We start from the raw sequence: 72,089 nt of genomic DNA, 5'->3' as shown, positions 1-72,089 counted from the left end.
GTATCGCGAGTTTGGAAAACGTCTCTATAAAAACCCTTCAATTTAAAGGTGTGCTAGACGCTGATGAGATGCATTGTTGTTGAGGTGGAACAGTCGCTAGTGGGCAACCTTTGGGGAACCTGCTGCACCTTAGTTGTATAAAGTTTACTCAGGCACACAGGGCTCTGTCTGAATGAACCCTTATTTCCCTAGTTGCTCGTGGGACCGAGATGGAACCCTCGAAACTATCTCCTTTTCCTCCTTCCAGCAGGTTAGTAACAGAACACAAACTGACAGTCAGAATGTTTTTTACAGAGCAAAGGGGAAAGAGGGCAGTTTTGAGAAAGTTTCATTTTTCTGTATGCAAAAAGGGTTAGAAAGCATTACTGGCACTTGGTTAAGAAATTGCGTAGTGGGACCCTGGTGGAAGAAACATCTAGTTACCAACAAGTTAAGACCCATTCCAATGCATTGTTTCCAATACCAGCGCTTTGGGCATACTACTCTTGTGTATCATGGAGAAGTTATTCCGGCAAATGTGGCAAGGCCGCCCACAAAGGAGTCCTTTGTTCATCTCCACTGAAGTGTGTGAATTTTTCTGGAGCTCACCTTGTCCAGCGTGTATCTGGAAAAACGGAAGATACAATAGTTTAAGGCTATGAAGTGTGTCCCATATAACGAAGACAAAAAGATGTACAAAGCCGTGCTGCCCCCAAAGTTTGCTACCTCCTTTGCTTTGTTTGTTAAACACCCAGTGCATAAAGTTGATCTGCTACACAAACGGAAGTCACTAGTGTCAACACTAGTACCTGCCTTTCTCCTTGCACTTGCGCTGCTTCCGTCATTTCGAAGCCTGTCCCTCCCCTCAGAACTTCAGAAGAAGTAGTGACGGCCAACACTGTCAAGGTCCCTGCCCCTCTGAAGTTCCAGATCGTTATGCCATTCAGTGCTACACAACCACAGCTGCAGTTGTGGCTCCGAAGCCTACCCAGGGCAAAACATAAAAGGCAAAACGTCCACCACAGATGAAATAGGGAAGTGTAGAATCTCATGATGTCAATGTCATCCTTTCTGGTGTCTCCCTCGATTCTTCTTTAGAGGCAATGGACTTTGATGTCAGACTGGTGCAATCATCTCGCCCCTATACTGAGCTTCCACCAATTACAGGCTCCCATCCGTGGCAGAAAGTATGGATGAAAGTGCTACCCCTGTGACAAATGGCATGGCTATCATTATACAATTGATCAATAATGGGTTCACGACACATTTGGAGGAACTGAAACCGCAAGCACAGGAACGACCTCTGTGCTTGTGTTTGCAGGAAACGCATTTTAAATCGTCAAATGCCCCTGTCCAAAGTAGCTACTCACTCTATTGCAAGAATGACCTACCTGGGGAAAGGGCCAAGGGAGAGGTCACTGTGTTTGTAAGCAATGCACACCGCTCTTCTGTTCTCCCCCTAGCTACCGACCTGCAAGTGGTTGCAGTTGCAGTTCATGCCTGTCAGAGGATCACATTTGTTCACTATATCTACCTCCACACGAAGTGACTGCCTCTGAGGCGACAACAGGTCTTACCAAACAACTCCCCCAACTATTTCTCCTACTGGGAAACTTCAATGCTCGTCATATATTGTGGTGTTCGACCTTTAATTGCCCTCAGGGTTGGGTTTAGGAGAGCCTCGTGTGTATCATGAGCTGTGCATTCTCAACATAGGCACTCCCACTCATTTCTGTACTGCTAGAGCGTCATTCTCAGCCATCAACCTCACTCTCTGCTCTCTATCTCTCGCAGACTCTCTTCAGTGGGAAGTCATGGACGACCTTCATTCCAGTGATCACTTCCCACTTCACATTCATGTCCTGGTAGGAGTATTACCTATACAGAAGCAACTAAGATATATGGTCAGCAGGCTAACAGGATGCTGTTGAGCCAGCTCGCTTTGTCTGAACATCGTGACAGCATCCATGAATGGGTGGACCACATCAAACGAGTGATCCATCATGCCGCTGACTTATCGACTCCAAAGTCGTCAGGTCATCTTAGGAGGCAACCTGTTCCTTGGAGGACCAGTGAGTGCCGCTCAGCAATCCAAGACAGACATGCAGCTCTTTGACGACTTAAGTACCGCTCAAAAGTGGATAACTTCACCGCCTTTCGAGTCGCGAGAGCAAAGGCTCGACGTGTAATTAAGGAGAGTAAGAAAGGATTGTGGCAAGCGTTTCTGTACTCTGCCGCTCGTTCCATTTGTTCCACAAAAGTATGGGAAGCCATCACGAGGATTTCTGGAAAATACAGTCGTTTACCCATGATAGCAGTGCTTAAATAGAGGTGTCTCCAAACAACACCCAGAGACATCGCTCAGACGATGGCAGAGCATTTTTCAGACTACTTCCAATTCTGGCCAAGATCCAGCGTTTCGCCGCTACTGTGCGACTATAGAGAGGGTTAAGATGGACTTGAGATCCACCAATTCTGAGTTTTAAAACTGCCCCTTCTCCATATGGGAGCTGGAATTGTCACTGTGTGACACTTGTGATACTGCACCTGGTCAAGACTAAATCAACTACTGCATGCTTCGATATTTACCAGCAGAGTCAAAGGAAATCCTCGTCAAATGTTCTTGTCTTATATGGCAGACAGGCAACTTCCCCGACTCATGGAGGGATGCAATTCTGATACCAGGAAAGGACCGCACATGTCCTAGTAGCTACTGGAGCGTCGTCTTAACGGGCTGTGTAGGAAAGACCATGGAGCACATGGTTAACTGTCACCTGGTCTTGATGTTAGAGACCAGACAACTCCTCAGCCAATCCCAGTGTGGATTGTAGAGATCATGGTCAATGTTTGACAACGTGATGATACTAGAAGCAGCTATTCAGCAGGCTTTCCTATGTTAACATCACTGTCTCATATCCTTCGATATGAGTAAGGTGTACGACACAACTTGGAGACACAAGATTCTTCTGCAAATCCATCAATGGGGCTTTCGTGGCCAGATCCTGATTTTCATATGGTCCTTCTTGTTTAAGCTCTTTGTTCGGTCTCAAGTTGGTGATGTGCTGTAGCATCATTTTGAGCAGTGGAATGGTGTAATCCTCCTTGCCACAACCATAAACAGTATCACATCTGCAGTGCAGAGTCATGTACTCTTTACTTGTGGACGATTTTTTGTTTTCTGTTCCTCCTCCAGCGATGCAGCAGCGACTTGTCAATTGCAGCTTACACTGTGGAGGTTAGAGAAGTGGGTTACAAAAACAGGTGTTCAGTTTTCTGCAGATAAGCATGTGTGTGTTTACTTTAATCGTTCTTGTTGTGTTTTTAAGTTACCTGACTTGAATCTGAGGGACACCATTCTACATTTTCAGTACTCAGTGATGTTTCTGGTTCTCATTTTTGACTCCAAATCTTTGTGGTTGATCCCAGTTGGCAAAAGGTAAGGCTAAAACTGATGCTGAACAATGATGACAGGTTGGAAAAATTTATGATTTACCAAGGTGTATTGTTTCACCCATGGAAGAAGCCTGGAGATACTGACAGGTTTCAGATAGATTATATAATGGTAAGACAGAGATTTAGGAACCAGGTTTTAAATTGTAAGACATTTCCAGGGGAAGATATGGACTCTGACCACAATATATTGGTTATGAACTGTAGCTTAAAACTGAAGAAACTGCGAAAAGTTGGAAATATTAGGAGGTGGGACCTGGATAAACTGACTAAACCAGAGGTTGTACAGAGTTTCAGGGAGAGCATAAGGGAACAATTGACAGGAATGGGGGAAAGAAATACAGTAGAAGAAGAATGGGTAGCTCTGAGAGTGAAATAGTGAAGGCAGCAGAGTATCAAGTAGGTAAAAAGACGAGGGCTAGTAGAAATCTTGGGTAACAGAAGAAATATTGAATTTAATTGATGAAAGGAGAAAACATAAAAATGCAGTAAATGAAGTAGGAAAAAAGGAATACAAACGTCTCAAAAATGAGATCGACAGGAACTGCAAAATGGCTAAGCAGGGATGGCTAGAGGACAAATGTAAGGATGTAGAGGTTTATCTCATTAGGGGTAAGATAGATACTGCCTACAGGTAAATTAAAGAGACCTTTGGAGAAAAGAGAGCCACTTGTAAGAATATTAAGAGCTCAGATGGAAACCCAGTTCTAAGCAAAGAAGGGAAAGCAGAAAGGTGGAGGGAGTATATAGAGGGTCTAATCAGGCCGATGTACTTGACGACAATATTATGGGAATGGAAGAGGATGTAGATGAAGATGAAATGGGAGATACGATAGTGCGTGAAGAATTTGACAGAGCACTGAAAGACCTAAGTCAGACAAGGCCCCGTGAGTAGACAACATTCCATTAGAACTACTGACAGCCTTGAGAGAGCCAGTCCTGATAAAATTCTACCATCCGGTGAGTAAGATGTATGAGACAGGCGAAATACCCTCAGATTTCAAGAAGAACATAATAATTCCAATCCCAAAGAAAGTAGCCGTTGACAGATGTGAAAATCACCGAACTATCAGTTTAATAAGTCACAGCTGCAAACTACTAACGCGAATGCTTTACAGACGAATGGAAAAACTGGTAGAAGCCGATCTCGGGGAAGATCAGTTTGGATTCCGTAGAAATGTTGGAACACGAGAGGCAATACTGACCTTACAACTTATCTTAGAAGAAAGATTAGGGAAAGGCAAACCTACGTTTGTAGCATTTGCAGACTTAGAGAAAGCTTTTGACAATGTTTACTGGAATACTTTCTTTCAAATTTTGAAGGTGGCAGGGGTAAAATACAGAGATCAAAAGGCTATTTACAATTTGTACAAAAACCAGTTGGCAGTTATGAGAGTCGAGGGACATGAAAGGGAAGCAGTGGTTAGGAAGGGAGTGAGACAGGGTTGTAGCCTCTCCGATGTTATTCAATCTGTATATTGAGGAAGCAGTAAAGGAAACAAAAGAAAAATTCGGAGTAGGTATTAAAATCCATGGAAAAGAAATAAAAAATTGAGGTCGCCGATGACATTGTAATTCTGTCAGAGACAGCAAAGGACTTGGAAGAGCAGTTGAACAGAATGGACAGTGTCTTGAAAGGAGGATATAAGATGAACATCAACAAAAGCAAAACGAGGATAATGGAATGTAGTCGAGTTAACTCGGGTGACGATGAGGAAATTAGATTAGGAAATGAGACACTTAAAGTAGTAAAGGAGTTTTGCTATTTGGAGAGCAAAATAACTGATGATGGTCAAAGTAGAGAGGATATAAAATGTAGACTGGCAATGGCAAGGAAAGCGTTTCTGAAGAAGAGAAATTTGCTAACATCGAGTATAGATTTAAGTGTCAGGAAGTCGTTTCTGGAGTGTAGCCATGTATGGAAGTGAAACATGGACGATAAATAGTTTGGACAAGATGCTTTCGAAATGTGGTGCCACAGAGGAACGCTGAAGATTAGATGGGTAGATCACATAACTAATGAGGAGGTATTGAATAGAATTGGGGAGAAGAGGAGTTTGTGGCACAACTTGACTAGAAGTAGGGATCGGTTGGTAGGACATGTTCTGAGGCATCAAGGGATCACCAATTTAGTATTGGAAGTCAGCATGGAGGGTAAAATTCGTAGAGGGAGACCAAGAGATGGATACGCTAAGCAGATTCAGAAGGATGAAGGCTGCAGTACATACTGGGAAATGAAGCAGCTTGCACAGGATGGAATAGCATGGAGAGCTGCATCAAACCAGTCTCTGGACTGAAGACCACAACAACAACAACATTGTTTCACCGACGCCACCCAGAGCAGAGTCAGTGTGTGTTTGTTTACCAGAGGATCACTTTAACGACTTTCTATTCACACTCACAGTGTTTGGGGACATTATGGTGTCTCCAAATGCCTTAGTAAGATAAACACTTCTCATTATTATCCAAATTTAAGACGGAAAGTTCTGCAGGTAGTACTGAAATGTGATGTGTGTCAGAAGGCTAAGCATACAAACAAGTCAAAACTAATCGAACCACACCCGTTATTGACTAAAAGACCCTTGGATATGGTTTTCTTGGACACAGCTGTACCATATCCGCAAGGGAAAGGAAATGTGCGGTTGGGCTTTATGACGTTTTCTCCAAGTACGTCAAACTGCATGCTGTGTGGTCAGTGACTGCCAGATTCATCATCAGAAGAATTACAGTGGGTTATCGTCTGTAACACCTACAACGCCTCTCGGTGTTAATAAACCAAAATAGCTCCCAAATTAGCTCCCATGCCCTCGAAATATAAATTCAGAAAATGTCCCAAGCCCCTCCACAAGTAGTAATTTAGAAATAAGAGACAAATAGAGGGAAATCTATGGCAGAAAAATAATAGAAAAAGAAAAGAATTTTAATCATAAATTTTGGAAACATGGGAGGGGGAAACACGATAGAAATAGTTAAATTATTAGTTATTTTTATACATGAGAAAATCAATATTATAGTCACTGAACGTAGGTCTTTAACACCAAAGATAGCGTTTACTAAAAGTATAAATAGACATGCAATGCAATTATGATACTCCAGTCTCTATCCTCTAGTCTGTTCGAAGTCAGTTAGGATGTACAGCTTTAGGAAGCAAAAATAGGAGCTTTATTAAACCAGGGCGCAAGTGTAAATCGCGACGAGATTGTTTTATTTGGAAGCATTAATTTCAGATCAGAATTAGAACTTTCGTCATATTAGAGGAACGGGGAGGTGATCAATAATCTCTCTGACTTTAACGTCACTTTGTGTGAAGATTTAAATATTTTACGGAATTAACGATTTTTGGACAGATTCGGACTTTGTATTGTGATAGTGGAAAAGCTTTACTTCATGCAACTAGTAATCATAGTTCGTGACAGTTTATGGACATTGAACGGGAACAATCTTTTTATCGAAAATGACAGAACATTGTTTAGGATCTCTGATATTGACGGGATTCCAGATTAGATACTTATTCAAAGAACCCCTTTGAATGCGATCGTGTGAATGAACTGATTTATTAATAATTATTGTTAAATAAAATAACGTGTTAATTTGAAACTGATATTCGTCTTGAACTTTACTTCGATTAAGGTTCATAAATAATTAGGTTACGTGATTTTCGGGTCTAGTGTAGCAGGGGATACAACCACCACCACCTAAAGAGAAGGCCGCGGCGCGCTCTTGTGACGTCACGCAAAGCGGGCCAGGGTTGGCTTGGCGCTGCGCTTAAAGAATCGAGACGCACGGCCTGCAAATCTTTGTCAAACGGTTTTACAGAACCTATTCCGTAAAAAATAATTAATTTCTGAAATACTTTTAGCTTTATATGGCAGCTTCATGATGAAGTGCCAATCATTTCGATAATGGTCATAACTATTGTGGTATTTCACAGATGAGTATCAAATTTGAGAACGTTGCCATCAAAAATAGGGGTCGCTATGAATTTGTGTTTGATGCATATTACACATTCTATTGCTGAGTATGAAATACAGATGAGGTTTTGAAATTTTCGTAAAACTTTGGATCAATATCTGCTTCCAATCTCGAAAAAATTGAGCGTCTGCAGCAACTTCACTTCCGATCGCAACGCGCGGGAATGAAATATTCATAACGCCTGTCATATCTCGTAAACCGCTGGAGATAACGAAACGAGATCTTGGTAAAGATACCACGCAAAGAGGAGAGTACTTTGCCGAATGGTTAAAATAAGTAACTTTATCAATCGCGATATAGCAGAAACTATAGTTCATAATTCTTTTTTACCGGTAATGTAATTGCATAAGACTTATCAATAGCCAGTGTAAACGTACGAGTGCGGGATGTAAATAATATTGCGATATACATGATAAAACAAGGTACATTTGTGAAACATGCACTGTAATAAAGTACATTCTTTCAGAACCAGACAACTATTATTTACACTCACTTGAAAAATTCTGCACTAATACAGTGTATAATATTAAATTCCTCTGCCTTCAGTATCCTAAATAAATATTGTGTAACTGTTTATAGAGCTCCCTCAGGAAAGCTGAGTACATTCCCCAAGCAAACAATCACTTTTAACTCACCTCACAAAAACAATTATGCGTTGTTATTGTAATGTAAATTTTCTTTCCTGTAAAAATATGGCAGATTTTGAGCATAAGTCAACAGTGAAAATCTACAAACCTTCAGCAGACATTTGCAGCAGTTGGAATGAGACAATGTGTCAAGCTAAAAACGTCAATAATAAATTTAACCTATTTCTAGATTAATTTGTTCCATTGTTCGACACATCGAAAAATAACACAGATATGCTTCATACAGAGAGATCGCTTTTTAAACATGAAAACAGCAGTTTCAACATTCGTTAGCACTCATGCTAACTAGTGCGAGAGTGAAAAACAACACCCCCTCACAAATAGAGAATAAAACGTATCGGTAATGCGTAACAAAATACGAACTGCAGAGAAATTTAAACACGAATAAAAAGTAACACGAGCCACAAATTTATATTTCGTTTTCAAAATCAAAATAAAGCCACTTGATAACGAATACTAGGCCTATTTACTGCGAACTTTTGCTCACAATTTTAGTCAAATGTATCCAAATAGCAAGATATTCCACCAGAAAAAAATAATAATTGTACTAGGTATATAGTTTTTACATACCTTCGTGTGCTCAGTGGGTTGGAAATTGTCCCGATGAATCGCTGAAAGACATTTCCAACGCAGATTCGCATCTTTCGGAAAGGAAAACAACATTACTTTCGGTCCAGTTCCGTAATTCCCACGACACCTTGGCACACAACATTTATAAACCATGTTCACAGTAGCTTCACCACACGTAAACTCTGTAATCGCTAGTTTAAAGCACGAACATAGCACTCGATCCAACAAAGGTGTAGATAAACAAACGCTTCGAAACACAACATGGTGGCCCGCTTGCAGTGACGTCACGACCTGCTATGAATTTCGCGCCGCGGCCTTGTCTCTAGGTGGTGGTGGTTGTATCACCACCACCTAGAGAAAAGGCCGCGGCGCGAAATTCATAGCAGGTCGTGACGTCACTCCAAGCGGGCCACCATGTTGTGTTTCGAAGCGTTTGTTTATCTACACGTTTGTTGGATCGAGTGCTATATTCGTGCTTAAAACTAGCGATTACAGTGTTTACGTGTAGTGAAGCTACTGTGAACATGGTTTACAAGTGTTGTGTGCCAAGGTGTCGTGGGAATTACGGAACTCGACCGAAAGTAATGTTGTTTTCCTTTCCGAAAGATGCGAATTTGCGTTGGAAATGTCTTTCAGCGATTCATCGGGACAATTTCCAACCCACTGAGCACACGAAGGTATGTAAAAACTATATACCTAGTACAATTATTATTTTTTTCTGGTGGAATATCTTGCTATTTGGATACATTTGACTAAAATTGTGGAAATACAGAAGCGTCCGATCTTACCCGTCGGCTTTGACCCATGACGTCACAAATACCGCGGAAACGACTATAAACAATTCCAATATGGCGGATATAAAAACATCGCATACGTATTGTAAACACTGAAATACACAAGTTTCACAAAAAGCGTAATGACTGTAACGGGACAAGCGTGGGAAATTAGGGGTTTTTGGGTGCGGAGAAACTAAATATACAGAAATGTAGCCACCGACCGCCATTCAAAACCACGCAAAACAACGAAATAAATCAACATCACAAAACTGACCAAATACCAAAAAACACATTCCTATCCATAATCGGACACTTCCCTTAACCTATATAGCTCAACAGAACCTACCGGTCACATCCCCCAATAGAAAACTAAGAAACGAAAGCTTCCCTTACACCTACATACATCGGCACTTATGCAGTTTAGCAGGTACGGAAAAAATTTTTCATTTTTTTTCAAAATTTGATCATCATGTGTCGTTATGCGGTGGGGGGAGTCTGCAGTGCCCCCCCATCCCCCCACAGGCTTCATTAGTGTCAAATCAATATTTTCGAATCATAGGCGGCCGCTGCCGCGGCCGCATTCCAAAAAAAAACTCCCAACCTAACCTCAAGTGGGCTACGCTACAGATCAATATGTTCATCAAATTGCTTCATATTACGTATACATGTTCATTAGTGTCAAATCAATATTTTCGAATCATAGGCGGCCGCTGCCGCGGCCGCATTCCAAAAAAAAACTCCCAACCTAACCTCGTATTCAGGGCTACGCTACAGATCAATGTGTAGGTCCCTTACGTCACGGGTCAAAGCCGACGCGTGACATCGGATGTTTCCAACCTATACCCAATACACAAAACATACATAAATAACCAAAAAAAAAACGGAACTTACCTCAAAAAAGTTCCAGCTCCACAAACTAGATTGGCCACCACAATCACACACAAATGCACACACGCACGCACACACACACACACACACACACACACACACACACACACACACACATACAAAAACACACACACACACACCAACGAAAAAATACTGAACTAAAATAGAAACCCAACCCACCCAAACGTCAACCCCCTCCCCCACAACTCCAAAATACAACACACAAACACTATACAACAAAATAAACCACCCACCCACCTACCCAGCCCACCCTAACTAACCACTTTCGGTCTATACATTTTACCCACAGCCCTTAAAAAAACCCGAAGAATGCAATAGCCCTCTGGGACACTCTTCCGCCAACAGTACTCATCTAAATGAGACTGAAGGTTGGAAGAGCGCCTCTTCCCCCTCCCAAGAACTGACTTAACCGCTCCCCACATCCCCTCAATTGTGTTAGTGCAAGCCCCAGTATCATAATTCTTAAACTCTAGACTGTGGTTCACTACTAAATGATTAAATCCCCTCTCACCCAACCCCCTATATGAAGAAAACGCATCTGAAACTACTGTGGACCCCGGCTCTACATACTCCTCAATTAACCCCACTAATTCAGGCTTCGACCTCCCCTCCACAACCCTAAAAACACATTCAGTACCCCCACCCCCCTGAACAACAGCCCCCCACACCCAAAGACCAGCCACAGACTTCCCCCTCCCATACTTCCTTTTACCAAACTGCGACTCATCCACCTCCACAAGCACCCCATGCCCACCCAACTTACCCCTGTACTTAATAAATTCGGAACACACCTCACGGCAAAAGGAATACCAGTCTAAAACAGTCCTCTCACTCACACCAGTCTCAAACGCGCAAAAACTCTGTCCGCAACTATAACAAAAATAATACGTAATAAGCACAATCTCACGCATGGCCAATCTAGACTTCTCGAACCAGGTACCACGCCTTACAGAACGCCATACGCCATCTTTCCGGCAACACCACATGTATCCGTCCCTGGTCCGAGAGTCCGGAACTTTAACCAATTTCATAGGTTCACGGCACACACCGCACTTCACGACCTCGGCAATTAAGCCAAATAGCTGAAGAAATTTAATCAGCTCTAAAGCTGTCTCCCCCATCATCGCCCTCAACCGAACACTGTTAAGGCGGTCTTTCATATCCATTCCTGAACAAAAAACCACAACCAAATACACTCAATAACAAACTCACCCGACGTACAGCAATGAGCATTAAATTAACCATTAACTCACTAATAGAAATTCCGCTTCAAATCCAACACCTGAGCAACAGAAAACTGACCCCACCACACGAAACAAACGAAACAAACGAAAACCATGAACACACCACCAGAGAGCACGACAAACAAAAACAAGACATCTACAAACACGCCACAATCGCAAATCAAACTCCGCGCCGTAATGACGTCACACACCACAACACGCTTACGTCACGGGTCAAAGCCGACGGGTAAGATCGGACGCTTCTGTTGACCCAAAATTGTGAGCAAAAGTTCGCAGTAAATAGGCCTAGTATTCGTTATCAAGTGGCTTTATTTTGATTTTGAAAACGAAATATAAATTTGTGGCTCGTGTTACTTTTTATTCGTGTTTAAATTTCTCTGCAGTTCGTATTTTGTTACGCATTACCGATACGTTTTATTCTCTATTTGTGAGGGGGTGTTGTTTTTCACTCTCGCACTAGTTAGCATGAGTGCTAACGAATGTTGAAACTGCTGTTTTCATGTTAAAAAGCGATCTCTCTGTATGAAGCATATCTGTGTTATTTTTCGATGTGTCAAACAATGGAACAAATTAATCTAGAAATAGGTTAAATTTATTATTGACGTTTTTAGCTTGACACATTGTCTCATTCCAACTGCTGCAAATGTCTGCTGAAGGTTTGTAGATTTTCACTGTTGACTTATGCTCAAAATCTGCCATATTTTTACAGGAAAGAAAATTTACATTACAATAACAACGCATAATTGTTTTTGTGAGGTGAGTTAAAAGTGATTGTTTGCTTGGGGAATGTACTCAGCTTTCCTGAGGGAGCTCTATAAACAGTTACACAATATTTATTTAGGATACTGAAGGCAGAGGAATTTAATATTATACACTGTATTAGTGCAGAATTTTTCAAGTGAGTGTAAATAATAGTTGTCTGGTTCTGAAAGAATGTACTTTATTACAGTGCATGTTTCACAAATGTACCTTGTTTTATCATGTATATCGCAATATTATTTACATCCCGCACTCGTACGTTTACACTGGCTATTGATAAGTCTTATGCAATTACATTACCGGTAAAAAAGAATTATGAACTATAGTTTCTGCTATATCGCGATTGATAAAGTTACTTATTTTAACCATTCGGCAAAGTACTCTCCTCTTTGCGTGGTATCTTTACCAAGATCTCGTTTCGTTATCTCCAGCGGTTTACGAGATATGACAGGCGTTATGAATATTTCATTCCCGCGCGTTGCGATCGGAAGTGAAGTTGCTGCAGACGCTCAATTTTTTCGAGATTGGAAGCAGATATTGATCCAAAGTTTTACGAAAATTTCAAAACCTCATCTGTATTTCATACTCAGCAATAGAATGTGTAATATGCATCAAACACAAATTCATAGCGACCCCTATTTTTGATGGCAACGTTCTCAAATTTGATACTCATCTGTGAAATACCACAATAGTTATGACCATTATCGAAATGATTGGCACTTCATCATGAAGCTGCCATATAAAGCTAAAAGTATTTCAGAAATTAATTATTTTTTACGGAATAGGTTCTGTAAAACCGTTTGACAAAGATTTGCAGGCCGTGCGTCTCGATTCTTTAAGCGCAGCGCCAAGCCAACCCTGGCCCGCTTTGCGTGACGTCACAAGAGCGCGCCGCGGCCTTCTCTTTAGGTGGTGGTGGTTGTATCCCCTGCTACACTAGACCCTGATTTTCACCAAGAATAAACTGCAGACTAGTCACTGAAACAAGTGAACGAGAATCTATTGAAAACACTAGTATTAATTTACTTATGGCTTTTTCCTTCAGAACTGGGAAGACAATACGTATAGTGACTCACTGGGGTTAATTTAAGAGCCAGCCGGGATAAAACAAAACCCCTCAATACCAGTCAATGTATAGATAAATTAACATTCCTACTTTCATCCAACATACGGAAGTCGGGATAGAAAAAAGGGTCGCTACAAACGTATATGACGCCCTATAACGTGGGGCTCGATCAGAAGACAAATTAATCAAGATTTAAAGCTGTTACAGGATTTGAGGGCCGAACAGAATCTTAGGAAGAAGAACGTCTTGCGCTATTTGTTTAACAGGTCGCGAGAAACGCAAGTCTTTCCAATTGCTGGGGGAGACGACCGGCAACGCAGAGGACGATTCAGCGCAACCAATAGGCGACGACGCTGGACTTCGAGTCTACGAGTGCGCAGCCAATCACGTCGCCGCTGATCTACAGAACCGCGAGAGTACAGCTGATCGCTGTACTTCACTGCTCGTCTTTTCGAGACCTCACTAGAGATTACTACGCAAAAGAATCGACCTCAGGTATTTAATTAATTTCTTCTAAAGAAATCTTGATAGGGGTTGTTTCTTTGTGTCACCTTGATAATAGTGTCGTGGTGTAGGAAGTGTGTATATTTATTGAAAAAGCGTGTGACGATTTATATTAACTTTATAAATGGCTAGACGTAGGAGAAATAGAAAGGATGATATGCAAGATTTACCATTCGGTGAACATAATGTTCAGGGAAATGTGGTAGAGGGACTAGATCCGGGATTAGATACTGTTGATTTGCAAGAAAGTATTCGCGATACTGCTCATAATATAGAAACAACTGCCGATGTGAATGTAAGCTTAGTAGAAGAGCAGAATACAGGTACTGTGTTTGGAGATAGTATGTCGCAATCTAGTAATACCAATACTTTGGATGCTAGCTTGTTAATTAATATTCTTACTCAATTTAAAGATGAATTCTTTAAAGAAAGTAGATTAATAGAAGCGGAGCGTTCAGCGAGAGAAGCTGAGCGAGAAGCAGAACGTTCAGCGATGGAAGCTGAACGTTCTGCTAGAAACGCAGAGCGTTTCGCCAAATTGGAAGAAAGTATTTCTGCTAGAGAAGCAGAGCGTTTTGCCCAATTAGAGGAGAATATTTTAAAAGAAAATAAAAAAAATAGCCGATAAATTGGATAACTTAGGCTCAGATTTTCAGAAAAGATTTGAAAAAGTCCAAGATGACGTACAAGAGGTTACTGAAAGGTACGATACCTTGAGCATTAAAGTTACGCATTTAGAATCGAATCAGGATCAGATCGTCAAAGATGTTAATAACTTCGTAAAACATGTTAATAATTTGACCAATAGGATGGATAAATTAGAATTTAGTACTAAAGAAGCCGTAGATAATTATTTAGAGGAACAATCGAAGGGCGCTGAAGAAAGATTATCTAAATGGTTTGAAGAAAAATCTTCCAGGGTTACTAAACAAGCCTCTGATATTGTAGATGATATTCAGCGGTCATGTCAGGAAATTATTAATGATTATAAGCAAGAATTTAAATTAATAAGGGAAAGAGCGTTATAGGAAGTATCGAAACAACATTTAAATTCAAATTCCAAAGTTTCTAGTAATGAAATTCGTGACGAGAGAATGGACAGATTGAATACCCAAGTGATGCAAACCGATATCTTTTCTGCCCATGATTTCAATTTTAGACCGAAGAAACGGGTGAAATTTGGTGGAGAAGTGAATGAAAATGATGTACTGTCTGGCCGGGATTCGGAACCCCGAATGCAGCAAGGTTATTTATCTAATTTAAAAATTGAAACCAGTATCTTTAAAAGTAGACAATTCCCCACGTTTTCAATCGAGAAAAATAGCGTTCAAATACATCCTAAAGTATTCATTAATAGCTTTAAGAGAGTATTTCCCCAAGGTTGGACAGAAAAGGACAAAATACAGTTTATTGTCTCTAAAATGGTTGGAGAAGCAGCTATATGGGCTACCGACGCAAGCGAACGATGTTCTTCATGTCAGGAATTTGAAAGGCTATTTCTGGCAAAATTCTGGTCATTTTGCAAACAAGGAAGATTACGAAATGATGTTTATAGTCCTGAGATATTCAATCCTAAAAAGGGTACTCTTAGGAATTATTTTGAAAAGTACATAAATAAGACGAAATTCTGGTATTATCCTATTTCGTTTAGGGAAGTAATAAGAATTTTAAGATCTAGATTGCCAATTTATATTCGAGAACGTCTAGTAATGGTGCCCGATGACGATCTTGAGTATTTTGTGTCCATGGTATATGAAGTAGACATTCTGTTAGAAGATGCTAGACATCAGAATATTAACAATAATTATGGCAACAACCTTAACTACAACAATTATTATGGCAACAACCTTAACTACAACAATAACAACTTCTCTTGGGGAAACGGCAATCCAAATGGGAATAATAATAATATTAATCAAAGGCAAAATTTTAATTCTGGGCCAAGGTATAGACCTTCTTTTGCTAACAATAATCCGAATTTTGATAACAACCATTATTACAGTTCAAGAATAATAATTTTGGAGTCAGGAACGGTAGAAATACATCGAATGATGTCCAGAATAGGAAGTGTAGATCTACAGAAAACAACACACTGAATCACAAAATTTTAACGGAATGGAAATATTTCTGCACCGAGTACATATTGGGCACGTAATCGAAATGTACAATGGGGGGAACCATGTGTGAGTAATGGTAATAGTAATTTCAGAACCAGTATGAATAGTGCTGACAATTGAATACCGTTATCCGATAGAAAAGGTTTTAATAATTCCAGTGCTTTAGGTAACGGTCAGCATACTCTGAGAATAGTAGAAGTACATGACGAACCCAAACTTATGACTGAAACTAGGGAGGTAAACTGATTCCAGTCAACTTAGGCCTTCCTCGGTTGGCTGGAGGGAATCAGGAAGGCAAATCGTGTGATACGTACATACTCCGATATAATAATGAGAAAGATATCCGAGAAGAACTGTTAGAGGAAAGACACTGTATGAAGACCAATAAAGAGACTATTAGCCATGGTGGAGGTAAAGATTGGAGAAATTCCTGTGCAGATATTGATAGATACAGGGTCCTCAGTGAATGTCATGAATTACAGTTTCCATAAGCAGATTTGTCGATGTAAAACGACAGGGAATTTACCGGTATCTGGGTGCATTATCTCTGGCGCATTTAGTGCTAAAGGACAATGTGTTAGGATGCAGGTTCAGGTTGAGATTGAAATACAAGATGATCGACTAATAAGCGACTTCTTGATTGTTGAGAAACTTTCTGTAATGTGTATTTGGGGTCGGAATTTCCTAAGAGATCACAGTGCTGTCTTAGATATTAAAGAAGGTATGTGTAAGTTAGAAATAAGCGAAAAATTTCTTGAGTTAAAGTTCATGAAAAGATTTGGTGTTCATGGAACATATTGTAATAGCTTTAATATAAGATGTTTGAATAATGACATTTTACTGCACGGTTGTGATGATCATTGCGAGGATCATATAAATGAAATCAGTGAAAGTATTATTAATGATAAAGTATCAGAATCAGAATATCTCACGGATTTTCAAAGGAAAGATTTATCTTCAGTGTTAAGGAAGTTCAAATACGTTTTTAATAAAAAACCAGGAGTAATAAAAGGGTTTGAATATAACATAAGGGTTTATCCACATAAGAATTTTTGTAGAGTAACTTACTCAAGAGAAGGTGTTCAAAAAGAGATTAAAAACATGCTAGAATGGGGTATTATTGAACCATCCAGTTCTGAGTATTGCAGACCATTGTTGGCAGTGGAAAAGGCAAATGGTGATCTAAGATTGGTTCTAGATGCTCGAGACATCAATAAAATTTCAATACCCATGAGAACACAACCTGAAAACCTTGAGGAATTGCTACAGAAATTCTATGGATTCTCTTTTTTAACTTCTTTGTACCTCTGACTTCTTATTGGCAAACAAAAATAACGGAGGATTAACGTAAATATTCGGCATTTGTTTTCGGTGGCCGGTACTATCAATTTAAAGTCATGCCGTTCAGATTAAATATTAGCAGAGGACTTTTCATAGCCGCACTGGATACAGTCTTGGGAACTGACTCACTCAAAGCAGTAACCGTATATGTAGACGACTTATTGATAGCTACTCAAATTTGGGAAGAGTATTTATATTTGTTAAATAAAGTTTTAGAAAGTTTAAAGAGTATGGGGTTACTGCTAATTTAACAAAATCTAAATTTGGGAGAAATAAGATCAAGTTTTTGGGGCACAGTATTTCACCTAGTGGTATTATACCCGATCCCAAGAAATTAGACAGTCTGAAGAATATTCCTTATCCGAAATCTAAAAAGTAATTCAAGTCAATTCTGGGATTCGTGTCATTTTTTCGAAAGTTCTTACCTAAACAAATTCTTAATAATGACGTTTTATTAAATTTATTGCGGAAAAATGTGTAATGGAATTGGACTACTGACTGTAAGGAAGTGTTTGATAGTATGCATGATTCCTTATTACAAGATGAGATTTTGAGGCATCCAGACTTGGAAAAGGATTTTTGCACTGCAGCTGATGTGTTAAACGTCGGACTGGGTAGTGTTCTATTCCAAATGGAGAACGAGAATGATCCTAATACTATTAGAATTATCAGTTTTGCAAGTAGAATTCTATCAGCATATGAACGGTCGTATAGTACTACCGAGCTGGAAGTTCTGGCTGTTGTCTGGTTACTGAAGGAATTTAGGTATTTTTTTATGGTAAAAAGATTACAGTTTACTGTGACCATCTAGCAGTGTCATACTTGTTATCCAGTAAAATGTTACATGCCAGGTTAACTCGCTGGGTACTACTGTTGCAAGAGTATAAGATCGATGTAAAACATGTGAAGGGTCGAGACAATGTAGTAGCAGATACATTATCCCAATTACCTAAAGGCTTAAAAGGAAATAATTATGATGACAGTGAACACAATTTTAAATTATTTTTAATTAGATCAACATCTTAAAAAAGGAGTTTGATGAAATGTGTAACAAAATCACTGAATTGCAATGTGCCTATAAGAATTGGGGCAATATAATATGATCTTTGAAACAAGCGAGTAACGTGAATGGCAATAAATATCAGCTGATCGGCGGAACATTGTACTATCGTAAAAATGCAGATTCCAACTATTTAATATGCATACCTACTGAATGTTTGACTACGTTTATTTGGTATACTCATTTAGTTTGGGGACATACGGGTGTAAAGAAATGTGTAAGCAAATTATTAAGATATTGTTTTTACCCAAACTTGAGAAAATATGCAGTACAAATTTTGTCTAGATGTGTTTTGTGTCAGAAGACTAAGCCAAGTAATATCAGTAGTAAAGTAGAATTACATCCTATCATTCCGTCTAGACCACTGTAATTGGTTTCGTGTGATGTACTCGGGCCGTGGCCGATTGTGAAGGGAAATTTTCGATATGTGATAGGTTTCTATGATGCGTTTTCGAAATTTATTAAGTTATATCCTATAAGATCTACGAATGAAAGACCTATGTTGGGGATATTTGTGAATAAATATATTTATGGTGTAGGGAAACCAGAAAGAGTAGTTACAGATAACGCATCATATTTTATTAGTAAATGTTGGAAGCAAGTGATGTCCGAACAGAAAATCCGGCATACCTTCATCTCCAAGCACAGTCCTCAAAGTAGCCCAATAGAGCGGGTATTTAGAGAGTTGAATAGATTTATGAGGGCTCACATTTCAAAGGACAATGTAAGATGGACTGAAATGTTGCCAATTTTCGAAAATATACATAATAACCTACCACATCTCTTTACAAACTGTACGCCTAATGAGGTATTTTTAGGTAAACAGGATTCCATAGAATGGTTATCCAATCTTCCAATAATGACTAGCTCTCCTATGAAGAAAGAAGATTTATTTAAAGTAGTACATCAGTCATTAAAGCACCAAGCCTGTATTAGGAAAAGACAATCTGACAAAAAAGTGAAACCTGTATCTTATTATAACAGGGGATAAGGTGTTAGTACGTAAATACCCAAAGTCATCGATCTGGAGGAAGATCAATAAAAAATGGGAATATTTGTTGGACGGACCTTATAAAATAATAGGCAAACCTTTTTCATGTAGTTATGTATTAGCAGACGAGAAGCACCGTGTAAGAAAAGGAATTTATCATCATGCGGAAGTTAAGAAGTTTATTTTGAAGTAATAATAATTTTATGATTTCAAATGTTAATAATATTGTGGTTATTATATAACAATTATGTGTGTAGAAGTCATTTGAAGTGCCTGCAAGTTCATATTACAGAGAAATCTTATGAAAATTATTTGTTGTGTAGGTGGGCTTTACGCCTATGGTAGTTCTTAGTTTTGTTCTGAATATAATAAGTAGATTTCTTTAAAGAATTCTAGGCATAGGAAGGCTTCACTCCTTTAATAAATTTGTCTTATTATTTGTTTGGAGGATTCTAGGCGTAGGAAGGCTTCACGCCTTTAATAAAATTGTTTTATCATTTGTTTGAAGTATTCTAGGTGTAGGAAGGCTTCACGCCTTTAAGAAAGTTATCTCATCATTTGTTTACTAATTTTGGAAGTAGGAAGGCTTCATGCCTTTTGTAAAGTTATTTGAACATTTGTTTGGAATATTCTAGTAGTAGGAAGGCTTCACGGCTTGTGTAAAGTTATTTGAACATTTGTTTAAAATATTCTAGTTGTAGGAAGGCTTCACGCCTTGTGTAAAGTTATTTGAGCATTTGTTTGAAGTATACTAGTTATAGGGAGGCCTTTAATAAAGTTTTCTTGTATTTATTTAAAGAATACTAGGTGTGTGAAAGGCTTAACGCCTCTGTTTAAGAATTGTTGATTGTGAAGAAGTTACTTAATTGTTATTGAAGTTTGGTAAAGGATTTTGTTTAAAGGATATTATCTATAGGTATTTTTCACACTTTGAAGGAAGTTTGTTGTGTCAATTTGAAGAACATTAATGGTAGGAAGGCTTTACGCCTCAGAAACTTAATTAAAAGAATTTGTTTAAATAATATTATTGTGAAAAATCTTTAGATTTTAATGAGAAATGTTTACAGATTTACTTGATGAGTGTCACTCCACACACACAGTTCAGGTCTTTCGAGATGCCTCCTCTGCATCCACCCCTCCGTTATAGCAAAAGTAAGTATTGTGTTGCGACCAAATTTTACAACACTTAACCATAGTTCATGATATTCAAGTATGCAAAATCCAAACCTTAATTGCAAGTTGATAACTAGAACTTCAAATTCGAAAATGACAGTTGATACATACACTGACAGCGTTGCGTCGCGCTCAACTTGGCGGCGCCCGATTTCAGGCGGTGGGTGGCGTCTGGCTAGTGGCCGGTAGCCGCTGCAGTGCGAAGAAACACTCGAGCATAAGATGTTCTCATCACGACGCAGCCACGAGCTGACCTGCGGAATTGTTTCTGGAAATATTTGTTATTGCTGGTGGGTAGAATGTGAAGCGAATTATCATCGATGTTCAATTAGACTCATAACTTTAGACGAGGACCGAAATGTGGTTAAAAAAAAAAGAAAAAAAGGACACATGGTTGGACGCGAACATGTGCCTATAAGTTTAGAATGTACGACGATTACCACTAGATCACAGGCTAACACAACATGATAACATCACGAAAGTAGACAACACTTGCTCCTGACACTTCCGAATCTTACAGTGTTGCCAGATTGTGCAGATGGTTAGACTTAGCTTTGTCAGGGGCGGTCGTTTTTATTGGCCACCTTAAGTGAACGACTCTCTGGTCAGTTTTTGTGTTTAAGACGGTACATGACGAATAGAGGATTATAAAGTAAGTCGTTAATATACTACGAGAGATAGGATCGTGCCCCGCCTCAGACAACACGTTTCATTCCAGGTGAAAGAAGGTAAGTCAAAACGACCACAGCAGTGCTAACATGTGTGCTCTTACAACTCATAAAAAACTGATAAAGGAAGACCTGCATACTGATAGAAACTGAAATTATGAATATTGGAAGCCTTGTGCATCAGTAGCCAGCGAGTAACTACACACTTAGTTTTTAAAAGTTAGTATTTAAGTGTCCTTCCAGTGAACAATCCATAGTCATGTCCTGGGAAAATAGGGAACACAGTAGTTAGATGTTTGGTACCAAAGTATAAGGGCCCCACCGAAAATAAATAAGTGTATGTACAAAAATATGTGTTAGATTGATGGTGTGAAGTCATATATGAAAAAACTATAGTACACCAGATGTATAAAAATATTGAACTTAAGTCTTGTGCTACCAAATTCAAAGAGGTCAGATCACGAATTGTAAATCCATGTGATTAAGGAGAGCACCAAGCAAGAGTTGTTACAATACCATTGCACATGAACATAAGTTGTCTCAACATCGTTTTATACTTGTTCATTGGCACAATTACAATTCTCTTAGAGACATATTCGTGCACAACAGAATGCACAAGAGTGATAAGCTGTAATAAAATGAAGTTTAAGTCACTGACATTGAACTACACTGTTTAAGTCGATGATGACACTTGTTTAACGCAACACTGTACTGTCAGAATGTACCAGTCGATATTGAACATGAAATAGATGGATTAATATAAATAGGTAGTCGTGAAGTGATGTGATCAATAGTTCTATCATGGTGAATGAAGGATTACAGTAGTAGAGTAAAAACTGAATGCTTCTTTTTGCCATAACATTTCCTGTAGACCAGTAGTTACATCCTAGTAAACTTGACAGAGGTGTAGCTAAGCGTAGTTATGTAGGCTTACCGCCATTTCATGTTATGATGCATCCTTCCACCGCACCTGTAACTATGTATACTTGTGTCAGGTGTAGTGTATGAGTACAAAATCTATGCACATCATGTAACATCGTTCTGTGCAAATATTTTGTCAATACAGGAAAATGAGATTGAAAAACGAGAATGTGCATAATGTTAAAGTGAGATCAGACTATGTATATAGATTGCTCACAAATGAACATTCAAAAGGTTGATGTCTGAGAGTAAAATGTTGTAAAAATGATTATGTAAAAACTGAAAGATATTACATGACATAAAAACACAAGAGATGTATGTAATATTAAATGTCTTGTATGTATAATTTTTGTACAGTGTTTATGTAAAGTTTCGTATAATATTTATGTAAATATTTATAATGGCCTGTCTGGTTTTAGAGCAGACTAACAAGTATAATATGTAAGTACGACATTTTTTCAGGATTTTTTTTATGGAAACAATTTTCTGAAACTGGACATTATTCTGATACATCTGTCCGTTTAGACTATTCACTGCTGCCATTTTTCATTTACAACAGCTGCATTACTCATCAGTTTATTTTTCAAGATTGCCTCAAGTTTCCCTAAGTGAAATTCCCTAATGTTTAGCCGATTCCAGACAAGTTTTAACTTTTTTCCTGACAAATTTTGAGATCTCAAGGATAAGTTAAGACGTAAGTTGATAATCTGTCTTTGCAGCTATGGCACGAGAAACAATAGTGCAAATGAGGGAATATAAAAGAAAACGCTTGCACGTTTATGGTGTTTCCTGCTGTGAGCAAAAATCTTAAGTACTAACATCATCTTCTGTAACAAACTGTTTTAAGATGGAGAAAGCAAGCCTTATGGTATGTTTTCATTAAGACCACTGATGTTTTTTTATTTCAATAAAACAAAACACATTTGGTGAAAAAAATACCCATTTTCTTGGAGTCACAAGGCAGGTTTATAATATTGTCACTAGTTTCAGAAATAAACTCAGAAAAAAGTAGGCCTCTTGAAAGAAATGTATAAGGCGGGGAAGAATTGTGAAAACCAACACTGTAGGTGATGTCCAACAAAATGTTTGTTTTACTATGTTTGGTTATTACGTACGGTGTTATATCTAGTATTTTATAGGTATTGTGAGATTTTTTCGAGAAATATATGAGTATATAGTGTACAAACCGCCAGTGACTGACATAATTTTATTCTTCTTATTGTCCGCACTTTCTCACATATAAACTAATTTTGAAGTGTCAAAATGTACTAGAACAAATAAAATGTCTCTAAAATACCACACTGTACAATGTACTTGTGGTGAAACAGTCGCAATTCCTGAAATCCATCACCCATGCCCTCTGGCCTGCTGAGGAGCACCACAGTCTTGGGTCCACGGATAAACCATGAAAATCTGCTGCATTACAAACAGACCCAGCCTGTGGGCAGTTCGGTTAGCCTAGATCTGACAAGCAGGGCCTGCACATTAGTGGGAAGCGAATGGCTTTAGATCGGCAGGCCCGATCTTACAGATGCCCACAGATACAGCCTGCAGTTTTGACCTGTAGTGGACCACTTGTGTGGTCAGCTATTCATGAGCCACAGACGATATGTTGATGAAATGAGACCACAGTGATCAATCCATGCAACAGATGACATATTCAAATACTCTGAGAATCAGTAATAATGAGGATATGTAGCAACTAACTGTAAAGACGACTGCTGAGCTGCAGACAGGCAGGTAAGAAAGACAATCACAACCTTACAACTAAATTTTCAGCCATGACTTTTGTCAGAAAATGAGAGCATACACACATTCACACAATCACTCATACAGAACTCATGTACACATTACCAACATCTCCAGCCACTGTGTCTACAGTCTCTGAGAATCAGATCCAAACTTAAACACTCCTCATGCCTCCCTGCCTCTCTTCGGCAGCTGCTAGGCTTGTGGCAAGAAGTAGTGGTAGCACTGACTACAAAATGAGGGGAGTGTTAGGAACAGGAGAAGCAGTAGTAATGAGTGAGTAGGGAAGCGGCAAACATCCACAGCTGCACCCAGCCAGCAACAAACCATAACGAATCAGTAAACAAACTATTTCACCTACTGCGACAGAAACGAGATTTTTCCAATGTTTTTTTTTTTTAATTTCCCTGATATTTCTCTGTTGTGTTTGAAACTCCCTGGTTTCCAGAACCTACCTGTAATTCTTTTTGAGCATAAGGGAAAAAAGCATTCTTAGATATTTGTGAGGTGAAGATACAGTAATTTCTAGCCAAAAGGCCGGCTGGGGTGGCAGAGCGGTTCTAGGCGCTTCAGTCTGGAACCGCGCGACCGCTACAGTCGCAGGTTCGAATCCTGCCTCGCGCATGGATGTGTGTGATGTCCTTAGGTTAGTTAGGTTAAAGTAGTTTTAGGTTCTAGGGGACTGATGATCTCAGATGTTAAGCCCCATAGTGATCAGGGCCATTTGCACCATTCTCGAGCCAAAAATTTATAGACTATATGTTTTTTCCTATGGAAGATAATATCTAAGAATCTCAAGACCGAGTTCTCTGCCAACCATGTTTAGAACAAATCAAAACATTGGGTTTAGGGGACAGAGCAATACAATGTTTCTTTTGCAAATATAGCTACAGAGCAGGGACAGAGTATGTGTACATAAACTGCCACCACTTAATATGCATACAACACAGTTATATTAAAGCATATGAACTATAGGCAAAACCCTACCCTGCAATCTATATAAACTTTTATTTAAATAACACGGTATATTCAAAAGAATAATATGACTCAACAAAGCATCAAATATGGCATGAGTTCATGCTTTATCATCTAAAACAACATCCATCAGGCTTATGGTATCTGGTACAGGTTCATTGTTGTTCCTAATGCAGTGTTTAAATGGGGATCCTCAACCACTGTAAAACTGTGTGTCATGAATTCCTGACTTTTGGTATAAAATGTGGCCTATGATTAGCAAGCTTTCCATTTCAACTGACAAAACAACCATGAATTACATGACCTTTCCTATCAAGTTACATGGTATCAAACAAATATAACAGCAAAGTAATGATAACCTAAAATTGCATGAAATCTTGCAGCTATATACACTTCCTGACACATGTGAATTTTCATAGGTTTGGATCTATGGGGATTTTTATACTAAGTATGAATCTGTTATCAAGTGGTGCCTCACTTCCAACAGAAAATACTGTGACCTCAAGTATTTGAAAGTAACCATGATTCCTGTATCCCCTCTACCAACACTTGCTGCCTACACATCCTTATTCTTCTATCCACATATGATGGTTGTTACTTCTTAATCTGTTACATAAATGTGCAACCAATTACAAATTAAAAGAAACTGACAACGTAAACTAAAACTGAAGATAGGCAATTACTCATCTGTAGATTAAACATTCATATTGCACAGGTACATATAAAATGGATCTGGTGTCTGAAGTTTTTGAACTATAGATATTTTTGTAGCATGTGGGTTCTGCATGAGATTTACACATGCATGTATAGAGTGAAACATGAAGCTATCTGTTTTGTGTCCAAAAGCAGGAACAGGACAGAGGCTGCAGGAAGACAGCACAAAAACATTGACTGAAATTGTCTGTGTTGCAAATACATCAGTATTAATTGTTTTCTTTCCTTATATTAAATCTCAAAGTAGGTAATTGAGGATGTAATCCATAAAATACAGTAATCCGTATGTTTTAGAAGATTCAGGCTGTTCTAAGGAAGATAGCATGACAAATCAAAGATAAAGTTATCTAAAGCCGAATGGCACAGACTGTGGAACAGTAATTATATGCCTACTGATCATACTTTGCGACATATAATTAATACATTCACTGCTTAGAGACTGCTGGCTTCACTTAGTGGCAACTGCATGACCAGGTTCGGTCTAAAGCAGGAAAACTCTTTAATTTAAACTCTTACATTCCTTAACTTTTATCTCTTACAGACATTTCTTACTCTGCACATTATAGACAAGGCTAAAGGTTCTGTTATTGAAACAGCAATAGCAAGACACAAGACTGAAATACAAGAACTTGGTGTACCAACGACAGCTTCTGCTACAGAAAAGTCCCACAACTTTAGCAAGGAAACATAAAACTACACAAGTTAATTCATTGTTACCCACAGTACCGCATAAAAAAAATATACCACAAGTTAGCATATGTCGACATTTATGCAGACATATACAAATTTTCAACATTTAATGTATCATCAACATACATTTTCTCGTTTTCTCCTAATATCCATATTTTTTAGTTTTGTGAATCAAGATCTTTTGATTTTTGTTTCATCATGTCTCATCAAAGATTTATATCCTTTTCACTTCAGTTATTGAAATACATTATCATGGGCCTATGTGAAAGAATCTATCAAATCTTTGTTTGATAAAAATATTGAAACTGATAATGATAAGTTTGATCAGTTTTAAAACTTAAAAAAGATATCATGGCCACTTATGATGGAAAATCTGAACCAAGCCAGAAGAAATGGTGCAAGAATTCTGAATCATACAGCAGTGAAGACCAGTTTAGAGTATTATTTAAAATTGCACATTTTTTCTTTCAAAGTGCAAGACCATGATGCTTGTGTACAGATGTTGTTCTCCTCAACACAGCTGCAGAGGGAAAAAAAGATAGAAACAGATTGATAGTTGAACGCGTAAAATGGCAAAATTTAATTCATGTGAAATTTTACTTGTTTCAACAAGATGATCTTTTAACAAGATTCAGTCCGGTGAAAAATACACAAAGGACATGGGATCCAAAGTAAAGTAGGTATGTGTGATGTGTAGGCTATAATACTTTTATTTTGTTTGTTTCATATCTAATATAGTCATATGACATCATCAAAAAACTTAACTAACAATGTATCATTCGACAGTCCTAAATGGTTTAGTCTGGATTTCGAAAAGAACATCACAGTCACTGTTTCACAGCTATCATACCCTCCCAACTTAGTTCCGATTACCTGCACTATGCTACAAATCAGAGGTATGGTAGTCATACATCTAGAACAGGTATATACGGTATGATGTTAGCAATCTTTGCATTATTCTGCCCTCTTATCGAGATCAGGATTAGTACCATCCAAAAAGCATTGTGATCAATCCCATTGTGGGTGTCCTCATTGTGGGTTTTCAGAATATGGTAATCTCACAGATGTACACAAAAGTATTCAACTATAGCAAATCTCAGGCCTCCAATGAACACTACACCTTCCTAATGGGCAAATGTTAGTCGCTCATTTACTTGTTTTAGAGACTTGTGAAACTCCTTTCAGTGATGAGTAGGCGGAACTCATGTTCAAATAATGATAATCTAATAATCATGCTTTCACTTATTTCTTCTTTTTTATATGTGCTTTTCCCTCTTTTTCTTTTTCTATTTGTATCTTCTCATAACAGTTGTGGTGTGGTTGGGACTGTGTTAAGTAATACACTGAAAAGCCAAAGAAATGGGTACATCTGCCTAATATCGTGTAGGACCTCTGCGAGCACGCAGAAGAGCCGCAACATGACATGGCATGTCCTCAATTAATGTCTGAAGTAGTGCTAGAGGGAACTGACACCATGAATCCTGCAGGGCTGTACATACGTCCGTAAGAGTATGAGGGGGGTGGAGATCTTTCCTGAACAGTGCGTTGCAAGGCATCCCAGATATGCTCAATAGTGTTCATGACTGGGAACTTTGGTGGCCAGTGGAAGTCTATAAACTCAGAATAGGGTTCCTGGAGCCACTCTGTAGCAATTCTGGACAGATGGGGTGTCGCATTATCCTGCTGGAATTGCCCAATTCCGCAGGAATTCAAAATGCACATGAATGGATGCAGGTGATCAGACAAGATGCTTATGTATGTGTCACCTGTCGAGATGTATCAGGGGTCCCATACCACTGCACCTGCACACACCATAGCCATTACAGAGCCTCCACCAGCTTTAACAGTCCACTGCTGACGTGCAGGGTCCATGGATTCATGAAGTTGTCTCCATACTTGTACACATCCATCCACTCAACACAAACTGAAATGAGACTCATTCGTCCAGGTAACATGATTTCAGTCATCTGCAGTCCAATGTTACTGCTGATGGGCCCAGGTGAGGCATAAAGCATTGTGTCTTGCAGTCATCAAGGGTGCATGAGTGGGCCTTCGACTCCGAAAGCCCATATCGATGATGTTTTGTTGAATGGTTAACACATTGACACTCGAGGAAGGCCCAGCATTGAAATCTGCTGAAATTTGTGGAAGAGTTGTGCTTCTGCCATGCTGAATTATTCTCTTCAGTCATTGTTGGTCCTGTTCTTGTAGGATCTTTTTCTGGCCAAAGCGATATTGGAGGTCTGATGTCTTACTGGATCTCTGATATTGACGGTACACTCATGGAATGGTCATATGGGAAAATCCCCGGATCATTGCTACCTCGGAAATGCTGTGTCCCATCATTCGTGTGCCGACTATAACACTATTTCGTACTCACTTTAATCTTGATAACCTGAAATTGTAGCAGCAGTAACCAATCTAACAACTGTGCCAGACAATTGTTGTCTCATACAGGCGTTGTCGACCGCAACGCCGTATTCTGCCTGTTTACATACCTCTGTATTTGAAAATGTGTGCCTATACCAGTTTCTTTGGTGCTTCAGTGTACATTGGTATTACTTCTCTAAGTACCTGGTAATTTCTAGCATTAACAACAACACACTTTTCTCTTCACCACTAGCTGTAATTAACCATATATCAATCCACGATTTTTTTATCATTAGAATATTCGCCAAAGCCAAGCAGAAGACACAAATTCAGAAGCTTCAGTATGACTAAAAAAAAAAGGCTACACTGTAGTCTATACCTAAGGCTTTAATGACTTCCACAATACAAAATAAAATTAGGCCTACATACACGAAATATAAAATTTCGTGGCGAATCTTGGTTTTTGTGGGGTATGAACACTCATTTCGGATTTCACTAGTGTAGAATTTTACGCTGCCAGGAACTTTATATTCAGAGATTCAATGAATGCCACATTAGAAAATTAACAAAAACAAAAATTAAATGTCAAAGTGAACCATAGCTTTGGGGTAAAAGGAGGCAATACAGAAAGTTTCATGGTTTGCCGAAATGGCACGAATTATAGTTTTTGCAACCCTCAGACGTTTCATGGCGAAAGTTTCTTTTGTGTCTCTTTATCATTTACTGACACATAATTGTTTTGTAAACATTTGAAGTTAATTAGAAGTAGTAGTAGTAGCAGTAATAGTAGCAGTAGTAGTTCATTCATCCAGTGACAATGTACATTGTGTGGATTTCGTGAAACAACATATTATAACAAAAATAACATAAGGGTCTACAGTTTCCTACATACTACAATGGTTCATGGCACCTATCACAATATTTTTGGGCAATACAACTTTGATTACTACAATAATATATAAATATGAGAAGGATCTTTTACATGAAATACATTACAAGTAAATAATTGATTTAACACTTTTGTTTCGGGCCTTTTACATGAAATACATTACAAGTAAATAGTTGATTTAACACTTTTGTTCAGAAAAATTAACATTAAGGCTGTGACAAGCATTTGATTTATGGCACTATTAACATATAGTAAATTAATGTAGTTACTTGCTACAAGGTTATGCATATATTCATTTATAATGTAATAGCAGTTGGTCATTAAGACTTTAAATATTTCTTCCTTGAATGTAGACAATGTTTTTATTTCTTTTAGCTGAGTTGGAAGTTTGTTGTACAAAATAGTACCCTGAATGTTGGTTTGTTTTTATGTTAGAGACTTGTTTACTCTTTTTGTGTGGATGTTATTGCACATTCTTGTATTGTAGAAATGAAGAACTGAGTTGGTTTTATAATTATCAATGTGCACTTTTATATTAACAACACTTTTTATATAGAGGCATGGTAAGGGTAGAATATTTAGATGTTGAAATAACTGGTTGGAAGGTGTTAGTTTGTACTGTTTGGAATTATTCTAACAGTTCGTTTTTGTAAGGTGAAAATGGTTTTCGTGTTTGCCTTATTATGACCCCAGAGGGTTAGGTCGTAGGTGATAGCAGAATGGATGTGAGCAAAGTAGATTGTTCTGCTACACTCTCTGCTACACACAATGCTAATTATGCATAATGTGAAGCAAGTGGTGCTTAACTTGTTAGTGAGGTACAGAATGTAAGCTTTCCAGTCGAAATTTTCATCAATTTGCACATCTAAGAATTTTGTGGCAGCTACCCTTTCAGTATGTTTATTTTGAATTTTGAGGTTCACATCATGATGAGGCTTTATTTTCCTGTAATGTATATAATAAGCTTTTGAAATATTTGAGGTTAGCCTGTTCTGTTCAAACCAGTTTTGTATATATTCCAAAACTCTGGTTGCAGATGTTGGAATACCCTATTTATATCTGTTACAATAATATTTGTGTCATCAGCAATCAAAGTTAAGTGCATACCACTGATTGGGGTCTTGATATCATTAAAATATGTAAGAAATAAGAGAGGTCCTAGAACACTGCCGTGAGGTACTCTGATTGGTATAGTCTGCACGTCTGATCTGTACACAATGATTTGGTTTTTATTGTTTGCTGAGGTGATTTCTAATACCTGTTTTATATTGTGGAGATATAACTAAAACCATTTTAATGCGACTCCACGTATACCAATAGCTTCTAGTTTGTCTAGCAAGATATCATGATCAACAGTATCGAATGCCTTCGATAAGTCCAAGTTATTCCTACTGTACTGTTATTACTGTCAAATCCCATTACAGTGTTTTCGATGAATTGGGTAATTGCTGTTTCTGTACTCATGCATTGGCGAAAACTGTGTTGGTTGACAGGCAAGAGATTGTATTTTTTAGGTAACTTGTAATTATATTTTTCATGAAAGTCTCTATTATTTTTTTAAATACAGATAACAAAGCTATTGGTCTATAGTTTCCCACTTCATATATATTACCCTTTTAACAATGGTTTTATTTGTGAGATTTTTAATCTTTGTGGGAACACCCCTTCTGTTAATGATATGTTTATGATATGTGAGAGTGGTTATCCTATGACACTAGCACATTTCATTATGACTGAACCTGCTACCCTGTCAATTCCAGAGAACATTTTATTCTTCATTGTTTTTATTATCTTAACAACTTCTAATGTATTTGTGCGATGTAGCAATATTGAGTTACTACTTTGCTCTATTTGAACTGTGGTACTACTATTACTAGCAAATTTTTTACTCAGATTGACTGGAGTGTTTATGAAATACTCATTTATGTAATTCGATGGAGCTCCATTTCTGAGTAACACACCATGATCATCTTTTAATACAATGTCAACTTGCTTTTTAACACTTTTGCTTGTCTCCTTTTTTGCTATATTCCATATCGCTTTCGACTTGTTTGCTGTCCCTGTGATTACTTTGTCATTGTGCATTGTCTTGGCTGTTCTAATTACTTTCTTATAAATTTTCTTACATGTCTTCTGTAAAGTGTTCATCTTGGTTGTCTTTTCTAAGTTGATTGAGAAGTTTTAGCTTTTGACTGGATACTCTGATAGCAGGTGTTATCCACTGGCTGTTGTTCCTTGGGATGACATTAATTCTTGTCAGTTTTTTTTGGAAAACACATCTCAAATATTAGCATGAAAGTATTATAAAATGCATTGAATGATACATCAGTTGATGATTTTGAGTATACATTTTCCCATGTTTCTTTTGCTAATGATTGAATAAAAATATTAACATTTTCCGGGTAGAAGTGCCCTTTATATTCCCACTTGTATATAACCACCTCAGGTACAGAAGAATTTGTGCATGTTACTAGTGAGTTGTGCCTCCGTAACATCATTTTCGATATTTGTAAAGATATTACCTAATAGAGATGAAGATGACTCTTTTATTCTAGTGGGGTCCATGAAGAGTGGTTTCATGTAAAACTGTTTAGGATACTCAAAAGCTGTCGTTTTCTTCATTTCCAATCAACAGGTTGATGTTAAAATCCCCACATAATAATAAGTTCACTTCATTGTTATACAAAATGTTTAGCACTGCTTCCAAATTTTTAAATGTTTTGTCACCTAGTTGTGACCTGTATATTGATATGACAATTAGTTTTTTGCGCTTCTTCTCAGACTATAGCTCTATAACACATGATTCAAAATGTTTCTCAATATTTAGATGGTATGTTTCATATCTAACCTTATACTGCAGCCCAGCCCCAGTTTATATGCATACCCAACCATTTTTGCAAACAGTGCGGCAATAATGATATGTTAATTCAAAATTGCTCATATTTATAAGACTTAATTCACTGACCATGCACCAATGTTCTGATAGACAAATACAAGAGATATCTACAAAGATGTTTATGGCGACTTCCAATTCCAACACTTTATTTCTGAGACATTGAATGTTTTGATTCATTATCTTCGAAGTTTTTCAAGTATTTGTTATTTTGTCAATACCTGGTGAAGTGGTGCTTTGTTGCTGATTTTTTACACTTACCTGCAATTTTTCAGGCTGATTTGTCTCAATCTCTTCCTTTTCTTCGTTTGGTGCCATAAAAATCATCACTAAGTGAAGCAGCTGTACTTAGCCTTTGGCTCCTCCTCAAGCAGTGTCGATCAGCTGCTACTGTTGTTGGAAGTTCAGTGGCTGCTGCTGCTGATGCTATCTGTCACATGGTTTCTCATACAGTGACTGTGTTTGCTTTATTTACTGACACTGTTTCTGCTGGAAGTGGGGCTGCTGCTGTAAGTGATGTTGGTTTTCCCTCAGCTACTGATGGTTCTTCTGCTGTTGATATAGGTTGTCACTGCTGTTTCTTCTGTTGTTGTTGTTGTCATTGTTTTTGTTGTTGTTGTTGTTGTGGTTGTTGGTGGTGGTGATACTGCTGCTGCTGTCATTTGTGTTGCACTTGCTACAGCTGGCGTTGGTGATTTTATTGGCACTGCTTCTTGTGTTGCAGATATTTGCAGGCACCTCTTGATTTTTTCCGGTAATTTCTGGGTCACAATTTCCTTCCCTACACTGTCAAATGAAGGCCATGGGATGCGTGAAACCTGCGGCAGACGTCGCTAATATCAACAACATCAACGTTTTCTTGCTTGCATATATCAGAAAGATGGTTGTTGGCAGCTCTGATCGCCATGTTTACACATGACCAATGTGGCAAATCGAAGCGCTGGGGAATGGTCACAAAGAAAACGTTTGTGTGCGACATATGAACCAGTTGTTTCCTTTATTCTGAGCAAACTGTGGACTGTATATATCGTTTGAGCCTCCAAACAGAGCTATAAAGTCGCCTGAAGATAACTCTATAATTTCTTTATAATGGATAGCATTCATTATTCCTGAGAGGGGTGCTCCTGGCTTGACAAAGCTCGTGGCTTTCACGACTGCTGTCTCATTAAGACGTGAGGCGATTCCGCGTCCATGGCTATTTGCTAGAATATAAAGTTTCATCAAGCGATCACAAATTTTTTGCTGCGACACAGGTACATGTTGTAGTTTGTGAATCTTCAGTGGTGCAGATACGTCTGGTTTACGTATCTGTATGTTTACAGTAGCATTTTCTGATGCAGAGTCATCACTTTGTGTACTTTGGACGTCAAATCGGTTTTTTTAAAGGAATTGGTGAATTTGGTAACTCTCTGCTGTTACCAGTATCACATTTCCATTCCGATATTGTGTTTTCGGCTGTTTTTTTTGCGACGGTCTGAGTTTTTCGTACCGTAAATTGAGCTCTCTTTCGCATACAATGCATATGATACCATTTTTTTCACCTCTCTCGTAGTTTTTACACACTCTATAACTTGTTTTAGTGTTATTACAAGTTCTAGGTGAGTGAAATTTATCATACGACGTACTTGCGTTCTGTTGCGTGTGTTTGTCACAGTCGTGTTTTAAAACATTTATCTCCTCCAGTAACACTGAGATAATTTTGTTTGAACAGCCTTTTCCGTTAAGTTTGTGATCTACATAATCTGTGAGACGTTTTGAACAGAACCATATCTTACGTTTTGAAACTGTACTTACACATTTATAATGTAACACAGGATTACATACCGCGCACATTACACCTTTTGCTGCACGTTTCTCACCGATACAGGGGTCCGAAGGTATGGTTTCACTTGATTTGTTGTATGACGATGTTGACACTCCATGTGTGAAGTTGTCTTCATACCTTCATTGTTCTTTTCCGTTACTTTTTTGATGATGTAGCACAGAAAACATAAATACTCGCGATGTACATCGATACTATTACACATTGAACACTTTTCCTCGTCCTTTTAGTACTTTTTTTCGTACCTAGTATTCTGCCTATCTACACTCGGCGCCATGTTGCACTCCTGCTCGCGCCGAACGTTTTCATTGGTTGGTAGTAACTTCGTTTTCATTGATTGACTGCACTGTCGAGACTTATCTTTGGAATGAAACGAATTTTAGTTTGAGGAAATAGGCGCACATCGAAATATCGACAGTATTAAAGACACATGTAGGGCTGTATTGCTAAAAAAATTCGATTTTATTTTACTATTTATTTACATTCTTTAAGAATAACATTGCAAAGTTTAATAATAGAATTCTGTCTAGAAATATTTTTTAAAGAAGTTTGTTTGTGCCTGCCACACCACCTCTTTCTATGCTTTGAACCACACCTTCTCTATGCTAGAAATTTTTTGTGCTGTAGGCACTGGAGAGCGTGCATTGTAATTATGACAATAAATAATCACTTGCACTCCTGTCACTATTCTCGCGGCGTACACAGGTGCGTCGCATAGAGCGCTTACAACCGAGAAATGATCTGGTAAAGATACAGTTGTTCTTCCTGCGATAGGGCAGGGATATTTTTGGGGAGTAGAGCCAGTGGTTCTACGTCCCCTCAGTGCATTAATTATTCTTTCTTACAATCGAAACGAATGTAGGTGACTCTAGAAGGGTGAGATAAAATATTGTATTTGCTTGTTCCTTCGTTTAAAACGTGTTTTTTAATAGTATGCGCTACAGACTTATTTCAGATTTTGGTTTTGTATATATCAATCCGCTTTTGCTCGAACAGGGTCATAACAGTGGATGTATATACAAGAAAGTGAGGAAATGTCGAATTTCATGTGTAAAAGGTACAGGAAATTTAAATGACAGAGTTACATATGCTGCTCCTAAGTGTAAAGAACAGTTTTCGATAAAGTTACTGAGTTCATCGAAGAAGAAAATTATTGAAGGAATTGATGTTGCTGTGTACAGTGTCAAAGAAGAGTTCTCCAGTGAATTTAGGTTAACTGGCTTAGAAAAATGGAAATGTTTTGTGGCTAGAGCCTCCCGTCAGGCAGAACAGTCGCCTGTTGCAAGTCTTTTGAGTTGATGCCACTTCGGCTACTTGCATGTTGATCGGGATGGTATGATGAATTTTAGGACAACACAACACCCAGTCCCTCTGCACAGAAAATATCCAACACAGGTGGGAATCGAACCCAGGCCCCTTGGCATGGCAGTCCATTGCGCTGACCACTCAGCTATCGGGACAGACAACTGACTGACAAAAACTTGCCTATATGATTAATATTTCATGTGCACGTGGTAGTAGTGGATCAAAGGACCTTAGGCTGTGTGATGACAGTGTCCTCAGTTTTTGTGAAGATACCTGCATGTAATGCCTGTCTAGTGTTCAATAGTGGGAATGTAGTTAGGATTAAGTTCCTACAGAGATTATGCTTCCATTCAGGTGCCTTCACACTGAAGATACTCAGAAGCATCGCTGAAGTGCGACTGGACAAAGTTCAGGCACCAGAAAAAAGTACAAAAGTTGTCGAGGCAAAGGAGGCAGGGGAAGAGTTTCCTCTAGGAAACGAGGAAAAAAATACACGTATGGATATGGACAGCATTAGTCACTATAGTTCAGCCCATGAATGGTGGTGGTTTGAGACATGGACAGGGACTACATTGTTGCCGGTTTCGGGGGATGGTTGCCACTAAGTGCATACACAAACCTTACACTTGAAGAAAGCATTCATACTGCAAATACTATCTCTTGCTTCCTTCTGCAGACTTTGTTGTTTAACACCACCATCAGCCATGACAACTGACAACAAATCAAATAAAAATTCACTAAATAAGTCCCCATGAGCCCATTTAATGCTCGCATTGGGTATGACATTCACAGTAAAACTCTCAGAACGCCACTGAATGCTCATTGGTTGTCAGAGAATGCATGATGTAGATGTGCAGAAGATCGACGACGTTAATGATCCCTACTATAGCAACAGTGTCAAAATTTGAAATAAAAACTTCAAATGTGAGATGCTGTAAACTGAATTTTTTGGGCTATAATGTACTTTTTTCTCAGGAATTATAAAAGCTAACATCCTGAAATGTGGCAAAATTCTTAAGAATCACTTACTGAATAATCATGTGCAGCACTTTTCCATTATCTTTTCTCTGAGAAAAGTTCTTCTTTAAAATTTGAGAAAAATAGAGCAGTCCTGGGTAACACATAGTGACAACTTAATATCAAAGCAACTATGACCTTAAACAAAAATATGTTCCATATAAATAAATTTGCACAGAATATTAAGCATTATGTTGTACATAATAGTTCCAAGTTTTACTATTGTAGCTGTCATGTTTTTGGAGATATACATGTTTAAATACATGAATGTATTTTGACCTATGTCTGTCCTTAACCAACAACTTTTTCTTTCATTTCTGTAACGAGACTTAGGGGCCAGAGAGTATATACCAATACACTCAGATGCACTGACTGCAAGCTGGAAATGATAACTCAATAGCTGTCACAATTATTATTATTTTTCTTTCTTAAGCATACTGCACTGAAAAACTCATTCACCAGACAGGATTCACTTTTTTTGGAGCATCTACTGTGGCTCTTGTGTAAGTGTCATGCATACCTGACATATCTTTTGATCATTATAGGCTTGTTGTTGTTGTTGTTTTCAGTCCTGAGACTGGTTTGATGCAGCTCTCCATGCTACTCTATCCTGTGCAAGCTTCTTCATCTCCCAGTACCTACTGCAACCTACATCCTTCTGAATCTGCTTAGTGTATTCATCTCTTGGTCTCCCTCTACGATTTTTACCCTCCACGCTGCCCTACAATGCTAAATTTGTGATCCCTTGATGCCTCAAAACATGTCCTACCAACCGATCCCTTCTTCAAGTCAAGTTGTGCCACAAACTTCTCTTCTCCCCAATCCTATTCAATACCTCCTCGTTAGTTACGTGATCTACCCACCTTATCTTCAGCATTCTTCTGTAGCACCACATTTTGAAAGCTTCTATTCTCTTCTTGTCCAAACCGGTTATCGTCCGTGTTTCACTTCCATACATGGCTACACTCCATACAAATACTTTCAGAAACGCCTTCCTAACACTTAAATCTATACTCGATGTTAACAAATTTCTCTTCTTCAGAAACGATTTCCTTGCCATTGCCAGTCTACATTTTGTATCCTCTCTACTTCGACCACCATCAGTTATTTTGCTCCCTAAATAGCAAAACTCCTTTACTACTTTAAGTGTCTCATTTCCTAATCTAATCCCCTCAGCATCACCCGATTTAATTTGACTACATTCCATTATCCTCGTTTTGCTTTTGTTGATGTTCATCTTATATCCTCCTTTCAAGACATTGTCCATTCCGTTCAACTGCTCTTCCAAGTCCTTTGCTGTCTCTGACAGAATTACAATGTCATCGGCGAACCTCAAAGTTTTTACTTCTTCTCCATGAATTTTAATACCTACTCCAAATTTTTCTTTTGTTTCCTTTACTGCTTGCTCAATATACAGATTGAATAACATCGGGGAGAGACTACAACCCTGTCTCACTCCTTTCCCAACCACTGCTTCCCTTTCATGCCCCTCGACTCTTATAACTGCCATCTGGTTTCTGTACAAATTGGAAATAGCCTTTCGCTCCCTGTATTTTACCCCTGTCAACTTCAGAATTTGAAAGAGAGTATTCCAGTTAACGTTGTCAAAAGCTTTCTCTAAGTCTACAAATGCTAGAAACGTAGGTTTGCCTTTCGTTTATCTTTCTTCTAAGATAAGTCAAAGGTCAGTATTGCTTCACATGTTCCAACATTTCTATGGAATCCAAACTGATCTTCCCCGAGGTCCGCTTCTACCAGTTTTTCCATTCGTCTGTAAAGAATTCGCGTTAGTATTTTGCAGCAGTGACTTATTAAACTGATAGTTCGGTAATTTTCATATCTGTCAACGGCTACTTTCTTAGGGGTTGGAATTATTATATTCTTCTTGAAGTCTGAGGGTATTTCGCATGTCCCATACATCTTCCTCACCAGATGGTAGAGTTTTGTCATGATTGGCTCACCCAAAGCCATCAGTAGTTCTAATGGAATGTTGTCTACTCCCGGGGCCTTGTTTTGACTCCGGTCTTTCAGTGCTCTGTCAAACTCTTCACGCAGTATCTTATCTCCCATTTCATCTTCATCTACATCCCCTTCCATTTACATAATATTGTCTTCAAGTACATCGCCCTTGTATAAACCCTCTATATACTCCCTCCACATTTCTGCCTTCCCTTCTTTGCTTAGAACTGGGTTTCCATGTGAGCTCTTGATATTCATACAAGTGGTTCTCTTTTCTCCGAAGGTCTCTTTAATTTTTCTGTAAGCAATATCTATCTTACCCCTAGTGAGACAAGCCTCTACATCCTTACATTTGTCCTCTAGCCATCCCTGCTTAGCCATTTTGCGCTTCCTGTCGATCTCATTTTTGAGACGTTTGTATTCCTTTTTGCCTGCTTCATTTATTGCATTTTTATATTTTCTCCTTTCATCAATTAAATTCAATATTTCTTCTGTTACCCAAGAATTTCTATTATCCCTCGTCTTTTTACCTACTTGATCGTCTGCTGCCTTCACTACTTCATCCCTCAGAGCTACCCATTCTTCTTCTACTGTATTTCTTTCCCCCATTCCTGTCAATTGTTCCCTTATGCTCTCGCTGAAACTCTCTACAACCTCTGGTTCTTTCAGTTTATCCAGGTCCCTTCTCCTTAAATTCCCACCTTTTTGCAGTTTCCTCAGTTTCAATCTGCAGTTCATAACCAATAGATTGTGGTCAGAATCCACATCTGCCCCTGGAAATGTCTTAAAATTTAAAACCTGGTTCCTAAATCTCTGTCTTACCATTATATAATCTATCTGATACCTTTTAGTATCTCCAGGATTCTTCCAGGTATACAACCTTCTTTTATGATTCTTGAACCAAGTGTTAGCTATGATTAAGTTATGCTCTGTGCAGAATTCTACAAGGCGGCTTCGTCTTTCATTTCTTCCCCCCAATCCATATTCACCTACTATATTTCCTTCTCTCCCTTTTCCTACTGACGAATTCCAGTCACCCATGACCATTAAATTTTCGTCTCCCTTCTCTACCTGAATAATTTCTTTTATCTCGTCATACATTTCATCAATTTCTTCATCATCTGCAGAGCTAGTTGGCGTATAAACTTGTACTACTGTAGTAGGCATGGGCTTTGTGACTATCTTGGTCACAATAATGCGTTCACTATGCTGTTTGTAGTAGCTAACCCGCACTCCTATTTTTTTATTCATTATTAAACCTACTCCTGCATTACCCCTATTTGATTTTGTATTTATAACCCTGTAATCACCTGACCAAAAGTCTTGTTCCTCCTGCCACCGAACTTCACTAATTCCCACTATATCTAACTTTAACCTATCCATTTCCCTTTTTAAATTTTCTAACCTACCTACCCGATTAAGGGATCTGACATTCCACACTCCGATCCATAGAACGCCAGTTTTCTTTCTCCTGATAACGACGTCCTCTTGAGTAGTCCCCACCTGGAGATCCGAATGGGGGACTATTTTACCTCCGGAATATTTTACCCAAGAAGACGCCATCATCATTTAATCATACAGTAAAGCTGCATGTCCTCGGGAAAAATTACGGCTGTAGTTTCCCCTTGCTTTCAGCCGTTCGCAGTACCAGCACAGCAGGACCAATTTGGTTAGTGTTGCAAGGCCAGATCAGTCAATCATCCAGACTGTTGCCCCTGTAACTACTGAAAAGGTTGCTGCCCCTCTTCAGGAACCACATGTTTGTCTGGCCTCTCAACAGAGACCCCTCCGTTGTGGTTGCACCTACAGTACGGCCATCTGTATTGCTGAGGCATGCAAGCCTCCCCACCAACGGCAAGGTCCATGGTTCATGGGGGGGATTATAGGCTTAAAAAATATATTATAGGCTTAAAAATATATTTCTTGAGAGCACTGTCATTGGCACTACCTCCAAAACAGAGGAAAGAAAATGCGAGGACAATAACAGAGCACTGAATGCAAAATGCTAGCATCGACAGAGGAATCTGTAGGCTATAAGTAATGTAAAGCCTACGCTCAGTCAAGTGAATTGCATAAATAATTAATGTGTAGTTAGAATGCCTTTACCAGAAAGGCATGCTGCAAAGGCATGCAGATATTAAAGTACAGAGTGTGAAAAGGGACGCAATACGCTGACAGCACAATCTCTAATATGTCACCTCAAGTAAAACTGTCACTCAGTCTATAATAATCAGAAGAATGCAAAGGGGAATGATTACAAATAGTTATTGCTGATGCTACCTTCATAAAAGGGAAAATGTTCTTATAAATAAACTGTTCAGTTTGCAGTAGGCTTATAACAGAAATACATAAAAATAGCAAGAAGAGGTTTATCTAGCTGAGCGTGGGCACATTTGCAAAGCAATGCCTCACAACTAGTGTAGTTTTTTCGTATGTTATTGCCTGATGGTTTGGTATTAACTTCTCTAGGCTATTGAGGGGACTCGTTTGTAAATACCAGGGAAAACTTTGAAAAAAATTGTCAGTTTCCTAAACAGTGTACCTCAAAGAATAAGATTTGTAAGTCCATATAATGCTTAAAATATTTTAGAAATCTTTTTATGTATGAACCACAGCTTTAGCTCTCACACTTTTTTTAACTGTGTTTTTTGTTGCAAGTGAATAAAAAAATGCTGATTATTTATGTACATCATAGGTACACATTACTCAAAATACAAACAAAGCAGAAGGTTGATTTTTTCCTATAAGTTCTGTACACTGTTATCTTCAAAGCAGACTATGGAAAAGATGGTGCCATCATAAACTGTGGTAAAAATTTTTAAGTATGATTAGCAAAAATTTTGGGAAATAAATTCAGGGTTTTTATTCAAAAAGGCATTTTATTTTCGTAGTTAAGTCACTAGAGTAGTCTACTTTTTTGTTAAGCATGTTTTAAGACAGCATACAAAATTTCAGCTCTCTACCTTTAATAGTTTTTAGCCAAAGTGTACCACAACATGAAATAATTTAACTTTTGGGATATTCAAGTTAAAGTTAAAACTTGCTTTTTCTATTAAACTTACATGGTACTAATGGATCCCAGGTCCATATACACTCCTGGAAATTGAAATAAGAACACCGTGAATTCATTGTCCCAGGAAGGGAAAACTTTATTGACACATTCCTGGGGTCAGATACATCACATGATCACACTGACAGAACCACAGGCACATAGACACAGGCAACAGAGCATGCACAATGTCGGCACTAGTACAGTGTATATCCACCTTTCGCAGCAATGCAGGCTGCTATTCTCCCATGGAGACGATCGTATAGATGCTGGATGTAGTCCTGTGGAACGGCTTGCCATGCCATTTCCACCTGGCGCCTCAGGTGGACCAGCGTTCGTGCTGGACGTGCAGACCGCGTGGGACGACGCTTCATCCAGTCCCAAACATGCTCAATGGGGGACAGATCCGGAGATCTTGCTGGCCAGGGTAGTTGACTTACACCTTCTAGAGCACGTTGGGTGGCACGGGATACATGCGGACGTGCATTGTCCTGTTGGAACAGCAAGTTCCCCTGCCGGTCTTGGAATGGTAGAACGATGGGTTCGATGACGGTTTGGATGTACCGTGCACTATTCAGTGTCCCCTCGACGATCACCAGTGGTGTACGGCCAGTGTAGGAGATCACTCCCCACACCATGATGCCGGGTGTTGGCCCTGTGTGCCTCGGTCGTATGCAGTCCTGATTGTGGCGCTCACCTGCACGGCGCCAAACACGCATACGACCATCATTGGCACCAAGGCAGAAGCGACTCTCATCACTGAAGACGACACGTCTCCATTCGTCCCTCCATTCACGCCTGTCGCGACACCACTGGAGGCGGGCTGCACGATGTTGGGGCGTGAGCGGAAGACGGCCTAACGGTGTGCGGGACCGTAGCCCAGCTTCATGGAGACGGTTGCGAATGGTCCTCGCCGATACCCCAGGAGCAACAGTGTCCCTAATTTGCTGGGAAGTGGCGGTGTGGTTCCCTACGGCACTGCGTAGGATCCTACGGTCTTGGCGTGCATCCGTGCGTCGCTGCGGTCCGGTCCCAGGTCGACGGGCACGTGCACCTTCCGCCGACCACTGGCGACAACATCGATGTACTGTGGAGACCTCACGCCCCACGTGTTGAGCAATTCGGCGGTACGTCCACCCGGCCTCCCGCATGCCCACTATACGCCCTCGCTCAAAGTCCGTCAACTGCACATACGGTTCACGTCCACGCTGTCGCGGCATGCTACCAGTGTTAAAGACTGCGATGGAGCTCCGTATGCCACGGCAAACTGGCTGACACTGACGGCGGCGGTGCACAAATGCTGCGCAGCTAGCGCCATTCGACGGCCAACACCGCGGTTCCTGGTGTGTCCGCTGTGCCGTGAGTGTGATCATTGCTTGTACAGCCCTCTCGCAGTGTCCGGAGCAAGTATGGTGGGTCTGACACACCGGCGTCAATGTGTTATTTTTTCCATTTCCAGGAGTGTACATATTTATTCCTCTGTTCTTCTTCCTTCCTTCTCATTTTCACACTTCTTCTTATTCTTGCTTCTTTGGTGGCTTTTCAGCTTCAAAGAGTCTCCTTTGGTCAATGGCTATTAGAGCTCTATGCATATTTAGTCCACTAGGCACTCCCAACAGTTCTGTAACATTAAGCTTTGACACTGCACCATCGCTGAAACATAGAACAGCATCCAGCACACATATTTTCAAAGTATTTAGTTCTACTACAATGGTTTTTGGTATCCATTCCCTTATACAATTGATGAAACTTTCATTTGGATTTTGAATCCTACCATGTATACATTTCTCTAATAATCTTGTGACACTAAGATAACTATATATAGGTTTTATCACTTCCATTACGGTAACGAATGTTTATGGTTGTAGGTCTCACCTTGAGTAACAGCCCTCTGTTAGCCACACCATGAACCAGTGCCAGGTGGGCAGAGTGCATGTCATGGGTTGTCATCTGTGTAGGATTTATGAAAGAAGGTGGTCCATACTGCATTTTCATTCTCTCAAGGTCATTTTGTCAGATTGTCTTATGGCTTGTTCATAATAATACTGCAACCTGAATATTTCTTCGTCTGTAAGCTGACCGTGTCCACTAATGCACTTACCATCAGCTAATTTCTTTCCCTCCAAATTTCGTTTGAAGTTTCTCAATCTTGCACTTAACTTTTTCTGGATGTGTGCAACACATTCCATTTTTCCAATTTTTGTCCAACAAATTCCAATTTTTCAATTTTTTTTATCAACTTAAGGTCTGGATTCACAAACTTTTTGGTAGTCTTCTGAGTCTCCATCTCCTAGGTAAGCTGTATACATCACACCATATATCTCCACTGACCTGTGAAATATCTTCACAATACCTTCAGATTCCATTCCTCCACTATAACACTAAAATTAATCATACATTTATGATTTTCAAACAATGGAAATTCCAAGATGTAATGTAACAATGTTGTGAAAAGAAAAGTCACTACTCACCACATAGCAGAGATGCTGAGTCGCAGATAGGCACGACAAAAAGACTGTCACAAAAATAGCTGTCAGACACTAAGGCTTTTGTCAAAATTAGACGACAAACACACACTCATGGAAATGCAACTCACACACACGACTGCGGTCTCAGGCAACTGAGGTCTCAATTGCCTAAGACTGCAACCGTGTGTGTGTGTGTGTGTGTGTGTGTGTGTGTGTGTGTGTGTGTGTGTGTGTGTGTGTGTGTGTGTGTGTGTGTGTGTGTGTGTTTCTCGTCTAATTTTGACAAAAGCCTTACTGGACAACAGCTATATTTGTGACGTCTTTTTGTTGTGCCTATCTGCAACTCAGCGTCTCTGCTATTTGGTGAGTAGCAACTTTCCATTTCACAACATTTTTATTTTTCAGTTCCACTAGTACAGCCACGATAGTACTTGATAATATATTGCACATCTATGACTTTCCCATTGTCCAAGGAAGTAGCTGTCACTACAGCAATTAGGGAACTATGGCCTCTTCGTTGCCAAGCTGCATCCAGGGCTACAGACTGTGTTATATCAATAAATAAAATGAGGAAGTATACGTTTGTGAATGGAAAAATTTAAAGGATAGTACAACTGCATTATTAGAAATGTTCTGATTGTATGAATTTAGGCTATTCAGACTTCCTCTCTTACATTTCAATTATAGATGCAGGCAGCCAACTTCGAGGACACCAGTGCTTGTCAAAAATAAGAAAATCCTCCTTACTTGGTTCCACTTCACTTCTATAAGAATACTCAATACTGTTGTTAAGTATTGTCTTATTCCAACAAACACATAATGCTTAACACGCATAATACTTCATACTTTTAGCTGTACATCTTCATCGCCCTCCTACATATGAAACAGTGAGCAACAAAATCATGCACAAAAAGTTATGTATGACGATTTTTCTTCATTTGCCTGCATCTTACTGCGCATTCGTAATTAACGTCTTTACTGATGCTTATGGTCGATTGCTGTTTCATTTTTTGTTTCTAATAAATTTTTACTTTACCTTATCCAGAGAGTTTTCACCATTGCCCCACACTGTACGTTGGCATGGTATGGAGATGTACAGTGTTTTTGTATCTGCGTAACTTATATTTATATTCGCAGATAGGAGTCAATGCCATTTATTTTGTGGGTTTCCCTTTTATTTAGCAGATATGTCAGCTTGTCCTGTGTATGTATTGTCCTATGTATACAAGAAATTAAAACATTGTACACATAATATGATAGTTCATTACATAATTGAATTTAGCATACTGACAATAATGTTCAGTTTGATTCTTTCTCGCTGCTGGATTTCGCACTTGCGCGCTAGCAGGTTTGTCAGCTAAGAGCTAGTTGCTAACGGTCAACATATTAGTTGCGACCAGCGCACGTGCGTGCACTCGTTCTCTTGGTGTTGATTTCATACAATGTGTCACACTTTCACATGAGTGTCACATATTGAAGAATATCTGTGGCGTTTGTTTTCATTCTGGGTGCAATGGGTCTGTGTTCATTGTTGAAAATCCGACACTGTGGCAGATCATCTCCATTTTTACGGCCCGGGCGTCATTATTACGCATTGTACTCGCTTACTCAGCAGAGAGAACCCTTGACAACACCACCTGTCGACGAGGTAAGTACTGACTCGAATAACTATAATTCACTTGTTAATGTATCAAGCATTGTGAGCCACGATACTCAGAAATTATTTCATTGCACATGCATGTTAATGTCATAACACTTGATGGTCCACTTGTTGAAACACACCTGTAGCTATCCAAAACATTGTATAAATTGATTGTCTTTAAAGTCCATTGCTTCACATGGAGTTTGGTTTCCAATGAAAATTCATACAAGTATTGAGTTACAACAATATACACAACAATATAGCTATAACTATGGCTGAAATTCCACCCATCGCTTATACTATGAACATAAATTTCTTATGTTTTAAAACGTAAAATTTTTTTCATTAACTGGGTTCTGTTGCTGCAGTTCTTTGTTAGTTTTTAACTTATTTTTGTACACATCAAATATAAAAATTAATTACATAACACATTATTATGACACAATACAAGCATATGATACATTTATACTTCATTTTATAGACAGGCTTTTATCACTTATGGGAGCTCATTTGTTCCTTAGGGAGGGAGAAAAACATTCAAAAAAGGGCTAAAACATTACGCATTGCTGGCCTAACTACACTTACCACTGCCTCCTTCCTTTGGGAGGGAATAAAGGAAATACTCATCTAAATGGTTCAAATGGCTCTGAGCACTATGGGACTTAACATCTGTGGTCATCAGTCCCCTAGAACTTAATCCTACTTAAACCTAACTAACCTAAGGACATCACACACATCCATGCCCGAGGCAGGATTCGAACCTGCGACCGTAGCAGTCGCGCGGTTCCGGACTGAGCGCCTAGAGCCGCTAGAAAATACTCATCTACTGGTTCAAAGATTTAGAGGAAATGTTACTGGTACAATCATGGACTAGTTGCCAAGGAACTTTTATTTCATGGAAATCGTGTGTACTGACTAATCATTCACGTGGTATCATTTTGTTTCTGCATGTGCTAGTGCCGTTTACTTCAATTCATGTATAGACTAGTGTGAAATATGAAGAAGTTTTAACCATCGTAGACATATCTTTCTTGACTACCTGGAAATGTCATTATTTATGCTTTAATGAGATATGACAAAAATTAATTGGTTTTTCTAAAATCACATGCTTAAATGTTTATGTGTACTCTGCACCGAATAGGTACTGGTAAATATCATGGAGATATATTGTGACAATGCATATTTTCATTTTTCATTTGCCCTATGACCTTTGTATAAATATCCTTATAACTAAATTGTTTAATTGAGATGCGGCATGTTACTTCATTTGGTACCTGCTACTCTCGACAGAATTCTCTTCTTCTGTGACGTGATGATGCACTGGTCGCTGAAAGAAAAAAAACTAATTGCATTGCATAGCTCAGTGGCCAATGATACATTTGGTTAATATAATGCAACCACAGATATTTCCAAACTTTCTTTAAATTCATGAACATTCGTTTATTCTGTTACCCTTTGTGATTATTTACTCTGTAAACAAAATTATTTGACATTTCTTACGGTATTTTGTCGTTTCTTCTTAGCTTACACATCTCATAATTTTTTCATAATGCTTCCTTTTGCTTGTAAATATGTTGTATATCGCTTAGTATTTAATTAAATCCCTGTTTACCTATATCAACAGGTTGCTTAGTTCTTAGACAGTAGATGCAATTGCTTAGTATTTCTGTTGACTTTGTATTTCAGTTACATACCTGTACACATCGCATTCCTTTTTGGTTGTGTATTCTGCCAGTCTGTCGTGCATTTGTACAGGTCAATGTCTCCTCTCCTACTACTAATGTCAGTGAATATTGTTGAGTGCAGTCAGCTGAGCCATAAGCTAATTTTGTTTATACTTTCGCTTCACATGAAGCGGTGTATTACTTCTCATTGCTGTTGATTTTATGCTTATGTGTACAAATCAAAACAATTACTTATGCCTATACACATTACTTTATCCTAAATTCACTCCAGAAGAAAAATTACACTTAGAATTATGTACACTTTGAACACTTACACACTCAGTCTCTCTCTCTCTCTCTCTCTCTCTCTCTCTCTCTCTCTCTCTCTCTCTCTGTTTTCTCGTAGACTAATCTTTATGTCCAGGGTATGGTATTTTGTAAATTATATGTAGTCCTGAATTGAGTAATTGCCACTTCTTACTCAGTCTGCCAAATTTTCTCGATTTATGGTGCGTCCGTAAGAGGACTCGTTGCCCTTCAAAAAATTGTGTGACATGTTTCAGTTTCCTATTATAAAGATTGTTTCTATATTCAGTCCTGTTTTCTATTGTAACCATGGTCTGTTTGATTTTGTCTTGTCGTGTCATTTCTGTAGTGGGTACTTTTGGTATGAGCGACTCCCACTAGTTCCCGTGGCTTTATCTGGTACATCAATTCATTAGGTGTGAAACCTGTTGAAGAATGTGGAAGGTTATTGACAAATTGCATGAAGGGAGTTACATATTCTACCCATTACGTGTGTTTTTGAATGGTGCATGTCCTAATAAACTGATTAAATTCTTTAGAGACTCGTTCTACTGGGTAAAAAAGCTCACTAACAAATGTTTTAGGCCTTGTGAGATCATAAATTGTTTCCACTTTTGCCCAACGAATATGAAGCATTATCAATCAGTAGTACCTTTGGTTTAACTACTCTTCTCGAATAGTATCCCTCAGTTCTTTTTTGATATTTGTAGCTGTTGCATTTTTAATGGAATACATTTTGATATGTTTTGAGAAAAAAATCTTACTCCTCCTTCTTGGATATGGACCAGCTATGTCCAGGAAGAGTATATCTAGAGGGTTTTTGTGAGTGTTGGGTGTAGCTCTATATATTTTGACACATTGGACTGTTTTGATTTTTGACATATTGCACACTTTCTTAATACCTGTAGGACTTGCCTTCTCAAATTTGGAAAATAACAAAGTGTTGCAACTTTTTCAGTACATTTGCCTATTCCATAATGTCTCCATACTTCATGTATGTGTCTTATAAATTTGTCGATATCATCTTCAGGAATATACACACACCATTGACCAGATTTTTCAACTTTCCTATGAAACAAAACGCCCTTGTAGTCCTGATACCATTTATTTACCTTTCCACCATCATCTTGCTTAAGGTTTTGCATGACTTTACTCCATCTGCGATCTTGCTGTTGTATAATTTTCATTTGTTTGCAAGACTTATGGTAATCAGACTGTTGTGTTGTACCTTGCATTAATAACGTTTTGATTTCTGTATCTTGCTCTGTTAATTCACCAAATTCCTCTAAGCCTTGTGGTAACCTAGATAAGGCATCTGCAATAACATTCTGACTTCCTTTAATATAAATGATCTCGAATTTGAATTCTTGTAAATATAGACACCACCTCTCTAATCTACAGTGCAATTGTTTACATGTTAAAAGAAATGACTGAGTGATGGTCACAGTAAACTTTGGTATTCTTACCTCACAAAAAATATTCGAACTTTTTAAATGCCCATATTACAGATAAACTTTCCAGTTCTACCACATAGTGAGATCTGTCTGCTTACGATAATGTGCAACTAGCAAAACCAATGACCTTGGGTACTTCTTTACCTTCTTCTCCATCTGCAACAAGTATGCCCCCAGCCCCTGAAATGAGGCATCTGTACAAAGACAAAAACCCTTGGAAATGTCAGGGTGGCTAAGAATGTTTGCATTGACTAATACCTGTTTAATATTATTCCAGTCATCCTGACACTTGTCATCCCATAACCAAGGCCTATTTTTTCGTAACAAGTTGAGTAATGTATCAATGTTCATCAGTTGCTGTGGCACGGATCGATGAAGAAAAGAGGCTAATCCTAAAAAAGCTTTTAGTTGTTTTTTATTCCTTGGAGGTGGACAATACCGTATGGCATCAAGTTTTTTTTGGATCAGGTAATATAACCCATTACGACACATGTCCTAAAAAGTTGACTTGCTCCCTACCAAAACTAGACTTTTTTTAAATTTGCTGTTACTATGTAATCTGCCTTCTCCCATGAACCATGGACCTTGCCATTGGTGGGGAGGCTTACATGCCTCAGCGATACAGATGGCTGTACCATAGGTGCTACCACAATGGAGGGGTATCTGTTGAGAGGCCAGACAAACGTGTGGTTCCTGAAGAGGGGCAGCAGCCTTTTCAGTAGTTTCAGGGGCAACAGTCTGGATGATTGACTGATCTGACCTTGTAACACTAACCAAAACGGCCTTGCTGTGCTGGTACTGCGAACGGCTGAAAGCAAGGGGAAACTACAGCCGTAATTTTTCCCGAGGGCATGCAGCTTTACTGTATGGTTAAATGATGATGGCGTCCTCTTGGGTAAAATATTCCGGAGGTAAAATAGACCCCCATTCGAATCTCCGGGTGGGGACTACTCAAGAGGACGTCATTATCAGGAGAAAGAAAACTGGTGTTCTACGTATCGGAGTGTGGAATGTCAGATCCCTTAATCGGGTAGGTAGGTTAGAAAATTTAAAAAGGGAAATGGATAGGTTAAAGTTAGATATAGTGGGAATTAGTGAAGTTCGGTGGCAGGAGGAACAAGACTTTTGGTCAGGTGAATACAGTGTTTATAAATACAAAATCAAATAGGGGTAATGCAGGAGTAGGTTTAATAATGAATAAAAAAATATGGGTGCGGTTAAGCTACTACAGACAGCATAGTGAACGCATTATTGTGGCCAAGATAGACACAAAGCCCATGCCTACTACAGTAGTACAAGTTTATATGCCAACTAGCTCTGCAGATGATGAAGAAATTGATGAAATGTATGATGAGATAAAAGAAATTATTCAGGTAGTGAAGGGAGACGAAAATTTAATAGTCATGGGTGACTGGAATTCGAGAGTAGGAAAAGGGAGAGAAGGAAACATAGTGGGTGAATATGGATTGGGAGAGAGAAATGAAAGAGGATTCCGCCTGGTAGAATTTTGCACAGAGCATAACTTAATTATAGGTAACACTTGGTTCAAGAATCATGAAAGAAGGTTACATACATGGAAGAATGGCTCTGAGCACTATGGGACTCAACTGCTGAGGTCATTAGTCCCCTAGAACTTAGAACTAGCTAAACCTAACTAACCTAAGGACATCACAAACATCCATGCCCGAGGCAGGATTCGAACCTGCGACCGTAGCGGTCTTGCGGTTCCAGACTGCAGCGCCTTTAACCGCACGGCCACTTCGGCCGGCTACATGGAAGAACCCTGGAGATACTAGAAGGTATCAGATAGATTATATAATGGTAAGACAGATTTAGGAAGCAGGTTTTAAATTTTAAGACATTTCCAGGGGCAGATGTGGACTCTGACCACAATCTATTGGTTATGAACTGTAGATTAAAACTGAAGAAACTGCAAAAAGGTGGGAATTTAAGGAGATGGTACCTTGATAAACTGACCAAACCAGAGGTTGTACAGAGTTTCAGGGAGAGCACAAGGGAACAATTGACAGGAATGGGGGAAAGAAATACAGTAGAAGAAGAATGGGTAGCTCTGAGGGATGAAATAGTGAAGGCAGCAGACGATCAAGTAGGTGAAAAGACGAGGGCTAGTAGAAATCCTTGGGTAACAGAAGAAATATTGAATTTAACTGATGAAAAGAGAAAATATAAAAATGCAGTAAATGAAGCAGGCAAAAAGGAATACAAACGTCTCAAAAATGAAATCCACAGGAAGTGCAAAATGGCTAAGTAGGGATGGCTAGAGGACAAATGTAAGGCTGTAGAGGCTTATCTCATTAGGGGTAAGATCGATACTGCCTACAGGAAAATTAAAGAGACCTTTGGAGAAAAGAGAACCACTTGTATGAATATCAAGAGCTCACATGGAAACCCAGTTCTAAGCAAAGAAGGGAAAGCAGAAAGGTGGAAGGAGTATATAGAGGGTCTATACCACAGCGATGTACTTGAGGACAATATTATGAAAATAGAAGAGGATGTAGATGAAGATGAAATGGGAGATACGATACTGTGTGAAGAGTTTGACAGAGCACTGAAGGACCTGAGTCGAATGAAGTCCCCGGGAGTAGACAACATTCCATTGGAACTACTGACGGCCTTGGGAGAGCCAGTCCTGACAAAACTCTACCATGTGGTGAGCAAGATGTATGAGACAGGCGAAATACCCTCAGACTTCAAGAAGAATATAATAATTCCAATCCCAAAGAAAGCAGGTGTTGACAGATGTGAAAATTACCGAACTATCAGTTTAATAAGTCATAGCTGCAAAATACTAACTCGAATTCTTTACAGACGAATGGAAAATCTGGTAGAAGCCGATCTCGGTGAAGATCAGTTTGGATTCCGTAGAAATGTTGGAACACGTGAGGCAATACTGACCTTCGACTTATCTTAGAAGAAAGATAAACGAAAGGCAAACCTACGTTTCTAGCATTTGTAGACTTAGAGAAAGCTTTTGACAATGTTGACTGGAATACTCTCTTTCAAATTCTAAAGGTGGAAGGGGTAAAATACAGGGAGCGAAAGGCTATTTACAATTTGTACAGAAACCAGATGGCAGTTATAAGTGTCGAGGGGCATGAAAGAGAAGCAGCGGTTAGGAAGGGAGTGAGACATGGTTGTAGCCTGTCCCCGATGTTATTCAATCTGTACATTGAGCAAGCAGTAAAGGAAACAAAAGAAATATTCTGAGTGGGTATTAAAGTCCATGGAGAAGAAATAAAAACTTTGAGGTTCGCCGATGACATTGTAATTCTGTCAGAGACAGCAATGGACTTGGAAGAGCAGTTGAACGGAATGGACAGTGTCTTGAAAGGAGGATATAAGATGAACATCAACAAAAGCAAAACGAGGATAATGGAATGTAGTCGAATTAAGTCGGGTGATGCTGAGGGAATTAGATTAGGAAATGAGACATTTAAAGTAGGAAAGGAGTTTTGCTATTTGGGGAGCAAAATAACTGATGATGGTCAAAGTAGAGAGGATACAAAATGTAGACCGGCAATTGCAAGGAAAGCGTTTCTGAAGAAGAGAAATTTGTTAACATCGAGTATAGATTTAAGTGTCAGGAAGTCGTTTTTGGAAGTATTTGTATGGAGTGTAGCCATGTATGGAAGTGAAACATGGACAATAAACAGTTTGGACAAGAAGAGAATAGAAGCTTTCAAAATGTGGTGCTACAGAAGAATGCTGAAGATTAGATGGGTAGATCACGTAACTAACGAGGAGGTATTGAATAGAATTGTGGAGAAGAGAAGTTTGTGGCACAACTTGACAAGAAGAAGGGACTGGTTGGTAGGACATGTTCTGAGGCATCAAGGGATCACCAGTTTAGTATTGGAGGGCAGCGTAGAGGGTAAAAATCGTAGAGGGAGACCAAGAGATGAATACACTAAGCAGATTCAGAAGGATGCAGCTTGCAGTAAGTACTGGGAGATGATGAAGCTTGCACGGGATAGAGTAGCATGGAGAGCTGCATCAAACCAGTCTCAGGACTGAAGACAAGAACAACAACATGTAATCTGCAAATCGTTGTAGCACCTGTTCAATCAGCTTGATATGTTCTAACCAAGTGGGTGTGGCTATTAGCATGTTGTCTACATAAACAGTGACTTTGCTAAACAGTTCTGGTCCAAAATCCTTGTCCACTGCAGATATAAACACACCTGCGCTAATGTTGAGTCCGAAAGGTAGAACACAGAATTCGTAACTTCTGCCACCACAAACAAATGATGCATATTTTTGACTTTCTTTATCGAGCTTTATTTCCAAATGGGACATCTTCAGATCGAGTATACCGAAATATTTTGTACTATAAAACTTTAGAAGCTGTTCGTCCAAGTTTTATGATCTTAAGCTTACTGGTAATACAGGGTGATTCAAAAAGAATACCACAACTTTAAAAATGTGTATTTAATGAAAGAAACATAATATAACCTTCTGTTATACATCATTACAAAGAGTATTTAAAAAGGTTTTTTTTCACTCAAAAACAAGTTCAGAGATGTTCAATACGGCCCCCTCCAGACACTCCAGCAATATCAACCCGATACTCCAACTCGTTCCACACTCTCTGTAGCATATCAGGCGTAACAGTTTGGATAGCTGCTGTTATTTCTGTTCCAATCATCAATGGTGGCTAGGAGAGGTGGCCGAAACACCATATCCTTAACATACCCCCATAAGAAAAAATCGCAGGGGGTAAGATCAGGGCTTCTTGGAGGCAAGTGATGAAGTGCTCTGTCATGGGCTGCCTGGCGGCCGATCCATCGCCTCGGGTAGTTGACGTTCAGGTAGTTACGGACAGATAAGTGCCAATGTGGTGGCGCTCCATCCAGCTGAAATATGAATTGTTGTGCTTCTTGTTCGAGCTGAGGGAACAGCCAATTCTCTAACATCTCCAGATACTGTAGTCCAGTTACAGTAGCACCTTCGAAGAAAAAGGGACCAAAAACTTTATTGGCTGAAATGACACAGAAAACGTTCACCTTAGGCGAGTCACGTTCATACTGAGTTGTTTCCCGCGGATTCTCAGTGCCCCATATACAGACATTGTGACGGTTGACTTTCCCGTTAGTGTGGAAAGTTGCTTCATCACTAAACATCTGTTGAGCGGTCGCCATCTTAGCATCAACTGACGCTGACGCCTAGTCAACAGCTCCTCAAGCGAACAAATGTACAACTAAATGAAACTTTATAGCTCCCTTAATTCGCCGACAGATAGTGCTTAGCTCTGCCTTTTGTCGTTGCAGAGTTTTAAATTCCTAAAGTTGTGGTATTCTTTTTGAATCACCCTGTATAATCTTATTGATACCTCTAGCATTGAGAAATAAGATTACAGAACCGTCTAGTTTACTTACTGGTAACATAGGACTGCAATGGGGTGAAAATGAAGGTTGTATAATCCCCAAAGTAATCATATGATTGATCTCTTCCCTTACTGCCTCTCGTTTTGCCCATGGAATAGGATATGATATTTCACATAATGTTTCATGTGGATAGACTTTAAATTTATATTCATAGTCTTTGATTACTCCTGGCTCCTAAGTGAAAACATTTGCATACTTAAATGACATGTATCCTCAATGTTTGCTTCTTGTTCAGTATCAAATCTTTTTGTGAAATATAGGATTGGTAAGGAATATTGTACTATTACGTTTGACTCTGGTTTGTTTTTGTTACTTTCATCAGGTGTTTTGACCAGAGCCGTCCGGAGTGGCCGAGCGGTTCTAGGCGCTACAGTCTGGAACCGCGCGACCGCTACTGTCGCAGGTTCGAATCCTGCCTCGGGCATGGATGTGTGTGATGTCCTTAGGGTAGTTAGGTTTATGTAGTTCTAAGTTCTAGGGGACTGATGACCTCAGAAGTTAAGTCCCATAGAGCCTAGAGCTATTTGAACCATTTGAACCACACGCCATGCAGTGTGCATTTCTGCGGTATGTCTAAAAGTTCCTTTTCTATTTTTATTCCCTCATTGTATCTCAGCATACAAAGTTTATGGCTGTCACCCGTGAATGTGCCCTCACTACACCATCCTGCAGCCAACAACGGAGAGCGTATTGTGACTGTTTTTAGTTTAACGGATGAGCATTAGTGGGTTGACAGTTGTCTGTCACTTCCACTAATCTCACATTGTGGTTCTGGTTGTTGTTGCTTACTGTTGGGTTGGCCGCCCTGTCTAACTGATGGTGTATTTTGATACTGTGCATGGCTCTGGTTTTCCGGTGGTCGGTTGTAACTTCCTGACATGTTCTGTGATGGACATGGGATGGCGTTCCATTGTGGCGCTGTGTTTTGTTGCCACTGTCGTGTCGGTTCCTTATAACCGCGCCACTGGTTTCGGTTGTTCCGCCATTATATACTTTTCAAAATATTTGCGTAACTTTCCCACCTTAGGATTGTATAGGCCTGTACAACTCCTTGCGTAGTCTTTCTTAGACGCTATCGGACCAGAATTTTTGCAAGAATGCACCTTCAAACTGTTGCATCGCTAGACATTTTTCGGACACGTCGGTGGCCCACAGTGCCGCGTCACCTTGGATAAAGGAGACCACGAACTGTATTCTTTGTCTTTCCGTCCATGTCCTGGAAAACACATTCCTGAAGCTCTTAATGAATACCACAGTGTGCACATTTCGTTATTCGCTATTGAAGGGTTGGAATGTCCTGTGTTTTATCACATTGTCCTCTTTTTTGCACATCTGATTGCTACATTCTGGGACATTCATCACTTCGTGATGTGCGCTGCACGGTATCGCATGTTGTTCGTGCTCATAATTCGCATTAGGTTGCGGTTGCGCACTCGCACCCTGCCTACCGTCAGCGTTATTACAGTAATCAGTACGCGGAGTCGGATTCATGATCTGTCCGCCACTGTTTACATTGCTTTCCAACGCAGACAGTCTCCGCGCGACCTCCTTTTGCCAATTTGGCAACTCCGCTGTCACACGGGATTTGATCCGTGTTAATTCGGCGTGCAGTGCGGCAGCGCTAGCGTCAATATTTACACTCGCGGCCGCAGTCGCTTGTTCTACAGCTGTTTTTACGTCGCTTTCAATCTTTGCAGATATCTCGCGATCCTTTATTTCTAGCCATTCATTTAATTCTTTTTCTACTTTTTGAGCTTGCACTTCCAAATATGCGTCAATACTTTTCCGTGCATCTATCTCCACATTATCTACGCGGTTGGTTAAAGTCTGGACATTATCTTCAAGCCTAGCCTGTGATATCTGTAATTTTTGCATTTCGCCGACTAAGTTTTGCACAAGATCGGGAATTTCTTTGCACGCGTCCCGCATCTTGGCAAGTTCGCTTTGGATACTGTCTAGTTTTGCTTCACTGCGCTGCTCTTGCTCAATGAGCTTTTGCGTTAATTTTTTCTCCTGCTCATGCAGCATCTGAGCCAGTTTTTCGTCTCTTTGTTTTTCCTTCTGTTCTTACATTCTTTCTTTTTCCCTTTCTTTCTGTTCTCTTTGTTGCTCTTGCTCATAGAGCATCTGAGCCAGTTTCTGATCTCTTTCCCTATCTCTTTCTTCTAACCTGCGCAGAAATTCTGCAAATGGGTCTGCAATCGGTGAGCATACTGGTGCCCCGCTTAATCTAGCACTCGATTGGCCCCCCTGCCCAGGCAGTGGAGTTGTTACTCTATTCCCATTCTGCTGTGGAGCGTCATTCACCGTCCACGGATCCTCGCCCCCTGTTCCGGAAATTATGTTATCCGAGGCGGTGGCTTGGGATTCGTTTACTTATTGCAAATGATCCTCACTTTCCATATTAACAGAATTTTGTTCTTCTGGTACGGATGCTTTAGGTTGTCCTATCTTACCCATACTAAATTCACTTTAAGCCACTGACGAATCTTTAACACTGATACACACACGATTAATTATCCCCTCCAAAAATAAACATATAAATAAACAAAACGAATAATTATCCCCTCCAAAAATAAACACATAAATACACAAAACACCAAAGGTATCTCATGTGCACAAGGGTTCGATATTCCGCACAGAGCTACACAGGATGCTTGCACAATAGGCCTTACCTTACTTATTTTTCTTTCTCGCAATCCTTTTTCTTTACTACATTTTTTCCTCTCCAGATCTCCTCAGGGTGTGGTTTTGTTGTTGTACATGTAAAAGAATTCATACAAGCATTAATATTTTACAACAATTAGACACATTCATAATTACATTCATTACAATAGAGTCAGATTTCGTAAATTTCGTATTTTCTTTAATCGGGCCCCACGTTGGGCGCCAATCTTGCGTCCGTCGGCCGTCGTAATTTAATATATATATTATTATTGTTATTATTATTATTTGATTGTTGCCGACTTACGTGGTGGGCCTTAATAAAAATGATATTTCATTTAATTTTGATTTTACGATTAAATGCTTTCCTGAAGTTCTCCATTTTAGCAATATTAATCTTAAATTATTTGTTACGTTAATGAATGTTAGACTCGCTGAATCTTAAAACATGAGCATATAAGTTGTACAATGTAATAAACTTTTCATATTCATTTCCTCGGCTAGTCAGTTCACTTTAAAGCATAAGATCTTTAGTTATTAATTAAAATTGCGGCCCACACACGCGCGAGAGTATTTTTCTTACCTCCGTTAACCATTGTATTGTAGTCAAGAGTCCTGGCTCTGGGTCTCGGCTATGGTACTGAAAATAAGAATCTTAAAGCTAAGTATTTTCTGCAACGTCGGGCGGCTGTGGAGAAAAATTAATATTATGTTAATAGCGGGCGAGTTTTCCGCTTCCGCTAATTTTTCATAAGTTAATATCGCCACGTAGTGGCGTCGTTGGCTGCATCGGCCGCTACGATTGTTGAACTGTAAATTACTTGAATGCAGGTTAATTCAAAGAAGGTGGATATGAAATCGGGATCACCTCTTACAAATTAAAAGTAAACAATAATATTGAATCAATATATTATCTCCTTAATTAGTACAAATATGCTTACATTTACCAGCACTCGCAAGATGTCCGTCCACACGCAACCTAGACACGACAAGAAGAGAAGACAACTAAAAAATTAACATAAGAGCGCATCTTGTCGTCTCTTTAGATAATTTTGTTTCGAGTGCATCTTCATATTTCTTCGCCCTCGAAACTTACACAGAGAAATTATTAAGCTGGGTTCCCACAGGGCGTGAGCACGAATGGTGCCACGCTTTCGAGCTTGATTTCGTGCCATGGCAGGAGTGAAACCACCAGTCGTGGGGCGTGGACAGTTCATACGGAGTGGAGTGTCAACGAAAGCGTGATTCAGTTGATCGCCCGAAGCCGGCCATAAACGAGCTCCTTATCGAGAGTTGTGCTGTGGTGAGTTCGGTTTTTGCTGCTGTTTTGGCACAGAGAATGAATCGGTTGGTGGAACCTCAAGAAAAACGGAAGAAAAGACGATGGTGGGTCAGGAACTGGATACTTCAAAGAACATCGAGGGCACATAATTTGGTTGACATGGAACGAAGAAACCATTACCCTGAAGATTTCAAAAACTTATTACGAATGTCTCAGGCGCAGTTTGACTACCTTTTGGAACGCGTTTCACGTCTGATTTCAAAATCAGATACTAATGTGAGACAAGCAGTAAAACCAAAAATTAAACTTCCCGTAACTTTACGCTATTTAGCCACAGGGGACTCTTTTAAAAGTCTGGAATATGTATTTCGTGTTCCAAAGAACACAATTAGTAAATTTATACCTGAAACCTGCGAAGCGGTCCACAAGGCACTTATGGAATACATACAGGTAATTGCAATAAAATATAGTATACAACTTTTTCGTTTATTATTTTATTTGAACTTTCAACATAGTAATGTACGAGTATTCTAGGTCTAAGTATTTAAGGAATAGAAAGAAACAATAATACAAAAATGGTTGATCAGCAAAATAATATCGATCATTAAAAATGTTACCAGCATAGAAAGAAAGTAATCGTTTGAGTAATAAAATAAGATCGACCTATAAATTTGCAAATAAATAGTCATCTGAGAAATCGGCACTCATATTTGATTCTTTCTCACTTGGTAGTGCTTACTGGTTGGAGGGAGTTGATGGTGGACACATCGCATTTGTTATTTGTGACGTAATTGACTCTTGTAGCCTCATGGCAATTGGAGGCCCAATACTGCGTTGCATTGACGCAACATACTTTCCGAAATAGTCGTAGGAGTCCTCTTGGTTCATTACTGCAGCACGAGTTGAAATAGCTTGTAATTTCTCAATCGCACATGGAAAAAAAAAAAAAAAAGAAAAAAAACGATTTTGGAGTCGTGCAGAACTTTTTCGCCGATTTTTGATGACGAAGGCTGCGATGGAGTTGAAGGCACTTTTCGTTTTAGTACTGCTCTGGGTGTCTCAGTTTCTGGAATCTGTGATGTGCTTGGCGTGGTCTCGTTGAGATCGTCAACAGCAGTTAAATCTACAGGTACTGATTGTGGCTTCTTCAGTTGTGATTGTTCATTTGTGTTTATTGGTGACACCTGCAATCCAAACATTAATTTTGTTTCAGGCGCCAGCAACTTCAGATAAATGGAAAAATATAAAGTATGGGTTTAGAGAACGATGGAACTTTCCAGGCTGTTCAGGAGGTCTGGACGGAAAACACATTGTCATTCGTGCCCCTCCCGCTACTGGATCTGATTATTACAATTACAAAAGTAGTTTCAGTATTGCATTGCTAGCTTTAGCTGATTCAGATTATTGTTTCCTGTATGTTGATGTAGGAGCTAAAGGAAGAAATTCTGATGGTGGTATATTTCAAAACAGCTGATTCTACAACGCTTTGGAGACAAATTCCTTTGCAATGACAAGTGATTTTGTTATTGTAGGGGATGATGCATTTCCGCTAAAGACTTATCTGATGAAACCGTACAGTCGGCGTAACATGTCTCGACAGGAAAGAATCTACAACTATCGAGTTTCAAGGGCTCGAAGAGTTGTAGAAAATACTTTTGGCATACTTGTGAGTAAATTTAGACTCTTTGAAAAACCAATATCTTTAAAAATACAATCGGTGGACAAAGTAGTCCTAGCCTGCTGCTCGTTGCCCAAGTGGCTGCGGAAAACGAATCCCGCCTACATCTTAAGAGGTTTAATTGACTTCGAGGATGAAAATCATCATATTTTCCCTGGATCGTGGCGTCAAGAGGAAATTACTGGCCTACAAAACCTTCCGCAAACTGCTAACTGACAAGCACATCGACAGGCACAACAAATTCGGTATAAGTACCGTGATTACTTTAATAATGAAGGTGCTGTGCCCTAGCAAAATGTACTACTCGGCGACGTTCCAAATACAGAACCGTAGAGCACATCAGTGTCAATATTGTGCTCAGTTATTTTGTACATGGTTGTCTTCAATTAGTATGCGTCACAAAGTAAATGCATTGCTAGATATATTTTATCTTAAGAATGTATTGTTACAGTGCTAGATACTGTTATATTAAAAGAAGCTGGTACAGTTCCTATGATATACTTACTATTCTGTATAATCATTATAAAAACTGTTGTAATAATGTAAATGTAAGGAACGAGTTTGAAAATGTATAAAATTTCATATATGGAAACAAATTTCACTTACCAGATTTGATAGTGCGGGTCATTGCTGAACGAATGGGCGACTGAAAGAATTCATCTTGTCAAACCAGAAGATTTTTGGTTTATAAACCTTGTCAGTGCCAGCTCCAGACCGTTCGCTTTCGATTGTTTTCTTCAGTTCCTGACAATACGAAGTCCTCAAGTTTTTAAATTTCTCAATTACTTCTTTCGGTCCGAATCTACATCTACATCTGCATCCTATACGCAAGCCACCTGACGGTGTGTGGCGGATGGTACCCTGAGTACCTCTATCGGTTATCCCTTCTATTCCAGTCTCGTATTGTTCGTGGAAAGAAGGATTGTCGGTATGCATCTGTGTGGGCTCTAATCTCTCTGATTTTATCCTCATTGTCTTTTCGCGAGATATACGTAGGAGGCAGCAATATACTTCTTGACTCTTCGGTGAAGGTATGTTCTCGAAACTTTAACAAAAGCCCGTACCGAGCTACTGAGCGTCTCTCCTGCAGTCTTCCACTGGAGTTTATCTATCATCTCCGTAACGCTTTCGCGATTACTAAATGATCCTGTAACGAAGCGCGCTGCTCTCCGTAGGATCTTCTCTATCTCTTCTATCAACCCTATCTGGTACGGATCCCACACTGCTGAGCAGTATTCAAGCAATGGGCGAACAAGCGTACTGTAACCTACTTCTTTGTTTTCGGAATGCATTTCCTTAGGATTCTTCCAATGAATCTCAGTCTGGCATCTGCTTTACCGACGATCAACTTTATTTGGTCATTCCATTTTAAATCACTCCTAATGCGTACTCCCAGATAATTTATGGAATTAACTGTTTCCAGTTGCTGACCTGCTATTTTGTAGCTAAATGATAAGGGATCTATCTTTCTATGTATTCGCAGCACATTACACTTGTCTACATTGAGATTCAATTGCCATTCCCTGCACCATGCGTCAATTCGCTGCAGATCCTCCTGCATTTCAGTACAATTGTCCATTGTTACAACCTCTCGATACACCACAGCATCATCTGCAAAAAGCCTCAGTGAACTTCCGATGTCATCCACCAAGTCATTTATGTATATTGTGAATAGCAACGGTCCTATGACACTCCCCTGTGGCACACCTGAAATCACTCTTACTTCGGAAGACTTCTCGCCATTGAGAATGACATGCTGCGTTCTGTTATCTAGGAACTCCTCAATCCAATCACACAATTGGTCTGATAGTCCATATGCTCTTACTTTGTTCATTAAACGACTGTGGGGAACTGTATCGAACGCCTTGCGGAAGTCAAGAAACACGGCATCTACCTCTGAACCGGTGTCTATGGCCCTCTAAGTCTCGTGGACGAATAGCGCGAGCTGGGTTTCACTCGACCGTCTTTTTCGAAACCCATGCTGATTCCTACAGAGTAGATTTCTAGTCTCCAGAAAAGTCATTATACTCTAACATAATACGTGTTCCAAAATTCTACAACTGATCGACGTTAGAGATATAGGTCTATAGTTCTGCACATCTGTTCGACGTCCCTTCTTGAAAACGGGGATGACCTGTGCCCTTTTCCAATCCTTTGGAACGCTACGCTCTTCTAGAGACCTACGGTACACCGCTGCAAGAAGGGGGGCAAGTTCCTTCGCGTACTCTGTGTAAAATCGAACTGGTATCCCATCAGGTCCAGCGGTCTTTCCTCTTTTGAGCGATTTTAATTGTCTCTCTATCCCTCTGTCGTCTATTTCGATTTTGTCATCTGTGCGACAATCTAGAGAAGGAACTACAGTGCAGTCTTCCTCTGCGAAACAACTTTGGAAAAAGACATTTAGTATTTCGGCCTTTAGTCTGTCATCCTCTGTTTCAGTACCATTTTGGTCACAGAGTGGCTGGACATTTTGTTTTGAGCCACCTACCGCTTTGACATAAGACCAAAATTTCTTAGGATTTTCTGCCAAGTCATTACATAGAACTTTACTTTCGAATTCATTGAACGCCTCTCTCATAGCCCTCCTCACACTACATTTCGCATCGCGTAATTTTTGTTTGTCTGCAAGGCTTTGGCTATGTTTATATTTGCTGTGAAGTTCCCTTTGCTTCCGCAGCAGTTTCCTAACTCGGTTGTTATGCCATGGTGGCTCTTTTCCATCTCTTACCATCTTGCTTGGCACATACTCATCTAACGCATATTGTACGATGGTTTTGAACTTTGTCCACTGATCCTCAACACTATCTGTACTTGAGACAAAACTGGACTCGCATTCGGGAGGACGACGGTTCAATCCCGTCTCCGGCCATCCTGATTTAGGTTTTCCGTGATTTCCCTAAATCGTTTCAGGCAAATGCCGGGATGGTTCCTTTGAAAGGGCACGGCCGATTTCCTTCCCAATCCTTCCCTAACCCGAGCTTGCGCTCCGTCTCTAATGACCTCGTTGTCGACGGGACGTTAAACACTAACCACCACCACCACTTGAGACAAAACTTTTGTGTTGTGCCGTCAGGTACTCTGTAATCTGATTTTGTCACTTTTGCTAAACAGAAAAATCTTCCTACCTTTTTTAATATTTCTATTTACGGCTGAAATCATCGATACGGTAACCGCTTTATGATCGCTGATTCCCTGTTCTGCGTTAACTGTTTCAAATAGTTCGGGTCTGTTTGTCACCAGAAGGTCTAATATGTTATCGCCACGAGTCGGTTCTCAGTTTAACTGCTCAAGGTAGTTTTCAGATAAAGCACTTAGAAAAATTTCACCGGATTCTTTGTCCCTGCCACCCGTTATGAAAGTTTGAGTATCCCAGTCTATATCCGGCAAATTAAAATCTCCACCCAGAACTATAACATGGTGGGGAAATCTACTCGAAATATTATCCAAATTGTCCTTCAGGTGCTCAGCCACAACAGCTGCTGAGCCAGGGGGGCTATAGAGACATCCAATTACCATGTCTGAGTCTGCTTTAACCGTGACCTTCACCAAAATTATTTCACATTTGGATCTCCGTCAATTTCCTTCGATACTATTGCACTTCATATCGCTATAAACACGCCTCCCCCTTCACTGTCCAGCCTGTCTCTCCGGTATACATTCCAATCTGAGTTTAGGATTTCATTACTGCTTACGTATGGTTTCAGCCAACTTTCTGTCCCTAGTACTATTTGGGCGTTGTGACCGTTTATTAATGAGAGCAGTTCTGGGACCTTTCTATAGACGCTCCTGCAGTTTACTATTACCACATTAATATTGTTATTCCCTGTTGCACTTTGCCTACCCCTACCTTGCCGCGTCTCAGGAGGCGTCTTGTCGGGCCTAGGGAGGGAATTCTCTAACCTAAAAAACCCACATGTGCACTCCACACGTACTCCGCTACCCTTGTAACCGCTTCCGGCGTGTAGTGCACGCCTGACCTATTCAGGGAGACCCTACATTTCTCCACCCAATAGCGGAGGTCGAGAAATTTGCACCCCAGATCTCCGCAGAATCGTCTGAGCCTCTGGTTTAAGCCTTCCACTCGGCTCCAAACCAAACGACCGCGATCGGTTCTGGGAATGATACTACAAATACACTCCTGGAAATGGAAAAAAGAACACATTGACACCGGTGTGTCAGACCCACCATACTTGCTCCGGACACTGCGAGAGGGCTGTACAAGCAATGATCACACGCACGGCACAGCGGACACACCAGGAACCGCGGTGTTGGCCGTCGAATGGCGCTAGCTGCACAGCATTTGTGCACCGCCGCCGTCAGTGTCAGCCAGTTTGCCGTGGCATACGGAGCTCCATCGCAGCCTTTAACACTGGTAGCATGCCGCGACAGCGTGGACGTGAACCGTATGTGCAGTTGACGGACTTTGAGCGAGGGCGTATAGTGGGCATGCGGGAGGCCGGGTGGACGTACCGCCGAATTGCTCAACACGTGGGGCGTGAGGTCTCCACAGTACATCGATGTTGTCGCCAGTGGTCGGCGGAAGGTGCACGTGCCCGTCGACCTGGGACCGGACCGCAGCGACGCACGGATGCACGCCAAGACCGTAGGATCCTACGCAGTGCCGTAGGGGACCGCACCGCCACTTCCCAGCAAATTAGGGACACTGTTGCTCCTGGGGTATCGGCGAGGACCATTCGCAACCGTCTCCATGAAGCTGGGCTATGGTCCCGCACACCGTTAGGCCGTCTTCCGCTCACGCCCCAACATCGTGCAGCCCGCTTCCAGTGGTGTCGCGACAGGCGTGAATGGAGGGACGAATGGAGACGTGTCGTCTTCAGCGATGAGAGTCGCTTCTGCCTTGGTGCCAATGATGGTCGTATGCGTGTTTGGCGCCGTGCAGGTGAGCGCCACAATCAGGACTGCATACGACCGAGGCACACAGGGCCAACACCCGGCATCATGGTGTGGGGAGCGATCTCCTACACTGGCCGTACACCACTGGTGATCGTCGAGGGGACACTGAATAGTGCACGGTACATCCAAACCGTCATCGAACCCATCGTTCTACCATTCCTAGACCGGCAAGGGAACTTGCTGTTCCAACAGGACAATGCACGTCCGCATGTATCCCGTGCCACCCAACGTGCTCTAGAAGGTGTAAGTCAACTACCCTGGCCAGCAAGATCTCCGGATATGTCCCCCATTGAGCATGTTTGGGACTGGATGAAGCGTCGTCTCACGCGGTCTGCACGTCCAGCACGAACGCTGGTCCAACTGAGGCGCCAGGTGGAAATGGCATGGCAAGCCATTCCACAGGACTACATCCAGCATCTCTACGGTCGTCTCCATGGGAGAATAGCAGCCTGCATTGCTGCGAAAGGTGGATATACACTGTACTAGTGCCGACATTGTGCATGCTCTGTTGCCTGTGTCTATGTGCCTGTGGTTCTGTCAGTGTGATCATGTGATGTATCTGACCCCAGGAATGTGTCAATAAAGTTTCCCCTTCCTGGGACAATGAATTCACGGTGTTCTTATTTCAATATCCAGGAGTGTAGTTAGCTCTGATTCCACCCCGCGAGCGAGGCTTTCCGCCTTCACCAACCCCGCCAACGGCCTGTAGGAACTGAGGATGACCTCTAAACCCAGACGGCAGGAGTCATTGGTGCCGACATGAGCAACAATTTGCAGTCCGGTGCACCCAGTGCTCTCTATCGCCCTCCTCCACATCTCGGATGAGACCCCCCGGCAAGCAGACAGAGTGAACACTGGCCTTCTTCCCCGACCTTTCCGCTATTTTCCTAAGGGGCTCCATCACCTGCCTAACGTTGGAGCTCCCAATAACTAATAAACCCCTCCTCTGTGTGCCTGCTCGGACCTTGCTGAAGCAGCGGCCACATGTCCACTCACAGGCAGAGCGGGCGACGCCACACAGCCAGCCTCCACATTGACCCTCCGCCTCGTGCGCCGTCAACGCTGCTGAACCCGCCACTCCCCTTGGGGAGAGGGTGGCCCAACCGCGCCCGGTACCCGCGAAGATGTCTCGACAGCAGGGACAATGGGTGAGGCATGTAACACCTGGGGCGTACCATGCGACGCACCAGACTCCCCACTGCCGCTATACTCCGAGGCAGCAGCCTGAAGACAGCTGACCGCGGCCATCAACACGTTCAGCTGTTCGCGAACAGTAGCCAGATCCTCCTGCGTCCGTACACAGCAGTCACACATCCTATCCATATTAAGAAATCAACTTACTGTAGAGAGTTAATCAACTTTTAACTAGACTGCTAATTCAGTAAAGCTGACTAAACTGACTAAACTGTGGTTGCTAGCCTTTTCTTGTAGAAAACAATGAAAATAGCACTACCTGTCTCTGGACTGTATTGAAAACAAACACTAGCACTACTGGCACAATGGCTGACTAGAGGGACTCTCTCTGACTGTATTCCAAACACGAAATCTACGGAACACTATTACTAGCACTCGACAATTAAAGCTTCCTAAAAGCAAAAACACACGGAAGAAGAAGTAAGAAAAATACAGTTAATACTTAAATTAAGGTAGCTCGCTGCACAGCAGACGTGAAGCGGACGGCAATTACGAATCCTGGAATTTGGAGCGCATCACTACTTCTTTTGGCAGCAGCCATTTTTGCATCTCGGTCTCTGTATTCTTCTCTGCTTACATCATACAAGACCTGCTCAGTAGTGTAAAGTTCTAGAAATTCTAAAGTTTCACTGTCTTGCAACTTGATCACAGGACCTTTAACGGCACTAGTTGCCATCTTGTTGTTCGTAACACTAGATGTTGTAATCTGACACAGCCACAGACGAGACAAACTCGCGACTGAAAATCAAACACGTTTGATATGAAGCGTGAGCCCTCACGCCTGCCTGTGACGTCACAGTCAAAATCACGTCTCTTCGTTCACACGGATAGTGTTCCACGACAGCATGTCTCACGCTAGCGTGCCACGCTCCGTTGGAACCCGGAGTTATAATACGGATACGTGGGGAAAATACATGTTCGCCTGAGCGTCTAGTGTCCACTTATTATTCAATTTTTAAATGTCTCTTCTTTGTAAATACTGTTTTTAAGTCTTTTCTTAGTATTTCACTGGGGACAGCCTCTCAGTGACAGAAAGTTCAGCAAAATAACAATTGAAGAAAATAAAATGTTTTCAGTGTTCTAATATTTTGTCTAGAATCTCCATTGTTTCTAACTTAAATCATGTGTCTTGGCATACAATCTAAGAGGAGTTGGACTTATTTGCAAGAAGAAACAATCTCCTCCCAGGCTTCGACAACAAAGTCTCAAAGGGCAGATGTAGGTAGTTGGTCTCACTGCCACTTATCTAACAGCTTTTGTTCTACCTCAGCTCAAATTTCTCCACTGGATTCGCATCAGCAATCTGTGGCAGCCAGATTTCTTGAAAGAAGCACACTCAGTACCAGTTTACAACAAAGGTAATCCCCATGAAGTGTCAAACTACAATCTATAATACCAGTGCGCTAAGGTGATGGGGTCTATAATAAAAGATCAGCTATTAAGTTATTTTGAAGAAAATGACATCTTTTGTGATGGCTTTTGGAAGGGAAAGACAAATACAACAGGAGTGCTTGACGTAGTTACAAATATAAGTAAGGGTTTTGAAGACAAGCAGTCTATAGCACTGGTGCTCTGTAACCTTAGTAAGGCATTTGACTGTATTGCACATAACAGCCTGCTCAGCAGACTAGAATCGTATGGTATTGGGGGAACTGTTCTAAAAACTCACGAATCCTACCAAAATAACAGATGACAATTTGTGTAAGTGCTGTGAGCTGAATCAGGTGAAATGAAGTACCACAGCGATTTCTAATACGGTCCCCACTGTTCTTAATTTTTGTTAATGACATAGGCACCAATGAGCACACCTTGCAGATGACAACTTTGTTCTCAAAAGCGGAGAATGTATTTCAAGCTGTTCAACAAGCAGAAATCCTATTCAGTAAAGACGAGGCCTGGTTCATCATGAACAAGAAGAAAATTAATTAAGAGAAAATACAGATGATGATATGCAGCTTAAGTAATACAGGGCACTTGGTGACACAGCACCTATTAAGCTTCTGGGCTTCTTCATTGATACACCCTAAACATATGTATTCCAAACTCTAATGAGTCCCATACCTCTTGAAGAAACTAAAAACTGTTATACCACACCAGTACCTGTTAACAGTATGCTATGCAATGTTCCACAGTCACATTAGGTACGGGCTGCTACCATGGGACATTCTGCAAGAATGTGCTTTAATTACCAAAGAAAGCAATGAGGATCATTACCTCAAGCAAACCATTTTCTTCTAGGTTAGGAGTTCTGACTGTTTTCAGCCAATATGTTTTCAACTGCCTTGTTCACACAAAGACAAATTATGAGACATACAGTAAGGGAAATGAAGTTCATAAATGCAGCACTCCCTATAAAGACTCTATAGACAGGCGAAAATGTCGATTAACTAAGTCGCAAAATAGCTTACCAATGTTGGCCCCAAAATTATTTCATGCTCTACATAAGGATATTCAGTCATTACCAGTCAAACAATTTAGAACTACAATTTACATCTACAATTTCGTTTGCATGGAAGGAGCAACCTTCTGCAGTATACAAGAATACTTCCCTGATGATAGAACAGTGTCTACCTGAATTGAAACTCAGTGCCAATGAAAGCAGCAGCAACTCTGCTATTTTATTACATAATTGTCTTATTTTTGTAATGTATATTGTAATCTAGTTCTTAAATATATGTATTATAATACGCACTTTCGTATATGGATTAAATGGCAATTTTTAATTAATTTTAATGTGGCAATGCTATTGTAAAATTGACGCCATCTGTCGAACAATGGCTGGTGCATTATAGAACTGGTAATAAAGTAATAATAATAATAGTAGTGGCAATAATAATAATAATAAACGAAACAAGCAAAATACACAAAGCAATCACTCAGATAAATACATCGGCTACACCACTGCAATTTCAGAACCACTTCTACAACCCTTTAGATCACATATCAACAGATACAAAGAAATTAAATTGGAAAAAGAAAACACTACATGGCAAGCACCTGTATCATCTAACACAGCCACACAGCGATCAAGACGCATCCAACACATGGCTAAGAAAAGGCAATATATACAATGAGACAGAAGGATTCATGATTGCAATACGGGATCAAACAATAAACACGAGATATTACAGCAAGCATATTATTAAAGATCCCAATACCACAACAGATAAATGCAGACTTTGCAAACAACAAATAGAAACAGTTGATCACATCACAAGTGGATTACAATACTAACAAATACAGAATACCCCAGAAGACATGACAATGTAGCAAAAATAATACATCAACAACTTGCCATACAACATAAACTAATAAAACAACACGTTCCCACATACAAGTATGCACCACAAAATGTACTGGAGAATGATGAATACAAATTATACTGGAACAGAACCATTATCACAGATAAAAACAACACCACATAACAAACCTGACATCATACTCACCAATAAAAAGAAGAAATTAACACAACTAATCGGAATATCCATACCGAATACAACAAATATACAGAAGAAAACAGGAGAAAAAATTGAAAAATACATCCAACTGGCTGAGGAAGTCAAGGACATGTGGCATCAGGATAAAGTTGACATTATACCAATTATACTATAAACTACAGGACTCATACCACACAATATCCACCAGCACATCAACGCAATACAGCTACATCCAAACGTATATATAAAACTACAGAAATCTGTAATTATTGATACACGTTCAATTACCTGAAAGTTCCTAAATGCAATGTAACATATACCGTACAGTTAAAAGGAAGTCGCGCTTGATCATGGTCCGCGTCAGTTTCCATTTTTAACCAGACCTAAGGTCTGAGAAAGGAAAGAAGATAATAATAATAGAGGCCCGGGAAAAGAATAGGCCTCCGGTATGCTCTGCCAGTCGTAAAAGGCGACGAAAAGAACAAACCACTAATAGGGCTAACCCCCCTTTTAGTGTGATTAGTTGGTTCAGGACAGAACTAAAGAAGTCTCGGACAAGCGCCATCATGGTCGGGGACGACGCTTGAACCCTACGCCCGCCCACAATGGTAACGACACTGCTAGCCAACTGGAAAATGATTTAAATCCAAATAGAGGTGTTTTGCAGGATATGCTTCCTGCAACCACCCTAGTAGGAAAACAAAGACAGAGGATGAGATGGTCAGATGAAGTTAATCGACACCTCATGTTCTGTTATTACCAAGCAACAAACCTAGGAACCAACACAACTGGATACAGATCACAAGTATACACAACATTTATTACCAGATACCCAGAATTAAAATTTTTAACAGAACAACGACTATCTGATCAGATCCGTGTAATAATCAAAAATAACAGGATACCCCAGTCAGAATTAGAAAACATCAAACAACAAGTACAACAAATACTGGAACAAAATACATCCAACTGGCTGAAGAAGTCAAGGACATGTGGCATCAGGATAAAGTTGACATTATACCAATTATACTATCAACTACAGGAGTCATACCACACAATATCCACCAGTACATCAATGCAATACAGCTACATCCAAACTTATATATACAACTACAGAAATCCCTAATTATTGATACATGTTCAATTACCCGAAAGTTCCTAAATGCAAAATAACATATACCATACAGTTAAAAGGAAGTCACGCTCGATCAAGGTCCACGTCACTTTCCATTTTTGACCAGACATAACGTCTGAGAAAAGAAAGAAATAATAATAATAATAATAATAATAATAATAAACAAATAACAAACAAAGAACAACACACATCAATTAAACAATCAGAGGAAAACGACATCTTAAGACAGCCACCAGAACAAGCACAAATAGAACACGAAGTGACACACATGTTAGATATAGAAGAGAAATTTCAGCTGACATATATAGAATACAAAGACACAGATACAGACGTTAGACCATTCTTGCATACACCACCAAATAACCCACAAGTCGAAACAACAATAACAACTATCAACACAATCATACACAACAAAATAAATGAAAATACAACAATGGAAGAGTTACAACTACTGGTTTATGTAGGAGCACTCACTACACTAAATATACACACTAGGCAGAGATCAGAACCAACCAACACACAGAAGAAACCCACAAAACCAGCATGGCAACACAGGCTACAGATCAGAATAGAAAAACTGAGAAAAGACATCGGACAGCTAACACAATTTATAAGAAATGAAATATCAGACAAAAAACGAAAAAGGTTAGGTAAAATCTCACAACAAGAAGCAATAGAGCAATTAGATGAAAAGAAGCAGAAATTACAAGCATTGGCCAAACGACTTAGAAGATACAAAAAAAGTGAAAATAGAAGGAAACAAAACCAAACATTCAACACAAACCAAAAGAAATTTTACCAGACAATAGATAACACACACATTAAAATAGACAATCCACCAAACATAACAGACATGGAACACTTCTGGAGCAACATATGGTCAAACCCAGTACAACATAACAGGCATGCACGGTGGATACAAGCAGAAACAGACTCATACAAGATGATACCACAAATGCCTGAAGTGATAATTTTACAACATGAAGTCACCCGAGCAATTAATTCTACGCACAATTGGAAAGCCCCTGGAAATGATAAAATAGCAAATTTCTGGCTAAAGAAGTTCACCTCAACACATTCACATCTAACTAAATTATTTAACAGTTACATTGCAGACCCATACAAATTCCCTGATACACTTACACATGGAATAACCTATCTGAAACCTAAAGATCAAGCAGACACAGCAAACCCAGCTAAATATCGCCCCATAACATGCCTACCAACAATCTACAAAATATTAACCTCAGTCATTGCACAGAAATTA

At 39.8% G+C, this 72,089-nt stretch overlaps 1 protein-coding gene across 1 annotated transcript; it reads right to left on the bottom strand.

Annotated features, from left to right (window-relative positions):
* Window positions 1–32,961: 32,961 nt before the first annotated feature.
* Window positions 32,962–56,447, bottom strand: LOC126235155 (bromodomain-containing protein DDB_G0270170-like). The gene is made up of 2 exons (XM_049943887.1): window positions 56,157–56,447; window positions 32,962–33,213 (listed from the first exon to the last, which is right to left on the bottom strand). Exons 1-2 carry the CDS (start codon window positions 56,445–56,447, stop codon window positions 32,962–32,964), a joined length of 543 nt encoding a protein of 180 aa, XP_049799844.1.
* Window positions 56,448–72,089: the final 15,642 nt, after the last annotated feature.

Source organism: Schistocerca nitens, chromosome 2 (genome assembly GCF_023898315.1).
Source record: "Schistocerca nitens isolate TAMUIC-IGC-003100 chromosome 2, iqSchNite1.1, whole genome shotgun sequence".
Taxonomy (NCBI): Eukaryota; Metazoa; Arthropoda; class Insecta; order Orthoptera; family Acrididae; genus Schistocerca; species Schistocerca nitens.
Note: the sequence above shows the minus strand (reverse complement) of the source record. Positions and strands in the feature narration are given on the sequence as shown.

Coding starts and splice junctions, on each gene's coding strand:
- LOC126235155 (XM_049943887.1), bottom strand. CDS start 56,447: ATGCGGGACGCGTGCAAAGAAATTCCCGATCTTGTGCAAAACTTAGTC. Junction 33,214..56,156: donor AAGCGACTGCGGCCGCGAGT/GTAAATATTGAC, acceptor TTCATTTGACAG/TGTAGGGAAGGAAATTGTGA.